This window comes from Microtus oregoni, unplaced genomic scaffold (assembly GCF_018167655.1).
Source record: "Microtus oregoni isolate MIOR12 unplaced genomic scaffold, Mior012 000007F_ref0000211, whole genome shotgun sequence".
In the NCBI taxonomy this organism is placed as follows: domain Eukaryota; kingdom Metazoa; phylum Chordata; class Mammalia; order Rodentia; family Cricetidae; genus Microtus; species Microtus oregoni.
In genome coordinates this window covers 13,670,185-13,742,273 of record NW_024543066.1, presented here as the reverse complement: position 1 = coordinate 13,742,273, position 72,089 = coordinate 13,670,185, and positions in this window count along the sequence as shown.

Genomic DNA, 72,089 nt, shown 5'->3' with positions numbered 1-72,089 from the left:
AAGGAATTACATATGAGGGAAAACCATGATATTTGCTTTTTTGGAGGTTGGCTTAATTCACTTTTCCTGTGTGAAATTAGATTCCTTTGCACGATGACTCCACATCTCTCTGATGGCTCCCCTGTGGTCTCTCATGGGCGGGTCTTCACCTGATCCTCACAGAAAGGATGCTGTTGTTGGCCACCACACTCCTCCAGTTTTGTGGCTCTGGTGGATTGGTGACTTCTTTGAGTTTTGGGTAGACCTCATCCTCTAAATCTGGAATCTTATGCCCAACAGTGTGCAAGCCTATGTGTTCCTTAGGAACCACACAGATGCTAGGAGTGTACACACATTAAATGTGTCTCACCCAAGTTCACCATCCTCTCCTGAATCCCTGGTTCCTAACTCGGCCGAGACTACTGTAGACTCCTAACAAGAGAACATCAAGGATGCACTGAGCGCCTCTCCTTCCACTGTTTCTCCCCTGCAGACTAACTCTTCACCTCATCTCTACAGTGGTCTACTGTGAACACCTCACCTTTCATTCCTGGCCTTAGGGAATGAATGAACACGGGAGGCGGGACAGAGTCTGCCAATGTTGTTGGAGTGTAGCCCTCGCATCTCCATGAGAAGCTCAAGTCTGTCTTAAGAAATGGGAAATTGCCCCATTATTAACCACGGACAGCTAATTGGACCGGATGGTCCAAACAAACACAAAAAGGCCCTGGACTAGATCAGGAAGGCACTTGGTATTCTTGCGTAGAAAGCTGAGCCCAAGCCCTCTAAGACCATTTCCTCACCAGCACCTCTGCCACAGCCACCTTCAACCTTCAGACGCCGAGAGCAACCAAAGGTCTCAAGCTTGTCTGCTTTCCTGAAATAAATTTTATAATTTATCTTGTGCACTTAGTATTAAAATGATTATAGAATTTATCATTTGCATTGCAAGAAATGTAGTTGTCTAAAAAGATTTGATGCTCTGGAGACGGCTCTGCAATGAGTAGTGCTTGCTGCTCTTCCAGAGGCCCTGGGTTCAATTCTCCTGTGCACATCAGCTCCCAATTGCCCCTAGATTGGGGACCTGATGCCCTCTTTGGGCAGATGCAGACACCCCTACACGGACACACACATAAATAAAAATAAATTGAAAAAAGAAGAAACAAAAACAAAAAAGTAGAAATGAAAGGAAGGAAGAAAAAGAAAAGACTTGGTTATGGTTACATTGCATTTTCAACTTACCTTTATGGTACCTGGCTTAATTTCTCCAAACCTTGGGATCTTACTCAGGGGAATGAGGAAAATAATAGCATCCACATTCATAGTATTGCTGTGACCGTTAAATAAAATAGGCAGTGTCTGTGGGAGGCAGATTCCAGATGGTATAGTGCTTGAGACCTGTGCAATCCTCTCAAATGCTTTAAATCATCTCTAGATTACAGATAATACCCAACAAAATAGAAATGCTATGCAAATATTAATAATATAGTATCAATGTTTAGGGGTTAACAACCAAAAAAAGGGTTGCATATGTTCGGCACACATACAGATTTTTGTCTGAATAGTTCTGTAACTGGCTGAGTGTCTGGATTTGGAGTCGGTGGATGTGGAGGATTTTGTTTATCCCATCAGATTAGCCCTGGAGGAAACTGCAGTGACCTCTAGATTCAGTAGCTACATAGGAACTCAGAACTGAAGGAACTAATCTATCTTAGGAGGACTGCTGAGAAGTTTCTCACAACAGTGCAGCAAGGTAACCCTGAGCTTGGTGAGAGATTTAAGATTTTAGTGATGCCCGGTCATGACACATAGAGATTCCTGGTGGGCTGGCGACAAAATGCATTGGCTGTGTTAGACACTTGTCAGCTCTGGCGTTTCACACAGATTTTTGAAGTCACTGTAATTAAGGGTTTTAGACTTTCTAGAAGGCAAAAAATGAAGAAATTTTTAAATATATACAGATTTTCCTATCATATTCTTTCAAAAACATGATGGCGAAAAGAAAATCTAGACACACCTCTTGGTAGGCATGAAAGTTGAAATGATCGTGAATACAAAATCACATTGAATACACCTAACCTATGTAACATCCGACATATACCTAACACGCTGACCAAGCTTGGGAAAAATCACCTGATACAAAACATTGTTTACAGTCATTTGCTGCGTGTCTCCCGCAGTTGGTTGACTGCTGTACAGAGACTCAAGAGTACTCCCTATTAATGTATGGTTGATGTACATTAAAGTATGCCCCTGCTTCTTTGATCAAAGCTTGTGACAGACCCAACTTCTGGGAGCAGCAGAGCAGATTGAGGTTCAATAGAATATCCATGAGGCAAGAATGGGGATCCGGAGAGTCTTCTGGGAAAAATGCCGACCTAGCAGGATAGACTGGAACCAGGGCAGAGAGTGGCATTTGAGATGGGAAGCTGAGTAGGCAAATAATATATTTGGATTTAGAAGGCTCAGGAGCCAAAGGAAAAATGCAAATTAAAAAAAAAACCCATGAAATGATTATAGTTACTAAGCTGGGACCAGGATTGACAAGGAAATCCTCTGTCAATGTAGGGTTGCTAAGTGAAGAGAAAAGATGTTCTAACACATCTGATGCCTTTTTTATGAAGAGAGCAGGCTGGATACAGCCCTCAGCTGTCGATGGAATCATAGCTAGTCCCCCCTGCTTCTCCTTGTTTGTGGAGCTTGTATTTTATTTCTCATTTTGTGTAACTCAGGTTGGGAGCAATTAAGGACATTTTCATATACATCAAGTATCATTTGCTTTTATTATTTAACTTTACACAATGAAAATGAGGACATTACAGAAATACTGCTGCACAATTTAAGACTTATTCATGTTTTATAAATTGAGAAAGACAAAAATAGTAACAGAAAAAAAAATCCCGTGATAGCATGAGGCGGGTCAAAGTTTGGAAACCAGAGCTGATCTATTGGAGAATGCGCATGGGAGTCAGTCACTGAGGCAGAGAATATAATAGTATTTAATACAAAGTCAAAGTGTTTAGGTTACCAAGTACTCTCCATAAGCCAGGCATTCGGTGTTTTGCAGGGGCTAACTCTTACAATCCTCATGACCGCCTGATAGGATAGTCATTTCAACCCATTTTACAGGTGGAAAAACTGACACCTAGAGATGCTGAACAATATGTTTCATTCAAATCACCATAGCCGGGACTCAACTCCCTGACATCTGGCTGCCAGGTCAGAGGGATGACGCTGTCACCTGGGAGAGTAAGGAGCAAATTCCTTACTTCTGATTGCCGTAGCCTTTGTTTGCTCCAATACCCGACCCCGCTATTTCGCCGCTACAGAAGTGACTCACTCATGTGAGTTAACGCCGCACAGGAAGTGACGGGCTCTGAATATAATAAAAGCATCTGAAGCAAGCAGTACAGTCACCCAGTATGGGACTGAGCCTCAGGGCATGGTCTTTGGCACCACTGAGCAATCTCTGAAAGAACGAGGCCTGTACGCAGAAAGCGGTGACCACAGAGCTGGAGAGGGCTTGCCTGTGACACACTTAGGGTCACCGGAGGGGTAAGCTATTCTCACTGCAAGGACAGGCAAGTTTAGGCCTGATCCCCCAGCCGGATGCTACTCTGAACCTTGGCTGTCCGGTGTGGCAGCTGTGTATGAGGAAGGGGTGGTTGAAAGAGCAGGGCTGGAGGAGGAGGGGCAGGGGGACCCCCTACTGTAACAGGCACTCTGACTTCTCCCTGTGCTCACTGTTGGGGATCCTTCTGTATGTGAGAGGTTCTCCTCTATTTTTAGGTTAATAATTTTTTTTTTTAAATTGTTTGGTTTCAGAATAAGTAGCAAGGCTTCCTTGTAGCTCTAGCTCTGCAGGTGTGGACTGTTGAGCTATAGTCTTCTCTGGGCCCCTCTGCTCCGTATGCCTCACCATTCTACCCACAAAACTTACATTTTATAGCACCCCTGTTCTGAAGGCCTTCCGGAAGCCAGGTAAGTGAGTGCCCACTCTTCTGTCTTCTTTACTAGCTTTAGAGGAAGCTACGTCGATAGCTCTAAGATATTATTAATGTTGAGGGGCCAACAACCAGAAAAGGGCCGTACAAGCTCAGCACACGCAGAGATTTGTGTCCGAATATTTCTGGCCTGTAGTTGGCTGAACTCTGGACTTGGGATCTGTGGGTATGGAGGGCGAGGCACAAGGCTTCATGGACACTTGGCGTAAGTGCTAGGCAGTGTGAGCTTCCACTCATTCTACAAGATTAGAGACTAAGGTGACGTAGAGATGCAGCAGCCACTCGATACCTCTAAGGGTACTGTGAGCTACAGGGATGTGACCCACAGTAGGCTCTCAATATGGTCCCAACAGATAAGTGCATGAATCACATCATCTTTAATGCTGAGGAGATTTTGATCAAAGGCTTCAAATGAGAACCTGCGTGTCTCCCGGGGATGGGGCTTCAAGCAACTGTCTTCTGTACAGGGCAAGAGAGCTGCAGAGACTATTAGCAGAAACTCCTGGTGGGGGATTTCAGCATCACAAAAAGAGACATTAGCAGAGCCCTTTGCCTGAATTGGAACACCTACCCCCAAACTGCTCTGCAGAGCTGTTGATGTCACATCTAGTTGGCAGGGACAGAACAGGTTGTCAATCGAGAGGAGGGGAGGTGGGCTTTCCTTACCAAGTTCCTTTTGAAGGGATGCTGAGATTGGAACTTTTTTCTAAAGGAATGGAAAATCATTTTGGTGGAAAAGCTGTAGGACTGGCAGCTGTATGTCTGCCATATTCCGTGAGCTGAGAGAATGACTTGATTCTGTTTCATGTACATCTAGAGGGTCATATTCTCCATTTCCATTTTCATTGCCCCCTGGCCAACTGGCTCTCATATAATCTCTGAGAGTGGTTCTGTGTTTTCAGGCACCTGGCCTCTACTCAAGACCTCTTCCCTCTGATATAATTTAGGAAGAATTTACTGGGTGTTTAGGACCTGTAACGTACTGTGACAACCTCCAGGAATAAAAGAGAAGGTTATATATGCTTTGTCCCGGAGGAACTTAGTTCTGTGTTCATGCCACCGACGCACAGAGAAATACAGAGACCTGTTATTGACAGCACACCAAGAGTGGTGTTAAAGGGTCTGTGTTTTAGGGAGGTTGGTCCCTAACAGTGTGAACTGGATTAGGGAGAGGAAAGTCTAGAAGAAGAAGATTGATTGGCAGGTCACTGCCATGGCTGTCCTCCTATCCAACTTGCCTGAGCTTGTCGCCTTTGCCACCTACTGAAGTCTTCCTGGCACAGTTTGCAGTCCTGTCCTCCGGATATGAACTTCACGCTTATCGTGTCTTAGTGTGGATGGCTTCCCGGCTCCAGTTACACATGGGGACAGCCACCTCTTATGCCAGTTCCTTGGCTTCCCTCATGGAATCCAGCTCCAGCCTCAGGCTCCGGACACTAGCCCCTTGTTTACTCCTCTGTGGGTGCCATGCCTCTCTCGCTCTCAGTCACCGCCGTAATTTCCCAGGTGATGACTAAACACGCTCAGCTCAGCAGCTGACTTCAGTCAGCCAAACTGCGACTCCTCCATCCTGCCTGTGTGGCTGGCTGAGCAAAGCAGAGGGAGTGTGGAGGTCACGTGAGGGACGGTCACAGGAACGGTTCCTGCTTATGGGTGTCTAATCTTGGCTGTCAGTCTGACTGCATCTGGGATCAACTAAAACCAAAGCAGCAGGCACACCTGTGAGAGAGTTTCTTAATTGGATTATTTGAGGTGGAAGAACCCATCCAAAGTCCAGGCCACACATTCTGGTAGCTGCCCATGTAAGAAGTTGTAGAAGAAGCCTTTGCTTTTGCCTGCTTATCCTTACTCTCATTGGAAAGTACATCTACCCTGGTACTAGGGCTTCCTATTTTTGGAGTCCAGCATAGACTGAGGACCCTAGGAATCCTCCAGGGCTAGAGGATTCCAGCACCATATTAGGACTGCTGAGACATCCAGTCTCTCGGTCCAGACAGCTGCGGTTTCTTGGCCATTCTTTTGTGAGTTAGCCATAGCTGGACTATCTGTACTACAGCCTGTAAGACACAATAGTAAATCTCACAATCTCTCTTTCTCGCTCTGCCTCTGTCTCTCCGTCTTTGTCTCTCTCTGGATCAGGTAAGATACAGGTCTGCTGCCTTGAAACACAGGTCCACGAGGAATATGGTCCTGTAGTTTCCAGGACTGTACAACACACACACCCAGCTTTTAGCATTTATAGAGAGTGAGGCTGGGAGGACTCCCAGAGCAGCATTCGGCCTGGGCTATTTACTGCTGTCTCTAGTTGGGGAAAGGCTCCCTGCTGCCCAGCAGGCCCAGGGGCAGCTTCTTTTGGGAAAGTTTCAAAATACATGGCAGGCAGGATGACTTTGGCTGCCTCCCATTATGGCAAAGCTTCTGTGTGAAGGGGACCTGGGCAGGGAAACTTGGTTTCATCAGTGCAGACCCTGCTTGCATTAATAATAGAATCTTACTGGGATGGCTAGAAATGGTCATCTCTTTGATGTTGATTCAGGAAGGTACTAGTTTGCTCATCTATTGGAAATGGAAGCAAAACCAAATGAATGCTTTCTCACACAGACACGCAATCGGCAGTCAGAGGAAAGAAAGCTCAACCTGTCTCCAGTTTGTTAGGAGGGCAGGGGGAGCCCAGACACCACAGAAGGAGCCACCCATGACAGGATGACGTCTTCTTAGTTGAGGTCAAGTTTGCAGCAGAATTTTGCAGAAATACACTTTGTCAGCAGCACATATAAAATGGGTAATTCTATTTACAGCACAGTTTTCCACGCTGAGGATTTCAAGGGCTGTCTCGGGACACTTGGGGTACTGATGATTGGGCGTCACAAGAACAGCAGGGAACTTGTGTCTCCAGCAACTAAGGAGTAAAGAAATTCGTTGACGTCCACAGATGTCCCTTTTAGCAGATTAATACTGCAAACTGAAAGCTAATCTTTCTCGTCATTCTCAGTGGCTTTTGCCCATTCACATTTTAGGCTTGCTGCCGAAGTCATGGGTTCAAAACCAAGTTATAGTTATTTTGTTTCTATCCCAGGTCTGACCTTAGTGGACGGCAGAACAAGTTTGTTAGAATGCAGGTATCTTAAAGGCAAAACTTAATATGAACTGCTTTGGACAGGTAGCCTCCAGCACTAGGGAAAATTGATGTTTTATAAGCTGTTTTAATATGTTTACTTTTTAATAAAATCTTTCCATATATTTTTCACTACCCAAACTTCTCCCAGATCTCCCCAAATCATCTACTCATCCAACTTTATCTTCTTTCTCCGTCCTTCGACAAAAACCCGAAAATGAAAATCAATACAAACAAACGAACAAAAAATAAGACAAAAAATATGCCAAAATAAAATAAAAAGTTCACAAAAAATTCATGGATTTCATTTTGTGTTGGCCAATCACTACTGGCCATGGGGCCTGCCTTGGAGTGTGGTTGATATACCCAGTGAACTCCACTGGGGCAAGCTCACTCCCACTTTCCCAATGGGTATTAACTGCACATAGCTTCTTCCTTAGGGGCAGGACCCTGTTTCCACCCCCACCCCAGGGCTGGTATTCCAGCTGGTTGGAAACTGTGCAGGTCTTGTGCATGCTGCCTTAGTATATGAGAGTTCATGTGTATCAATCCTGCTGTATCTGGAAGACTCTGTTTCCATGGAGCCGTCTGTCACCTCTGGCTCTTACAGTCTTTCTACCTTCTCTTCCACGTGGACCCCCGTGCCTGGTGGGTAGGGGTTTGATGAAGATATCACGTTTAGGATTGAGGGCTCTACAGCCTCTCACTTTCTGCACATTGTCCACTTGTGGATCTCTGAGTTTGTTCCGATCTGCTGCAAGAAAAAGCTTCTCTGATGAGGGACGAGCAAGGCACAGATCTGAGTGTAGCGGTCTGTCATTAGAATCCACTTTATTGCTATCTTCCTCTAGTAGAATGATAGTATTAGATTTTCCTCTAGGTCCATGACAGAGACCCAGTCTCAGCTTCTTTGCTATTTTAGAAATGTCAGGTATGGCTTCCATCTCCTAGAGTGGCCTTAAATCCAAAGAAGTGGTTGGTTACTGACATAGTATTTGTGCCTCTATTGCACCAGTATATTTAGTAGGCTGCCGTGTGTCACAGGGTTTTTAGCTGGGTGTTATTGATGTTTTCTCCTTCAGTAGCATGACAAGTATTTTCCAGTACTATACATGCTAGTCTGTGGTCAGTAGTGAAGTTTCTAGCTAGGCACAAGCTCAACTTCTCCATGTTCAATATTATAAGCGTTGCTTTCAGAAATAGAGCCTTACCGACAGGTTATGGAGAGTAACCAATAACCTTAGTAATAGCCTGTGATGTTTGAGGGGTATCCATGGGACCCCTTTGTCCAATGACTCAACAAGATGTAATCCATTTCTGGTACAGCGGGTTTCATTTGGTGGCATAAGATGTCAAGTCGGGGCTTAGTCTCCTCCATTATATTATAACTACACACACACACACACACACACACACACACACACACACGTATGAATGTATTTTAGGAGGCTTCTACAGTCGTAGGTTTCCATGTGATTGTTCAGAAGATCTTTAGTGTTAGTTATCTCCTTATATTTCCTCCTTTATCCTTCTCTCCCAATACTTTCCTTATTTAATCCTCCTATTCTATTTTCTCCATTATCTTTCCATAACACTACATTCTATTTTCCATTTATGGAGAGAGCCTCTTCCTCACCTTGTACCTAACTAGGTACCTAATTTCTATGGTTATTCAAATGGAAACACACATATCAAAAGCTTAAAAGCTAATATCCGTGTTAACAGAAGATGCTCGTTTGTTTCCTGGCTGACCAGATTTCCGAAATAATCACACAAAAACTGTATTGTTAAATCACTGTTTGACCAGTAGCTTAAGTGTATTGTTTGCTAGCTCTTACATCTTAAATTAACCCATTTCTATTATTTGATATTTTACCAAGAGGCTCATGGCCTGCTGGCAAGGTTCCTACTGGCAGCTCACATCTTTCTCCTCTGGTAGACCCCTGACTCTGCCTACTCTCTCTATCTATATCTCTTTCAGCCTGGTTTTACTCTGTTAAGCTATTGGCTGAAAGCAGCTTTTTTATTAACCAATAAAAGCAACACATAGACAGAAGGACTTCCCATATCACATCCACATCTAGGAGAATACAGTTTGCAAGTGTTTTATTGAGAACTTTACTTTCCCAGGTATTTATTAGAAGGATTGTCCCACAATTCTCTTTTTGTTTGCTGGATCTTTGATGGTATTCTTTCTTTTATAATTTATCACATAATTTGAGGAGTAGTAATATTACCTTTTCTTTGAAAACTTGTTAATATTCTGTGTTGAATTCGTGCCATCCTGAGCTTTTATAAATTGGAAGATTCTTAAAATTACTATTTCTATTTCATTGGTTGCTATGTGTCTGTTTAAATTATTTACTTCATCTTGGCTTAACAGGGGTAGGTCATATGTATCTAGACACTTACCCATTTCTTTTAGATTTTTTTTCCAATTTAATAGAATTTAAATTGTAAAAGTATGTACTTATGATTCTATGCATTTCCTCATTGTCTGTTTTGGTAGCTTCCATTTCATGGCAATTTTATTAATTTAGGTGGCCTCTCTTTTCTTTCTTTCTTTTTTTAATATTTATTCATTATGTATACAATGTTTTGTCTGTGTGTATACCTGCAGGCCAGAAGAGGGCACCAGATCTCACTACAGATGGTTATGAGCCACCATGTGGTTGCTGGGAATTGAACTCAGGACCTTTGGAAGAGCAGGCAGTGCTCTTACCGCTGAGCCATCTCTCCGGCTAAAGGTTTGTCAATCTTGTTAATCTATTCAAAGGACCAAATCTCATCAATTCATTGAATCATCATTTTTTCACTACCATTTCATCTGTGATTTTGATTATGTCTTCCTATTTCCTGTTTCTGGTGTATTCATTCTTTCTTGTTTTTTCAAGGCCTTCAAGTGCATCATTAAGTTAATTTGAGAATTCTCAATTTCTTATGTATGCACTTAGTACTATGAACTTTCCCGTTAGAACTGTCTTCATTGTGCCTCACAGATTTTTGGGTTTTTTTTTTCATTTTTATTCAAGTCTAAGAGTTTTAAAGCTTATCTCTTGATTTCTTCTTTGACACAACGATCACATCAAACTCCTTGAGTTTATGTGCTTCCTGTAGATTCTCTTATTTTGATGTCTAGCTTTATTCCATAGAGGTCTTATAGAATGAATGATGTATTTTGATTTTCCATTTGTGTTGAGACCTGCTTTATGTCCTGATATGCGATTGAGAAAGTTCCATGGGATCCGGAGAACAATGTATATTCTTTGGTGTTTGGGTGGAAAGTTCTGTAGATGTCCATTTGATTTGTGATGTCATTCAATTTCAATGTTCCTCTATTTAGTTTTTATCTGAAGGGTCTGCTCATTGTGAGATATTTAAGTCACCCACAATCACAGTGTTGGGATTTATTTGTGTATCTGAGTGTGAAATATACCATATCTTGTAGTTGATTGGTTTTTACTCTTTGCTCTTCAGGGGGCCACCACCCATCTCCCAAATAAATCATATGGAGTCATTTATGAGTTATTATTACTTATAAATGCCTGGTCTTAGCTTGACTTGTTTCTTGCCAGCTTTTCTTAAATTATCCCCGTCTACCTTTGCCTCTGGGTGTTTCCCTTTCTCATACTTCTGCATATCTTACCTTTCACTCTTACTCCATAGCTGGCTGGATGGCTGGGTGGCTGCCCATAACGTTGTATTCTCCTTATTCTTGTTTCTCCATCTCTCTTGCTTCCATATCCCTCTTTTCTCCTTATACTCATTCTCCCTGTCTGCCCTTCCAATCCTTTCTCTTGCTTTGTCAGTCAGGTCTTTATTAGATCAGTCAGGTGTTTGAGACAGGCAAAGTAACACAACTTCACAGAGTTAAACAAATGCAACATAAAAGAATGCAACACATCTTTGCATCAATAAAACAAGTGTTCCACCGCATAAACAAATGTAACACATCTTAAAATAATATTCCACAACACTATCTCTTCTGATTTGTTTTGGCCTGAAGTCTGCTTTGTTACCAATTAGAACAGGTATGCCTTTGTTTGTTCTATTTTCTTGGATTACCTTTCCCATCCTTTTACTATAGAATAATATTTATCACTGATGGTAAGACATGTTTTTTTTGAGGCATCAAAAAGGGAAATTTTCTAATCTAATCTGCTAATCTGTATCTTTATTTTGAGACAAGATCTCATGTATCCTGGCTGGTCTGGAACTCACAACGTAGATCCGTCTGGCTTCAGATTCACAGAGATCCACCTGACTCTACCTCTGAGTACTGGAATTAAAGTTGTTTTCCACCACACCTGGCTCAGTCTGTTTCTTTTTATTGGGGAATTAAATCGATGAATATTAAGAATTATTATTGAAAGATGATTTAATTCCAGTAATTTTGTTATTTTGTGTTTTTTAGAATTCCTTTGATCAACTGTCCTGCATTGATATTTTTTTTTTGTGACATCTCAGGTGTTAATTCCTCTCCTCAGACTGAAGTATTTCTACCAATATATTTTGCTGATTTGGCTTAGTGGTCATAAATGTCTTTAATTTGTTTTTGTCATGGAAAACTTTGATTTCTCCTCAGATTTTAATGGCAATGTGCCAGGTCAACAACCATGGCCTTTTGTGAGGTAGAAAACAGGTTTTTCAGGCCACTCTGGTTTTTAAAGTTTCTGTCAAACTTTAAAATGACATCAGGTGTCATTTGATGGACCTCGCTTTAGAAATGACTTGACCTTCCTCTCTAACAACTTTCAACACCCTTTCTTTAGTCTGTGTTTTAATGTTTTAAGTATAACATGTCATGGGGAGTTTCTTTTCTGGTCCTATCTATTTGGTCTGGAGGCCTCTTGAGCCCAGATGGACATCTCTTTCTCTAGGTTTGAGAAAGTTTATTCTTTGATTTTTGTTGAAAATATTCTCTATACTTTCATTATGGTATTCTTTTCTTCTATGCCCATAATTTGAAGGCTAGGCCTTCATGGTGTCCCAAAGATCTCCCATGATCTCTTCATATATTAAAAAAAAATTTCTCACTGAGCTCTATTGAGTGATCTAATTCCCATGTCTTCCAGCCCCGACTCTGTTTTCCAAATGGTCCACGCTTTGGTGAGGTTTCCACGAGGTCCCTATTTAGCTTATTGGGTTTTTATTTTCCAGCTTTGTTTCAGTTTGGCTTTTCTTCAGCAACTCTATCTCTTACCGGAATTCAATTTTTATGTCTTGGATCGAGGTCCTCATCTCATTCAGCTCTTTGCTCTTTTCTTCTTTGGGTTGTTTGAACGTAGTTATCATTGCTCTTTTGAATTCTCTGTTTGGGAGATGGTCCAGATAATTCTCTTTGAGGTTCATTACTGGTTAGGATTAGTCAATACTTTTGTGGGAAACATATCGTCTTGTTTTCTCTTTTGTATAATCTAAAATCTATTTCTATTTCTACCAAAATGTCCCCATCCAATGTATTTTTGTCGCATTATTTCCCCTTCTCCTACTTCCCCCAGATCCTACCCACTTGCATACCTGCCAATATCTTCTGTAGAGCGCTCCCTTCCTCTCTCTCAAAAAAGAAAAAAAGAAAGGAAGGAAGAAAATTACCCAGGAAAAACAAACTTAAAAAAAATCAATAATACTAAAAAATAATGAAAGTGCATGTGTACATACAACACACACACAACATGAAGTTCATTTTGCTTTGGCCAACTACTCCTGGATGTGGGGCCCTCCTTGGAATATAGTTGATATACTCAGAGACTTTCCACTGAAGAAAACTGATTTTCCATTTTCTAGCAGGTACCGGTTACAAATAGCTTCTTAGTTAGGGGTGGGACTTTGTGTCCACTTCACTTTCTCAGTGCTGTGGTTGTCTGCATCTTGGGAACTGTTCTTGGTCTGCTCTGTACTGTCACTGTCTGAGTCTCAGGGATTTTGGAACAGCCTACCTGTAGGAAACTCACCTGCTGGCTGGCTATAGAAGCCAAGGCAGGTGGGAGAGGGGCTCGGGATTTTGCCCAGTATGGAGGGCCTAGAAGGTGGGGTGTCCTGTCAGGTGACTGGTCACTCACCTCTTGGTCCTCTCTGTGTAGTAGCAGGCTATGTTTCAGAGTTCCACTGAGGTTATGGGGTCAAGAGGAGTAGGCAAGTTTGGGGGCAGGGTGGGATTTGTAGCTTACAGGGTCTGATGGATGGGATGGGGGTACTGGAGCAGCCTACCTGCAGGAAACTCTCCTTTCTTAATGTTTTGCCAGTGATACGCTGGACAGGAGGAGTGTGTTCCTTTTTTGGTTTTATCTGGTTGGTGTTCTTTGTGGTTCTTATATCTGTACAGGTATGTCTTTTCTTAGTAGGAGGAAGATTTATTCTATGACCTTGTTAACATTTGATCTGTGCCATTGACCTCAGATTCTTCCCCCATTTCCATTCCAATAATTTGAAGGTTTTCTCTTTTGGTCATGTCTCACATTTCCTGTATGTATCAATTCTGTGCTTAAAATTTTGTTTTCTCTTTTCTTTTCCTTTTTTTTTCCTTGCTTATTTTGACTAGATCTTCAACTTTAATTTTTAGTCCTGATCTATCTTCTGCTTGATTTATTCTACTTGTTAATCAGGATATTGAGTTTTTCAAATCCATCTATATTTTGACTTGTGTTCTCTTCAATGTTTCTGCCTCTTTATTAAATTCAGTTTTCTTTTTCTTTTTTTTTAAATATCCATTTATTTATTACATATACAATATTCTGTATGCCGGCAGGCCAGAAGAGAGCACCAGACCCCAACACAGATGGTTGTGAGCCACCACGTGGCTGCCGGGAACTGAACTCAGGACCCTTGGAAGAGCAGGCAATGCTCTTAACCTCTGAGCCATCTCTCCAGCCCTTAAAATCAGTTTACAAATCCAGAATTATTTTTGTTATTTATCATGTGTGTATTAGTATTTTTTTAGACATCACTCAAGTGTTTATTATCTTGTTGGAGTTCAAGGAATCATTCATCTATCTTCTTTAAATTGCTTGATTTCTTGGATAAAGTTTATAATCATTCTTTTAAATTCTGTGTCTAGGATTCATCTAGGTAGTTCTCAGTAGAGAACACTTCTTTAGGACTAGTGGGTTTTATGGGAGACATGCTGTTTTGGCTATTTGTATTGTTTTTGTTTCTGTGATTTGACCTGGGCATATGGATTTCTTTCTTTGGTCCTATGTCTGATATGTTAATCTGGCCTTTCTTAGATTGGGCCAGTGTGGGAAATATACAACCCATGCTTTGCCAGGTAAAGTTCCTAGATGAGCTGTTTAATTGAACTTGGGCAGCACCCAAGCTGCTGGTCTAGAGGTAGTTCAGACAGAGGGAGCTTATGTAGGAAGAGGGTTCACCATTACAAGTTTGGAAATAGGCTTGTAGGTTTTTAGATGGCGGAGGGTTGTGGGGAGGGGAGCAAAGGAAGAGGCAACTCACCCTTTTAAAGTGGCTCATGGAACCCCAATATTTCTTTATTAATTTTTTTGTCCAGTTGACTTGTCTGATGGTAAGAAAATGGCATTGAAATATCCACTATTAATTATGTTAGGATTTATCTATGAGTTTAAATTTAGTAGTTTGTAATCCCACCAGCAATGATGAGGATTTCCTTTTCCTACATCCTCAGCAGCACTAGGAATTGGGTGTTCTTAGTCATTCTGACGGGGACAAGACAAAATCTCAGAGTCGTTTTAATTTTTAATTTGTATTTTCCTAATTGCTAAAGATGATGAACACTTTTCGAGAATTTCTTAACCATTTTTATTTTTTCTTTTGAGAACTCTTTGTTCTGATCCATAACCATTTTTAATTGGGTTGTTTGCTTTCATGATGATTTTTTGAGTTATTTATATATTCTAGATATTAATCCTCTGTTAGATATCTTGTCAGCTAGCAAAACTTTTCTCTCAGGTCTCTTCTTTTTTTCTCAGTAGAGGTGTTTGCAGTGCTCAAGAGAAATATTGCAGTAATGATTTCCTCCGTGAGGCTGGTATTCTGAGCACTGGGTTCTCTCTCCAGTCTGCCTGGAGAGAGAGAGAGAGAGAGAGAGAGAGAGAGAGAGAGAGAGAGAGAGAGAGAGAGAAAGAGAGAGAGAGATTGATCAAGAACACAAAAGTATTAGTAACAAAGACAGAGCTAGTTTGCATTGCTTTTTGTTTGCTTGTTTTGAGGCAGGGTTTCTCTGTGTAGCCCTGATTGTCCTGGAACTCACTCTGTAGACCAGGCTGGCTTCAAACTCAGAAATTCACCTGCCTCTGACTCCCGAGTGCTGGGATTGCAGGCATGCACCACCACTGCCTGATTTATAACTTACTTTGTTGACTTAGGGTGTTACATAGATACAGAATAGCTATAGGCAGGAATGAGAGCTGGGTGGAGAGATCAGATAATGCTGTTTCTGGCCTAGATGATGTTTTTCGAGGCCCTTGCAGGTTAGCAGTTTTGTCTTCCTAGTTCTCTGAGTTATATTCCATGTTGATTTTTCTATCAGTTATGTTCTCTTATGGACTCAAAGTTTACTCCTGTGTGGCGCCCTCTCCTGGAGACACTTGGCTGTGCTCTGAGATGGGCATAGCTGAGATAAGCTGCCCAGCTGTGGTGGTTATGGTGCCTCAGGGCCCGCAGCAGAGGTGGCTGCAAGGTGCCCAAAGCGCTATTTACATTTTATGCTTAGTTTTCAGTTACACTGTTTCCTGTTGGGCAGTGATGGTGGTTACACCAGCAGTGGCGAGGCCCCTAGAAGTGAAAGTCTCTATCGGTGCAGCTTCGGTAGATTTCCTGGGAGAGTTGTGTTGGTCTGGTTTGTTGTCACCTGCTGGAGTCTTCCCGATCTTGCAGCAGCAAGAGTCGTTGTGTTGGTTGTGGGCACCTTAACAAGCCCTCATGGGATGGTAGGGGAAGTTCCTGGGTTTGATGGTAGCAGATTTGTATAGCACCAATCAAGTGACTCCTAGGGGCTGGCGAGGCAGCCTGATTGATGTTCTTCCTATTCCCTTTTATCCCTAACTGTAATCAGCCCCTCATTTTGACACGGCTTCTAGGCCACTATCTTACCTTGAAACTTCTTGAACTGGAGCTGTGTAGAGGCTCTGAGTTCTAGGAAGACAACACAATTGGTGTATTTGTTTATGGGTTATCAGCCACTGAAAGGTCCCTATATGATAAGGAGGACTTTACCTATAGGATGGGTCCTAGAACTGAACAGATCTTTGCAAGAAGCAAGGCAAAGTGGGAAAGAAGTCTTGGGTAGAAGGGCAGATTGTGTTATCTAGGATAGCAGAGGTTGGGAGACTAAACTTTACAGAACTTCTATGTCCCTATTGTGGAGGACGACTGGTCATGTGATCCAAGCCTTTGGGCATCAGCAAGGTCCATTAAACAGGACTGGGCAGGAGCAGACAAGCAGTGTTTGGAAATCCAAACAAAGTCGCTTTAATGGCTCTTTCCTTCCTACAAAAGGTGACTCTGTACGACGTGATTTTAACCCCCGCCAGGGATGGAGAGGCGCTCTGAGTGTTGAAACGGGCCCCGGAGCCAACGGGGGGATGCAGCATTCCGCAGCCATCCTGGTGTGTGGTTCTTACACAAGTCCCTTTGGCCTGTTCAGGGAGTTTGCACAATTCGAACGGTTTCTGGAAAATGTGCTCCAGAGTGCAGCCAAGCTAGTTGAGCCTGGCAGTCAACGGGACTCCATAACTCTCCGCCTCAGGGTACCCACGTCCACAGGGTGCGATGTGTACCATCGCCTCTCTGCCTGGCTGCTCAGTTCTGCTTGGCTCAGCAGCGGTAGAGGGAGTCTGAGGCAGAGGGCAGGAACCTTGCCCCACAGCGCGGGGAAGGCTGGCAGGTGGGGTTTGTGTCGCCCGGCTGTCCAAGGCAGCAGCTGCTTTCTTGCCCAATGTTCTGCGCATGCATACACAGGTGTCTCCCCTCCCTGGTATGAGCTGGTAGCAACTGTCTGCCAGCCTTTTCCCAGGATGCAGTGGAGCTGTCCTCAGACATCAGGAAACTCACGGGTTCAGTGATGCCAGGCTGTTGGAGTTACTGGGGTGTACAGTGCTTTAAAGAAAGACGAATTTTCCAGATCATGAAAGGTTATCTTTTTCACTATAAAAACCCTGAAATACTCCAGCTGTGTGTATGTGTGCGTGCATGAGCGTGCGCGTGTGTCTATGTGTATGTGTTTTAATTTTGATTATTTGAAGTTGTGCTGGGGTTAGAACCCAGGGACCTGTTAATTATAAGCAAGTGCAACGCAGACAACTGTTTTTGATGAAAACTTTTAATGTATGAGTGGAGCGCGCCTACCCTTCCCTGAGCAGATGTCATACGGCTGCTGACGGCTCAAAGGCCTTCCTTGTGACCCCAATAACTGGGCTGTTTTGAACAAGGCACTGTGAGAGCTTATGGAACCGATGTCCTCCTAGGGCATGATTCCCAGTGACCGTGCCAGAAATACACACGAACAAATAGAGCCCTAGATAACAGAAGTAGATGGTTTTGAAAGCATGTTCTTGTTCCCACCACAATGCATGCTAATTGTGGAAGGCTGGTGTGCACGGATGCAAAGGGAGAAAACGAGACCGCTGAATTGAGGTGCCAAGTGGTTTGCTGTGAGCTGTCACTCTGGGTCTCTGGCGGCTGTCAATGGGCACAACGGTTAATAATATCTCTTCATTTCTGCTTTCTGCTTCCCATCTGGTCTTCATGGGATTGTGTCTGTATTTTGTGACTCTAGTTTTTACTTCTAAAACAGTGTTGTTGATTTCAAGAAGATAAGACAGAATTTACTGTTATTGTGAATTGAGAATTTATGTTCTTATAGGAGAGAAAGCACCTGCAAGACTGTTCTTACATGCTTCAGCTTGGCATCCCTGGGCCCGGGGGGGGGGGGCTGTGGGCAGAGGGATGGTCAAACCTGCCTGTCTAGAAACGGTCTTGCCTCAGGACCATATTCCAGTAGCTAGCCATTTGGAGCTGCCAAAAGTTTCAGAACATTGTCCAATATTATGGGATGCCAAACTTTTAGAACTGCACCCCTACCTGCCACTAATATTAAACCACACACACACACGTCTGCTTCCACATCCATGTTTATGTACACGTCCCACACTGGAAATGGTTTCGCCCTTGAAAACCACTTTGGAGCCGGGCAGTGGTGGCCCACGCCTTTAATCCCAGCACTCGGGAGGCAGAGGCAGGCGGATCTCTGTGAGTTCGAGGCCAGCCTGGTCTACAAGAGCTAGTTCTAGGACTAGCTCCATACCTACTAAGAAACTGTCTCAAATTACTAAGAAAAGAAGAAAGAAAGAAAGAAAGAAAGAAAGAAAACCACTTTGGAGTGATTTCTCGTGTATCTACAATTTAAGCTTAAATGGCTTAAGTTAAGTTATGCTTAAATGCATAATGTTCCATCACTACAGAGTGATTGTCACTGTGAGATGTTGGGTATCAAACTGTCTTAGACATGTCACCTGCCCACAGGTGAAGTTTCCTCACACTGGAAGCCTGGTAGGAACTCCTGAGCCACATCAGAGCCCCAGACACGCTATCCTCCTGCAGGGTCCTCAAGGTAGGAATGGTTGAAGCCACAAGGAAGGAAAGGAAGACAAAAGTAATTTTCGTCCTCTGATGGAACCATATAGTAAAGAAGCTTATGAAATCTCAAATCAAGAAATAGGGCTGCCTCGCCTGCCACGTCCCCTCGTTATTAGACCCAGGGCTTCTGTTCCTCTACTGTTGGTGGTGATACACCTCCTAGGGCACTGGGCATTGATGTGGGTGAGTGGGGGAGGAGAGAGCAGGACACTGTTAGTATTGGTGTTGCCGTGTGCACTAAGAAGTAAGCCCTGTGCTAAGGGCTAAGCCTCCAAGGAAGGCAACAGAAGTGGCTGCCCCCAGCACTGCACACTCATGTCTGCTGGAAAGTGCTTACATTCTCCCAGGCTCCATATCTCCTGTCTTTCATTTATAGGTTCATGCTCAATGGAATCAATGGATTCTGCCCCCATCAAATATCTATCCTCCAAGACAAAGATGAACTCAAGGCTCTCCCAACAATGTTTGAAAGTGTCTTGGTGGTTAGCGGAGAACAAATGTTTGAATCTGGTCACCTTGGTTTTAGTTGGAATGATGTATTTGTTTAGGATTTGCCTCCTTCCAGGGTAGAGACTTAAGGCAGGTAGTTGTATTTCTGTTCAGAGTAGCCATAGGCCCTTGTGTTCTTATTCTGTCTCACTCTCTCTCCACCCCCGAACTGCAGGTGCTGGGACCCTTATAGGACCCACCAGCAGCCTTTGTGCCCCTCAAAGTGTCTTCTAGCAGCTTGATAAAGGAGTTTCATGTAGAGCAGAGAGATGCCCGTATCTGCCCAACACTGAAGCCTCTTCATACGTGCCGCTGCATCCCCAAAGGGTTACTCGTGTGGCCCTGAGTACCCTGCAAATCAAGAAGTTTAGGACACAAGTTTGTTCAGACCTGGCCTCTACCTGGCAGTATCAGGCTCCAGAAGTAATGACTGGACAGCCAGCAAGGGAGCTTCACACCCACTGCCTGGCCTGGGATGTCTTTCTTCTGCACTGTGTCTCCTTTCCTACCTGGGGCAGCTATGACGCACCCTTACTAAGTCACATTTCCTACCAGCTCAGTCCTCTCATTGCTATTCTCATTTCCAAGGTTTAATCATCACACAGTAGAGTGCCATTTTGGTTCCAGTGGGTACCAGGCTCCCTCTAGCTGAGTAGGCTCACATATCGTAAGGAACTGCCAACCATCCCTTGTCTTGGCAAGGATGCATGCAGCTCCCACTCTGTTGAGTGATTGGCTTATCCTCTCTTCCATTCAGTAAACATTTGACTCACACCTCTTCCTATGCATCCAGATGTCCTAGATTTATTACCTCCTTGACGTGGTTCTTCAGAAAGTCCTGCTCCACGTCTGGCAAGGGAGGGTCCTTTCTTTTTGCAGCGGCTCCTTGGGTGCTTTCTCACGGCAGGAGACAAGCACACTATGGCTTTCCCTCCATGGGAAACTGGATCTTTTTTGCCCTCCTGACCTGAGCATTGGCTGAAGACCCTGCAGTCACCGTCTTAGGGAGTGAGTTTCAGCTAACGAATCCGGTTGAGACCCTAACAGCCTAGGAATCCTTCCTCACTCACACGGAGTCCCCAGGAGGGTTCCCTGGCAGTTCTGGCAGCGTGGCACTCGGAACTGGTGGAAGGGATCCACAGCCTCCATGCTACGGCGCAACCTGGCTTTGCGTGTTTTCTGTGGTGGACTCACCTCCCCCTCAGCATAGTGGCATCAGGTGGTGGCGATAAGCTTGGGCACAGCAATGCAGGACTCGTGCCTGGGCTGCAGACCTTGGGAGCCCCAGATAGGCAGTAGTATAAGCTTCCTGGGATGCATGGTAGGAGAAGGCGGGACTACCTTGCCAACCCTCTGCCCCCAGCCCCCCACCCACTCATCTCTCTTCAGCAATAGGGCTTTGAGGTTTGTTAAATTTCTTTTAACATGAAAGCTTTGCCCACTCAGGTTCTCTCCTTGTCGCCCCGCATCCGTTCGCTCTCTTTGACCTTCTGCCAAACCCTCTTCACGTTCAGCCTCCCTCCCTCCCTCTTCCTTCCTTGCCTGGTTCAGGCTGTGTGCGTTCTCTGTGTTCAGCCCCTAAGGTTACATAAACAGTACTTTGAATTTCACGTCTTTCTTTTGCTCCAGAGCTTTGTTTTCAGGTTCATTAGGGACTTCCTCCCGGTGTAATTACCACCGATTCCCTTTGACTGCTTCCCACCTCCCCCCCATCCCCCAGTTTGTTAAAAATAATAATAAAAAAAAAACAGCCATAGATCTTCTGATATTCCTTTCTCTTGAAAAGCTGTTACCTGCCTGTCTGCCCATCAATCTTGTTGATTCTGTTTCAAGGCGGTTTCCGGAGGCAGCTTCTACCTACAAGAGAGCTCTGTTTCTGCCCCACCTTCCCTTCCGTTAGCAGGGAGGTGGAACGGGACAGAAGAGGACTGAAGGGAGGATTGATCTCTTGAACTTGCCCTTGGTCCTTTCCTGAGCCCTGTCTGTGCACTGGCTGCTTCGGTGGCTCCATGTCCTATAAAGCTTTGCTGTGATGAAATCAGTGGAAGGTGTGTGAGGCTTGCCGACTTTTATATATCTTTTGCTTCTCTGTCCCACTCTATTAACAAAGCTCCCCTCTGCTGCGTGGTGCTCCTCCCACGAAGACCAGAGGTCTTGGCAAACAGAATCTGCCTTTTGGCTCCCACACTTGGGTCACCTCTCACCTCTGCCTCAGGCAGGTGGCGTCGATGAAAGTCTGACTGTAATCCACCTAGCATTTGATTAATGCTAACATTGATTAGAGCTCACGGGTCAAAATGGAAAATTAATTTCTCTAAAGTTGCAAGTGCAATCGCTAATGAGCAATCACCTGACTCCCTGACAGGGCTTGCTAAGTCTTTGGGCTTAAAGGAGACTCTACACACGTTAGAGGAGTAATTGCACCGCGGGAGATCGGGAGCTAATTTCACCTGGATGCACAAGGAGTTTTCCTATTTTAACTATGCAGTGGAAAGGTGCAATGTGACACCTCCCACCCCCCGCCACCCCGATCTCCTGGAAGCATAGCTTTGTGACATCAGCCCCAGGAAATCCATTTCCTTCGGTTGTGAAGTCTCAGAGTTTCTGCAGTAGACGTGACCTCACATGTTTAGTAAATCACCAAAGAGATGCTTTTGTGGAAGGGCAACAACGTCCATAAAATAGAACATCATCCCCTAGCCTGCATGGGACCACTTCATTTTCACTTTGAATTTAGCTGGGATTTCAGTTATTCTGATTTCTGAGACTCTTTTTTGCCATGTAGCAGTGCTGCGATCAGACACCAAGAAGCTGCCTCCTGATGGAGTAGACTGTGAGACAGATTTAGAGGGCTGTATCCCACTACATTTAGCTGGGAACCAGGGACCCCACAGCTGCCACACTTGGCTAGGACCTCCCGAATGGATAAGAATAAAAGAACAAAGGACCCATCTAACAAACATGGAATCAGTGTCTACACCAAGAGGCACCTCACACATCATGATTTCAAGTGGCTGGACCCAGCACAAATATGCAAATATGAACAACCAAGACATTATGCCTCCTTCAGAAGCCAGAGCCCTATTGCAATATCATTGAGAGCAGAGGCAGGGGGCCCAGACTACAATATCCAGCAAAACTATCAATTATGATTGACAAACAAAGAAAAACATTTCATGACAAAGGCAAATGTATGTGATTCCTGTTCATGGATCCATTTCTACAGGATGCACTAGAAGGAAAACGTTAGCCACACCCAAGAAGATACAAGGAATACATAATACCCAGTTAAAGGTGGGGGGAACCCACACTATAACAACAAAATAGTGGAAGTAATAAACACTGCTCATTGATAGATCTCAATACTAATGATCTCAATTCCCCCATAGAAAGACATACTACCAAGCCGAATTAGAAAACAGGCTTCATATTTATTCTGGAACCAAGAAACATAGCTCACCACTAAGGACAGACGTGAAGGATCTGCTGAACCCATGTGAATTTCATGAACATTCTGAAAACCAGCAACCACAGGATCATCTCATTAGTTGTAGAAAAGGCCTTTTCCAACACCTCTTCATGATAAAAGTACTGAGAGACTAGGGATACAATGGACGAACTTCATTATAATATTGTTTATAGCAAACCTACAACCTATATTAACATAAATAGAGAGAAACTCAAAGCATTCCCACTGAAATCAGGAACAAGACAAGAATACCCACTTTCTATATACCTATCTTTATAGTACTTGAAGTCTTAGCTCGAGCAATAAGACAACTGAAGGAGATCAAGGGATACAAACAGAAAACAGAGAAGTCAAAGTATCTTTATGTGTAGATGATGCAATTTTATACATAAATAATCCATAAAATATTCCACCAGGAAACATATTCATCTGATAAACACTTTCAACAAAGTAGCAGGATACAAAATCAATACACAAACAGCAGTAGCTTTTCTATATACAAATGACAAAAAGATTCAGGCAGAAATCAGGAAAACAGGATAGCCTCAGAAAATTGTGCAATAAAAATTTGAAGACACCGAAGAAAGAAATTAAAGAAGACATCAGAAAATGAAAAGTCCTTCCATAATCATGGATAAATAGGATTAATATTGCAAAACTGCCCTTCCTATCAAGAATAATCTATATATTCTATACAATACCCATCAGAATTTCAACACAACTCTTCACAGAAATTGAGTAAAACAACCTTCAGCTTCATATGGAAATATAAAAAACCTGGACGGTTAAAACAGTCCCGAATAATAAAGAACTGCTGGAGGCATCACCACCCCCAGTTTCAAGTTGTACTATAGAGCTGTAATGTTTAAAAGTACCATGTTATTAGCATGAGACCAGACACGGATGTCAATAGAATCAAACTGAAGATACAGACATAATTCTACATACCTATAAATATGTGATTTTTTTTTATAAAGAAGCCACAAATATAGACTAGAGAAAGGACAGCATGCACAATGGTGCTTGTCAAACTGGGTGACTACATATAGAGAAATGAAATCAGATCCATAACTATCACTCTATTAAAAATCATCTCCAAGTGAACTCGACATAAGGTCTGATACCCAGAATCGTATAAAAGAAAGTGGGGAATAGGTTTGAACTCATTGGCACAGGAAAAGACTTTCTGGGCAGACCACTGTTAAAAAAGGCACTAAGATCACCAATTAACATATGGGACCTCACAAAGTGGAAAAGCTTCTGTGCAGGCAAAGCAGCAGCCTGCAGAGTGGGAAAAGATCTTTACCAACTCCACATTGAAGAAAAGGTTAGTACCTATAATATATAAAGAACCAAAAAAACCCTGACCATCAAGAAAAGTTAAAATAGATATAGAACTAAACAGACAGTTCTCGAGGGATAAAACAGAAATGACTGAGAAACACTTGAGAAAATGTGCAACATCCTTAGCCATCAAGGAAATGCAAATTAGAACTACTTTGAGATTTCGTTTTACACCACAGCCAGAATGCCAAAGATCAATAACTCAAGTGACAGCTCACGCTGGCAAGGATGCGAGGAACAGGGAAGACTTATTCATTGCTGGTCTGAGTCCAAACTAGTGCAGCTACTATGGAAATCAGTGTGAGGTCCCTCAAATAGCCAAAAATAGATCTCCCCCAAGATCTAGCTATACAACTCTTGGGCATATATCAAAAGGACTCTATATCTTACTACAGAGATGCTTGCTCGTCCGTGTTCGCTGCTGCTTTATTCAGAAGAGTCAGACATTTGAAACAGCCTAGATGCCCATCAGCTGATGACAGACAGTGAGACTGTGGCACATTTACACGATGGGCTATTATTCAGCTGTTACGAAAAATGAAATTATAATATTTGTAGGTGAATGGATGGAGCTGGAAACAGTCATCCCGAGTGAGGTAACCCAGACCCCAAAGACACGTATTGTATACTTTGTCTTGTGTGTGGATGTTACCTTTTAGGGTTTAGATTTGTGTATCTCAGTTAGAATATTACAGAAGTTAAGTGGCTACTGAGGGACTCCTCCCAGGAGGGAGGGGAGGATCTCCAAGGAAGGGGAAATAGAATACAGTGGCAAGAAATGATAAAGGCAAAGCTAGAGCGTTAGTCTTGGATGGTGACAGGGATGGGAGGGCAGCGTAAAGGAGGGGGCTATGGGGAAGGACAATGGCAGAATTGTCCCAAGTCTTTGGTTCACAAATAAATATTGCTGAGAAAAGGAACTAAAAAACCCTCCCCCCACCTCCACTTACCCAGTGTCTGGTAGAAGTCTGTCAATGCTCAGCCTGATGGCCTGACTTTGACCTTCAGGATCTCACTTATGTGGTCACGAGAGCCACTGCAGAGGCAAATCAGGAGACAGCTCGCCAGCACGGCTCTGCAGGAGGCCTGCAAAGGGACTGTCTAACCAGAAGGAGGGTTGGTCTCTGAATTTATGCATAACCCAGGTTTGCTTGCAATTCATAAGCCATTTGCATGTAAAATTTGATTTCCGATTTACTTTATGAAGTTTATTTACCTAAGAGATTGGACATTTCTTGATATTCTGATTACTTTTTTCATTTGCTTGGTCAATGTCAATAAAAAAAAAAAACCCAGATAATCCAAGTGTAAACTTTGCTGCAGATCCCCTCTGAGCTACAGTAAACGTCCTGTGTTTGCCTACAAGCTACTTCGTAGAGCTGATCTTCCAGCATGGAAGTGTTTTTAAGCTTAGTAAAGAAAATATGACCTGTGGTTAGAGGACCTTCACATAATTTTAAAAAGCAGAATTCTTTTATCTCAAATAAATAAGAGAAGGAAATCTGTGATGTCCCCCCCCCCATTATCGTTTAGTTAGGATTGAAATCTTGAAAAATAAAGATAAATCTTAGTGCTGGTAAAATTGCCACCCCCTGATTATCGCAAGCATAAAGTGCTGGGATCTAAATCAATGAAGGTTTGTTGTGAGGTACTGTTCAAGTCCCAGGCTTGTGTTTGGGGACAGCTGATCTTTCCTGTTCAGGGTTCTGAATTTCGGAGGAAAAAAAAATGCATCTGTACTGAACAGAACACACATTTTCCTGTAACTGTTTCCTGAACTATAGAGTGTAACAATTACAGACTGAGCTCTTCAATAGTGCTCAGTAGTAGAAGTAACCTAGAGATGAATTAAGGTATTCTGAAGGATGCGCGTAGGCGCTGTGCAAATGCTGTTCCAGTTTTATACAGCCTCCGGGAAGCCCTGGAACCATCCTCTAGAATGGCCGAGGGGCAACTGTGTACTGTTGATAAAGCATAAGTTACCAAGCAGTTTGCTTTCGTAGTCAACATGACTGTTTTCTTACAAGTATTAAATAATAAATTTTACAAATATTGAGAGCAAATATTAGATAAATAAGCACACATTTCTCAGTGTTTCTCTTTACTCTTTGCCATTGGGGCTAAGTCAGGAGAAGAACCACCCTACGGGGTAAAAATGAAGGGGTGGGTCAGGAGTGAGGTCACTGCTGTGGGCTCCCTCCTGACCTTAGTGGGAGGCTGGAGTGAGGTGCCAGGAACTCAGGAAGGCTGCTGCTGGTTTTCTGGGCTTATCTCTCACTCAGGTGCTACACTACCACATCAAAGAGACCCAGTTATCAGCATAGGGATCCTGTCTTAGGGTTTCTATTGTTGAGAGGATGTAACACCATGACCAAAAAAAAAAAAAAAAAAAAAAAAAAAAAAGTTGGGGAGGAAAGGATTTGTGTGGTTTACACTTCAGCATTGCTGTTCATCACTGAAGGAAGTCAGGACAGGAACTCAAATAGGGCAGGAACCTGGACAGGCACTGATGCAGAGGCCATGGATGAGTGCTGCTTACTGGCTTGCTCCCCATGGCTTGCTTAGCCTGCTCGCTCTTTTCTCTCTTCCTTCCTTCCTTCCTTCCTTCCTTTCCTTCCTTCTTTCCTTCCTTCCTTCCTTTTGTTCTTCCTATCTTCCTTCCTTCCTTTCCTTTTCCTTCCTTCCTTTTGTTCTTCCTATCTTCCTTCCTTTCCTTTTCCTTCCTCCCTCCCTCCCTCCTTCCTTCCTTCCTTTCTTTCTTCCTTCCCTTTTTTACTTCTTTTTTTCTTTCCTTCTCTCTCTCTCTTTGTATTAATTTTTTCATTTATTTTGCATACCAACCATAGTTTCCTCTTCCCCCTCTCCTCCCATTCCCACCCTGAACGCCCCTTCTACATGACCCCGTATCCACTCCTCTTCCATCTCTATTCAGAAAGGGGCAGGCCTCTCATGGGAGTCAACAAAACCTGGCACATCAAGTTGAGGCAGGACCAAGTTCCTGCCCCTGCATCAAGGTTGGGCGAGGCTCAAGTGCCAGGGACAGGTCCTGATCACAGCCTGGGATCAACCTAGGCCCTGTGCGTGACTGTAACAGTTGTGCAGCTGTCTCAGACTGCTTTCTTAGAGAACCAAGGACCACTAGCCCAGGGGTGACACCATCCACCACCTGCTCTGCCCTCCCCATCAATTGCTAATTAAAAAAATGCCCTAGAGCTGGCCCCTATGGAGGCATTTCCACAATTAAGGTTCCTTCCTTTCAGGTAACTCTAGTTCGTGTGTCAAGTTGACACAGGAATAGCCAGCATAGACCCTTTACCCAAATCATGCACCGTCTCTTCTTCAGTGGGCACTCTTATGTGTGCTGAAATCTGAGCTGGCTTTTGTTCTGTGTGCTGAGCTCACGGACGGGTTCTTTGCTCTTTTTCTTTAGGTAGTATTTAATCAGGTGAAAATAGTTTTGAAGAGCGGTATGGCTGTCTAGTCTTTTAAACAGAGCCAGCTGTGCCGTATGCCGCTAATAGAAACAGGGGCTCCAGCTTGCGGTCAGCGAGCCGCGCGACCCTGGGAGTGAGCTGCCCTCCCAGCGGAGCCTCCTTCCTGCATACTCTACTCTGAGTTCAGGGCCTTTGCCGCTGCACTGGGATCCGTGGTTACGAGGCCTGATTGATGTGCAGGACCAACTCATAGCAGATTTTTCCTTATGCCCCAGCTTGAGGCCTTTGGGGGACCCTGGAATCTGCAGATGCAGGGGAATCCAAAAGGCTGTCCGCGAGCAGTGGAAGTCTATCGAACAGCCATCGCTTGGTTGCAAACAAACAGCTCCAAGGCCTGGAAGAACCAAACAAAGCCAGTGCGGTGAGCTGGTCCTCCTGCCAGTCTTGGAGGTTGTCTAGCTAGCAAATTTGGAGCTGGCCAACGATGTACACCTCTCCTGCCAGTATGGCTAAGAACACATCATCATCTCAGTCAGCAAGCAGTTAATATTCACCGAGGGGCAGCAGAGTTGGAAAATTTGCATAGAGAAAAAGCAATTTGATGAAGAAACGTGGAAATTCTGCGTAATCCAATTTTTCTAAATGCAATAGCTACAGCTGAATATATCTGCTTCCCCCCACCCCCAGGCAAAATTTATTTATTTACTTTCCAGGGTTTAATCATATCTCTAGCATTAAATATTAGACTGGTTCTCTTCCCAAAGACATAACTTAGAATGCCAAGGGGACATTAAATCTAATCAACCTTGGCCATTATTTGGCACTGTCCTGGAGAATCATTCGCAGCAGCTGAAAAGCACATGGAGCTTAAAGTCTTTATTTACATTGCCCCCTGACAAAGTGGGTGCCCCAGGCCTGCTGCAGCCAACTGGCCCTCCCCAGGGCACAGTCCTAATGCATCCTGGCCTCAGACTCCATCGTGATTGAATTGCAAGGAATTCACAGGAAGCCTCCCAATGTATTCTCCAGTATCTGATTTTTGAGACCATACATATCCCCATTTCCATTTCGTTTTAATTTTTGTCAAAGCACAATCAATCGTTTTTTGGAATGTGAGTCTCTGGGGGTTGCTGCTCTGCATGCTGTGGACACCCCTGCACCTCCCGGCCACCTGTTACAACCAGTCTACACCCCTTCCTTCTGACTGGGCTGGGGACTGAATAAAGAAATTGACATTTTCAGAACAGGATTAAGTGGGCCATCTCATAATTATATATTTCTGTATCTAGACCACGGGAATACAAGATGAGTTAATGAACCTGAAAAGTGGGCTTTCTGCTTCTTCACTCATAATTCCCATCAGCAGATCGATATGACTTCCTTCCTTCCTTCCTTCCTTCCTTTCTTTCTTTTGAATCATTTACCATTTTCCTATAAAAGAATCATGTTTACAGTATGAAATATACTTCGGTGAATAAGTCGGAGAAGGAAAGTGTCATTAATTGGACATGGTTCACATTGTACTCTCAGTATTTGGGAGGTAGAAGCAGGAGGATCAAGAGTTCAAGGCTAGGGGCTGGAGAGATGGCTCAGTGGTTAAGAGCATTGCCTGCTCTTCCAAAGGTCCTGAGTTCAATTCCCGGCAACCACGTGGTGGCTCACAACCATCTGTAAAGAGGTCTGATGTGCTCTTCTGGCCTGCAGACATACACACAGATGGAATATTGTATACATAATAAATAAATAAATATTTTTTTAAAAAAAGAGTTCAAGGCTAGTCTCAGTTACATAGTGGGTTCAAGGACAACCTGGGCTGTGTAAAACTGTATCTCAAAAAAAATCAAAGTGGGGGTGAGGAGAAAGGGATGGTGAGAACTTGTTTCAGGCTCTCTACCAGGAGTGTATTTTTTCCAGATAAAAAGAAAAAAAAATAGAAACCAACTAGATAAGACAGAAATATCTTTTTGCTTTCCTTATATTTGTTTAACACATTTGTGATTTCTTCTTTCTTTCTTTCTTTCTTTCTTCCTGTCTGTCTTCTGTCTGTCTGTCTTTCTTCCTCTTCTTCTTCCTCTTCCTCTTCCTCCTCCTCTTCTTCTTCTGTGACTGAAGTTTACTGATGAGGTCTGTTTATAAGGTTTATATTTATGAACGGCTAGAGAAGACATCAACAAAGTGCGGGGAACAACGCTTTGCTTTAGGAGTTGCTTCTACTAAACCACCCCATCCAGTGGTCAGGGTGGAAACGGCTGGGCCTCTTTCTTCTTGGGTCCTTCAGTGTTCAGCCTGTTTGTGGCTAGGCCTAGGATCCTGGTGTTACCTGACAGATGAGACTCACCTCTGTCCTGAATCACTTTCTAATGGACTGTGAGCCCCTGGATCTTTTAAAAAAGATCTGAGGTGCTTATCAAATAACCAGAGCTTAATACACAGTGGAATATATGCACATAACTGATTAAAATGGAGGTGTGCTCAATTCTTGGTTGTTTCGCATATTGTATAGGGATGCGGGGCACCGGTGTCCTGGTCCCAAGAAATCTCCAGTCACTCTTCATTTGGATAAAAGCTAACACGTATGACAGGTACACTGTATGGAAGGGGAACATCACGGTGTCTTTTCTGTCTTGTCATTGACTCTATGACTGCCTCAACCCGGGGAAAGTCTGTGATGGGGTGCAGCTCTCGGCACCCCTCTGCCTGGTTCCTTCTGACCTGTCAGATCTAGGCTCTGGCCAGCCTTCCTGCAGAGCAGGTGTCGTGGTTTTTCTTGCCCTGCCCCTTCTAGGACACAGCTGACAAGTAGACAGAACAGGACACGGCACAGCCCAGATCCTCCCATGACTACCTGCAAAGACAGGAAGAGCGTATTGTTAGGGACCCTCAGCTCTGGTCAGTTCTTGTCTCAGAATCATCCCGTGGCATCCGCCATACCCAGCCTGACTGCCAGTCAAGGGGCACTAAGGATCCCCCTCCTCCCCCTGGCTCCTCTCTCCTCCCCATCCACAAGCAGCACTTCTAATCAGGCTTTGTTCTTTCCCAAAGTGGAGCAGGACGACACCCTTGGACTCTGTCGTGCTTCACGCTGCTTGGTTGCCCATCTTCTTGGGCCACTCCCTGGCTCTGTTAGGGGTCTGCTCAGAGGAGACACTTCCTCAGACTCTCTTTTACAAGCATATCCTCCTCCAAGCCCTGAATCCCAACTTCTCTCCTCACTGGTCTCATTGAATTTGAGGCCCCCCCTCAATAAGGGATAGTCTGGGCATTTGTTTAGTTGCTATCTTACAAGGTCCACACACAAAGATTTTTGTCTTATGATTCTGATGACAGTAAAGGAGTGTGTTTTTGTTAATTATACTTGGGGCTGGAGAGATGGCTCAGCTTTTAGAAATCACTGGCTGCCCTTCCAGAGTACCTACATTTGGTTCCCAATACTCACATGAAGCTTCTGGGGGGGGCTGGTGCCCTCTTCTGGCCTCTGTGTGCATTGCACACATGTGACACACAAACACACATGTAGGCAAAACTTCTATGTGCATTTTTAAAAAGGGTTAAAAAAATCTGAGTTCCATCATGCATTCAAAGTCCACCTCACATGGACATCATAAGTCCTCCTCCTTGCTCTATCTCCTCTTCACGTAAGTCTCTTTTGTATGTGCTAAAAACTCCTCCAAATGCATTAAAACCTCTAGAACCAAGGAAGAGAAACCTCGAGGACACAAGGAGGAAACTCATTATGGTGCTACCATGGAGAGTTGTGGAAGACGGTTATCCAAGTGGGTTTAGACTAACCCAGTTCTTTCCTCTTCTTTCTTATCATTCTCAAGCCTAAATAGAACGTGCCAGAAAAAGCAACATCCAGAGCAAGGGAGGGACAGCCCAAGCTCTGTTACAAGGCCTCAGAAATAAGATTTTTTTTTCAACACACATTGTGTTGTAGGGCTGTCAGCTCCAGAGTAGACTACCGGTCACTATCCTTAGCTATGGTAGCAAGAGTGGGGGTATCTTCAGAAGATGCTCCACTCCCACAAGGCAGCTTTGTGAACCACGTGGCCGGGCTTTTGTTTGTCCCAGGCTCCTGTTTCCCTCACTAACTCTGTGCCAGCATTAATCTGCTTTGTGTAGCTTGTCACTGGAAAGTGTGTCCTGTCTTGGTAGCTCAGACTGGTAACCAGGTGCTGTTTTAGAAAGTATGTAAGGACATCCCAGAAAACTCTTTTGACCAGCCGACAGCCTGAGGAGCGTGTCCTCCTCATACATCCCCCGCTCTGGTCACTTTCTAGAACGTCACCCATCTGCATTGTGCCCAGACACAGGTCCCAGTCGTCTGGTCAGTGTAGTCCAGAGGCAACCCAAGCTCCAGGCTTAGTTCCAGAAGAAAGGTAGGCAGTTTGCAACTGCTAGAAGACCTAAGCACAGCACCTGATAGCCGGGCTAAAGTCGCGGCCACTCCCCACTCAGCACTTTAAGATATGTTTGTGGGAAAGCGTCCCAGCATCTCCAGCCTGTGTGGCCTCATTTTAGCCTTGTTCCCAATGACCAAACCTGTGTGCTAGCCCCAAACCAGCTTCTCCCCTCAGAGTCTGGGGTGTTTAGGACTTCAAAGGAGACCCTCTCTATTTCTAGCTTCTGTGACTAACTAAGACAGTTTGTCCAAGTTAGGTTTCAAAAGCGGGGCAATTCCAGGTCTCTCCTTCCCTTGGAGAGGCAGCCTGGGACTGTGCACATTTTCTATGTCACACAATAAAGCACACAGATCCCAAGAATCAGGAGAGCCAAGTTAAGACAGATCATATACCCGCGTGACCTCCTCTGTTCTCCTCCACCATGCTGGCACACAGCTGGAGTCTGTAGATACCCACTGGATGAAACGGGTGACCATGTCCTTGGTGGTGTCCTCCTGAGTGCAGAGGAAGACATTGGCTGTAACGTGGCTAACAATTCCGTATGGCACCTGAAGTTGTGGGAGGAAGACTCAGAGGGAGAAAGACGATTGCATTGCTCCTGTTTTTCTGTCTGCTGGGTTCAATCGACTCCTTATGTTTTCGTTAACAATCAAACGTTTCCTTCAGTGCCTTTGATTTTACGCAGTTACATTTTTGAATTGTTTTTTTTTTTCATTATTTAGTTTTTCTGAGGTTTGAGGCGAGGCGTCTGCAGATGTCCATTCATTCCTACGGGTCTCACTTGAGAGAACATCATTAAGATAATGATACCCAATTAATCCTCTCCAGCACCTCCCATAAATCCACGGCTTCATGCTATAAGCTACCACCATTTGTTTTTCACGAAAGGAATCAGCATGTTGATTAACTTGATCTCTGTGCCACGTGAATAATGTAAAGAGACCTGAGGTTTCCATGTTCTCCACCATGTGAATGACAGCGTGACACCACGAATTCTTCCTAGTGGGTCTCGGTGATGGATGGCGGTGCTCTCCTTGACTCTGACTTTTACAGTAGGATAACTGCCGCCTCATAAATATTATGGACTCACGAGCAGTGAGCGGATCGTAGAGTTGAAGGGCAAAGCCACCTTCGGATTCCTGTGGGGCGCTGGTTCTATGAGGAGTGGGGACTAGACCCTTCTGTGACAATATAACCAACCAGTCAGGTGTGGAAGGAATTGAGCTGACATCAAACCTTGTGCTTTGGATGGTCTCCTGTGAGCTGTATTCCCTCGAAGTGAGACATGTCAGATGTAAGGAAGAGATAGCAGCTGAGGAGCCCGAGTCTGTGTGATGAGGGAACCACTCTGATTCTCCATTAACTTAGTTCAAACTACAGAACAGACATTTACCTATGTGCTAGCCTTGGGTGGTTACATCACCCTCCACATGTATTTTCTTCCCTGTCTGAAACAGTCAGGCTACTCCTTGAGATAGCTCAGTCCCATGCCATTCCCACCCCCTCTCTCAGTGTCAGACAGGTAGCCCAGGCTGGCCTTGAGTTGCCAAGGCTGGCTTTGAACACTGGGATAAACAAACAAGGGAACTGCTTGTTGACAGGTCTTCTACCACGTGCTGCAGTTTTGCATCTTAGTAAATGAAAGGAGAGAATTGGGACCCATGGAGTTGCCTTTCTTTTCCACTTCCCATCCTTGCTGTGTCTTTGCGGCTTTTCGAGACCACGTGAAGAGACCACATGAAATTTTCTCCACGATAAAGAATTAGTAAGTTTAGCCTAGGTGCTGGAGATGGCAGTCTCGATCTCATGTCTCAGGTGTAAGCTGCTCTCTCAGTGGCCAATCCACTGAATGATTGCACAGTGTGAGGTGGGTGTGGCCTAGAATGACCTATACCAGCCACCCTGGGCTTCAGTTACAAGCCCCTCTAGTAATTTTTTTCCCTTGGACCCCTTGATGACCTCAGATTTTTGGCAATAGCTCTAAGATTAAAACTGCAATTGTAAGCCGGGTGGTGGTGGCGCACGCCTTTAATCCCAGCACTCGGGAGGTAGAGGTAGGCGGATCTCTGTGAGTTCGAGACCAGCCAGGTCTACAGAGCTAGTTCCAGGACAGGCTCCAAAGCCGCAGAGAAACCCTGTCTAGAAAAAAAAAACCTGCAATTGTAAATGTTATCGATAGGAACAGAAATTACTCAATGTGTATCACCCAAAAGCCCACCCAAAAGCCCGTCCTGGTATGAGGAATGACATCTCATGAAGGATGGAAACTTGAGGCACACTGCATAGCCTGCAGGTAGCTCAAAAGGCCGGAGAGTCCTTTCCCAGGAGGCTCTCTGTCTGCATCTCCTCCGGGTTGCCCAGCTGGCCTCTGATTTTTCCAGGTAGATCAGCTTGTCTGTGTATCTCTTAGCAGGCCCCACTGCCGATATATGTTTGGAGGTGGGCTTAGACAGTGAATCCGATCAGTTCAGGGAACTTTCTGAAGCCACTGAGTTGTTTACTTCCTGTCTTAGGAGTTTCCCTGTGAGATAGACCTGTTTCACCTCCTCTTAGAACATCATGTTGTTTCATTTCTCATTTAGCATCCTGTCTTAAAATAGCCCGTCCTTTCATCTCCTTTTAATATCCTGAAGGTTTTCTCTGGAAGGAAGGAAATCTCCACACAGAAAACACACACACACACACACACACACACACACACACACACACACACACACACACACCCCTTCCTGCTTTCAGGGCATCCATTCTCTTCTGCTTTGGCATCGACAGTGATTGATTACACAATCAAACCCTCACAGACATCTGGAAGCCTGCTTACTCCACCAGCCTCCGGGGGCTCTGTTGTTTCTTGCTGTCTTTGAGGATCCCCCAAGCTTAGCAGCCCTCGTCAGCTGTAGCCTTGGAACCTAAACTAAGGGGATGGAGAATGACACAGAATATTCCTGGTTGCTCTCACATGCTCTGTGGTTTTCTTGCTTTTGTGGCTGACAGTTTCCTTGGAGCTCCAGGGATCTGCTGAAGTCCTTCTACTTATTGTAAGGCAGTGACACCAGAGAATGTCACTGGTGATCTTAGAGTCGGCCAAGCCGTAGCTTCATGGCCAAGGTGAGGCCATCTCTAGGTCTAGGGAGGTGGTAGCATGGGGTAGGTATACAGCCCAGCTTGGAACTATGCAATGCAAGTTGATTTTTTTGTGAGTGTGTGTATTTACACATACATTCACACACACACACACACGCACACACACACACACACACACACAAAATATAGGCTGCATTCTCTCTGAAGCAACATTTCCAGGAAACTTTTGATCCCTTTGTGGATATATGTACAAGAAAAGTCAAGTGGTTTGCCAAACAGGCCAGCTTCTTTATTGCTCTATTTACACCACTGCTTGATTTTACTCCCCAAGGGCCTTGCTCTTATCTATTGGGTTTGCTTGTTTGGTGATCTTCTGGCCAATCCAATTGCCCAGCAAGCTCTCAGTCCTGCTGGGCACAAGCACGTTCAGGCTGAGGACACGCGTGTTTTCTGTAGGCTTTGGCCAGAAACTCCTGCTTGCACTCATACAAAGTGTGGAGCTAGCTCTTCAGGGCTCAATGCTAGGCAGTAACTTACAAACATTTTTCAATTTATGGGATTAGATTGCTATGACTGTTCTCCCAAGGTGCTTCCCCAGCTCTGATGGTAAAGGCTCTAGGGCAGGGGTATGTGTGTGTGTGTGTGGGGGGGGGTTAATAATTAAGAGTAGTTCAGGTTTGTGGGACATACAGGCTTACTTCCCTATGGTTGATTCTGACAGAGGTTTTGCCCACTTTGGGCAGGATCAGACTGCAGCTGGGTACACATGCCTAGCGTCGGGAACTGGCTGGCTGCTGGCTGTTAGGTCGGTGTTCACCGTCTCTGAGCCTGCTTCTCATTCCTCCAGCACCCGGAATGTTCAACCCTGTTGTCACTCCTCGGAGCCAGGGTCATCAGGAAGCTGGAATGATCAAGTACAGGTGGAGACAGACCCTTGTCTGTATGTCCGTATGTCTGTACCCCTCTGTGTAAGCCATGCAGAGCCTGATTGTCTGATAAGGAATGTGTCCTCAGCGCCCATGCTGCCTGCATCCCCCGCATCCCCCGCCACTCCTGGCTCTTTTTTTTTTCAACGAGACTTTGGGGTTTATAGGAGACAGGGAAAGAATTACTTCCATTATCTCTATTGGAGTCGGGGTCAGAACCTTGGTCCAACCTCCAGCGCTGATAACAGAAGGAACAGGATGCAATTGGTGTATTTAATAAGTAACCAGCCCTGGGTTCTTCAGCTAGTCCCCGCCACATGGGCCTGTCCCAGTCATTTCTCTGATTGGCCTTGCGCACACCCGATAAAGTACCCGATGTCATAAAACAGTTTGCTCATGCACGTACCCTGGGTCTTACCACTCAGATGAAAACCAAAGATTTCCCGGTCCTAGAGGGTCCCTGCTACCTCCTCTACTGCACCCACATTCCCCAGAAAACCGGAAGTACTTTCCCATTTACAGTGGAGGTGGCCAAAGCTTGGAGAAACAGTCGGGATCCTCTCTAACCTCCCACTATCCCAGAGCAAAACCTTCCTTACCCTTCCTTACATCGCCCCCTCTCATGCAACGGAGTAAAAACTCCTCTCCTCCCAGAAGCCCTTGGATCCCGAGGGGTGCGGAGGTGGAGGGTATTGGCAGCCTCTTGCCTTCGTGTGCCTCAGGGCGACCACCTGTGCAGGCATCGCCGCTGCCAACCGCAGACAGCCCACCCACCCACACCGCCTGGGTGCCAGGGCACACACCAGGCAGAGGGAGACTGCGGAGTGGCCTGGAGAGGTGGGACCTGCCCACTTGTCCTCACTCCGTTTTGCCGTCTCTCCTTTCTTTGCCCACCTGCTGGAACCTGCTGCTCCCAGTTTATGCCAACCCTTTCTCTGGGGGGGCTGGGCTCCGGCGACTCTCCCCTCTGACTTGTGCCTGCAGGTCCGCAGGCTCTGAGGGAGACCTGGAGGTCTTCCAACTGGGCTTGTATGTCCCCAGGGGCTGGGAAGGCTGGTGTGAGCTACCCATCCCAGAGCTTTTGATCTGGCTTCAGATTACAGGTCAAACTTTGACTATTTCCTGGCTTTAGCCCTCAGCCCATGTCCTGCGCCTGGGTTTCCCTTTCCCTGCTCAGGGCCTCTTAACAAGATGGATCACCCCAGCAGTACCTGTCTTTGCTGTGGCCGCTCCGCCAACCAGCATGAAGTCTCCTTTAGCGGAAGAAACTAGCATAAGGATGGTGTGGTGGCAGAGGCCCCCACATCACAGCCAGGCAGTCAGAAACACCTGCTCTACTCTGTCTTATGTGCAAGGAAGAAAAGTCCTGAGTGATCTTGCCCAATAGCTAGTTACAAAATTGGCTTAAGAACAAAGAGCTTAAACTTTCCTGTGGGTCTTAGCACGCTGTTTGACACATACATACACACTCACACACACACAGATGCACGCATGCTCATGTACACAGACACACATATACGCAGACACAGACAAACATAGACATAGACACACACACAGACATACACATACATAGACAGACAGACACACAGTCATATACACAGACACACACACAGACATACACACACACAGACACATAAACAAACTTACACACAGACGTACAAACACAAATATACAGACAGACACACAGACAAACACACACACAAATACACAGATAAACACAGGCAAACACACACAGACCAACAGACATAGACCTGCACATACAAATAGACACACACACACATGCACACACATGCATATAGACATATACACAAACATATACACATACACTCACACATAGACATACATACATCGAGTCAAATACACGTGCACACACACACAAATAGACATATACACAGAAGACATACACACACACACACACACACACTCACCCATACAGTGTACCATAAATTTCTGGATTTCTTCTTTCAATGGAGGTTTAGCTTTTGACTAACCATATCTATTGGGTGGCTTGAGTTGTATCTGTAAGGCTGAAAAAGGCAGCTGCAAATAACCCCAGAAAAACCATCTCAGTGGCTCCAGTTCTCCCCATACAGATTGCCCCCATACAGAACTAAACTGTGGCTTTAGAACATAGACTCAGTGACGATCTGTAGTTAAAATTCTTTTGTTCTTTAAGGCTACAAAATGGCTGCCCCAGATCCAGCCACTGGATCCATGTGGCCAGGCTGGGGTTCAGGTATGCCACACTGAGCTTAGCAGAGAAGAGGTGTGCTTACTGACATTGCTCTCTTCAATGCCCCGAGAAGCTCTCTATAGTAGGTACTAGTGTTATTCCCATTTTAGACACAAAGAAAGCACAGCTTTCGCGTGGTGCATCTCCCTCCAGTCAGAATGACTAAGCTCATCATAGCGGCTGCTGCCGAGGCTGTGGGGAAAGAGCAACCCTCAGTCACTGTTGGTGGGAATGCAAACTGGTGCAGTCACCCCGGAAATAAGCACGGGGAATCTTTAAAACATGAAAATAAATCTAGCATATGACCTAGCTATACACTCCTGGCACATGCCCAAAGGATATGTCATCCTGCTCCACAGATGCTGCTCAGCCATGTTCACAGCCACCCTATTTGTACTAGCCAGGAAACGAAAATGACCTAAACACCCTTCAGTAGGTTAATGGATAGTTAAACATACAGTAGAATAATACTCACCTATAAAGAAAAACGAAATCATGAAATTTGCAAGGAAATGGATGGAACTAGAAAAAAATTATATTAAGTGAGGGAACTCAGATCTGAGAAGAGAAGCAACTCCTATTCTTTCTCATCTGCAGTTCCTAACTCCAGATCTTCAGATGTGAGTTATACAACATGGAGTACCAGTAAGAACCAGGAAAGTATAAAGGGTCCATAGGTGGGGGAAAGGGGAGCTTGAGACGGGAATATGCAGGATACAGGTGATATGATGTAGGGAATAGAAGAGTTGGGAGATGACTTGCTATGGTAAAATATGATGAACCAAAGTCTCTTGAGGAGAGGGTTTATTTCATATTACAGCTTATGGTCCATTGGGAAGGGAAGCCAGAACAGAAACTCAAGGCAGGAACCTGGAGGCAGGAACTGAAGCAGAGGCCATGGAAGGGTGCTACTTACTAGCTTAGTCCTCATGGCTTCCCCACCCAGGTTTCTTATACAACAGTGGGCTGGACTCCTCCACATCAATCATTAATAAAAGAAACGCCCCACACTGGGCTATAGGCCCATTTTATGAAGGCATTTTTTTTTAATCAATTCAGGTTCCCTCCTATCAAATGATCCTACTTGTGTCAAGATGACAAGAAGTTAACCAGCACAGGACTCGGCTGGGGTTGGAGGGAAGTCAATTCAGAAGAAGGAGGAAAGGAAAAAGGGCAGATTATACCAAGGTTGTTTCATAAAGCCTCAAGGAATCTTATTTTATAGTTACCAAAAACTCTATACAATAAATAAGCATATGTGTATACACACACATATATCTCTGTCTGTCGATAGATAGATAGATAGATAGATAGATAGATAGATCTTAAAGAAAGTTGTGCCACTTGGGCTGACAATGCTCTCCATGAGAACTAAAGACTAACAAACAACTCCACTATCAAGTATAAGAAATCTTCTTTAGAGTGGGTGACCATGGTGGCCCATGACTCCTGCAAAAGGTAACCCTTGGTTGATTTTCAGAGGTTAGCGAAGACACCACACACTTAGGACACAGGACTCACATCAATGGAGCACGATCTAACCTAAAACTCTCCTTAGTGCAATCCAGCTTCCATGATACCAGAAAATACTATGCAAACTGCCAAAGGAGGGAAGTAATTAATAGCCTTACTGAGCTATGACACCTATGAACCACAACAATGACCGGTAAGGCAAGATATTTCTAAAGGTGCATTAGTGGCACTCACGTATTGTTGGTAACCAACTGCTGTCTAATAGGACTTACAGTCTGTGTTCAATAGAACAAAAGCCATGCCTGCTACTAGGAACCTAGTCAAAATTCATGGGGCTAGTGAGGTCATAGATCTGAGAATAGATTCTGGACTTTGCTAGACCAGCATAATTTCTTACTACATTCTACATCTTATCCTTATACCCACCCATAAGTATAGCTATCCCTCCCACATCAAAGAAACTTCTCTTCACGGCAAAAGGAGACCATCAAAGAAAACCACAACTGGATATAATTTAGAGATCTACAGATCATGGGGAGCTGTGGTGGTTCAAATAAAATGGTTCCTTTATCATAGCCCATAGGGAGTGGCCCAATAGGAGGCGTAGCACCACGTCTGCTTGTGCACCTCCATGTTTCCCACCATGATGATAATGGACTAAATCTCTGAAGCCATAAGGCAGCTCAATTAAATGTTTTCCTTTATCAGAATTGCCTAAGGTGTAGATCTCCACAATTGATGGCTTCTGGTGGGGGTGAGGTGGGAAAGAACTCAGTTATATACAAGGGGCAAGTCACTGAGAGTTTGACCATGTCCCTGTGGAGTACATAGACAAAACAAATTGAACCTTTTTAAAATTCTTTTATTTTTACTTTTTGTGTGTGTGTGTGAGGAGGTTACAAGGGTGGTGGATGGATATGGAAATGAATGCGATTGGGGTGCATGATGGGAAAGTCCCAGAGAATTAATAAAAATGTTACGTTAAAAAAAAGTTGCCGTGGTTGTGGTGCCTCTTCACAGCAATTGAACCCTAACTAAGACAGGAGCCATGCCTTAATCAATACATCTACATCACAGCTCCTGTATCTGTGGCTCAGGAAACATAGTGGGGGAAAAGAACCAGAACACCGGGAAGACTATTGTGAAATGATTTCTCCTGGAAATGGTTGCATAAATAATAACAGAGCCTTGGAAATATAAATAGACATACTAATATAGAAGGGGGAACATTTTATGGTGTTCCACCCCTAGACAAAGAACAACAGGCAACTAATGGGGAAGAAACTGAGAAGGGGAAAATCACCTTCTCCAGGGGATGCACCCCCTTATCAGTTATCCAATACAAAGTGGTCAGTCCTGAAACCATACACATACAAACAACAAAATGGACCAAGAAGGTTGTATCTGTGTGCATGTGAGGAGACACGTGTGTGCGCACACATACAACAATAATAAAAAAGAAGAAGGGTCAGTTTGAGATGGGGAGTATTGAAGGAGCTGGAAGTTGAGTACCTTGGAGGGGCTGAAGGGAGGAAATAAAAGAAGGAAAATGATGTAATCCTATTTTAATTAAAAATGTATTAAAAAGAATTGGTAAATGGCAGGACTGAGGTTTGAATTCAGTTCTCTTTTCTTAAAATTTATTTTTTTATTTTAAAATATTTTCCATACAACATATTGATCATAGTCTTTCCTCTTTCCCAGCTCATCTCAAATACCCGCTAATTATCACCCAATTTTATGTTTGTTTCTCTAAAAGAACACACACACACACACACACACACACACACACACTCACACCAACAAAACAAAAAAAGCACACAAAATCATAGAGTGCTTTTAATGTTGGCCAGCTACTCCTGAGCATGAGGCCTACCCTCGTGTGTGGCTATTATTGTTCCTCTATTGGAGAGAACTCATTGCTCCTCTCCCAGCAGGTATCAGTCAGAAATCGCTGCTTGGGTACACGGGGGACTTTGTGCTCACTTCCCCTTTTCCGTGCTGGGATTTTGCCTTGAATGTGCGTCTGTCTTGTGTATGTAGTACGTGCAGCAACTTTGTTATGTCTGGAAAACACTGTTTTTGGAGTTTTCCACCATCTCTGGCTCGTGCTATCTTTTGAACTCCTCTTCCCCATAGATTCCCCGAGGATGTGATGAAGATACCCTACTTCGGTTGAATGCTCCGAGGTCTCTCACTCCCTGCACATTGTATACTTATGGGTCTTTGTGTTAATTACCATCTACTGCGAGAAGCTTCTCTGATGTGGGTTGAGCAAGGCACCGATCTGTAGGCGGAGTAATGTGCCATTAGGGGTCATTTTATTGCCGCGTTCCTTTAGTAGAATAATAGTAGCAGGTTTTCCCCAAGGGTTCATGACCTTCTCAGTCTCGGGGTCTGAGCCTCATTAACAGTGTCTGGTATGGGTTTCATCTCATGGAGTGGGCCTTAAATCCAATCAAAACAAAGTAGTTGATTTCTCCCATAAACACTGGGGCACCCTTGTTTATATCATGCCGACAGGCTGCTATTGTAGTCCCGGGGTTTATCACTGGTTCTGATTAATGATCGCTTTTCCCTTCTGCTATCAAGCACAGCACTCTGAGCTCTAGTCAGTAGGGGTGAAACTTAAATTTTGGCACTAGGTCAATTTCTTCACGTTGTGGATGGTAAACAATGGCATTGACAGTAGCCTGTAATGTTGGGGGGAAGGATCTGTGAGAACCCCTTTGGCCACTGACTCAGTAAAATGTAACCTGGTACTGGAGATTATACTTGGTGGCATATGATGTCTAGATGAGGCGTTCTGTCTCCCATTATGTGGTATATCCATTTATCATCCTTTTATATGTGTGTATAAGGATATATGTGTTTTAAGGAAGCGTCTGTGGGAGTAGATTTCCATATGGCTCTTGCAAAAGGCCTTTAGTGTTAGCCGTCTTTCCCCACAATCCCTTTACTCCACCCTCCCATCCCTTCCCCATTTAACACTACTACTCTAGTTTCCCCTTTATTGTTCATGCCACTGTATTCTATTTCCCATTCCGTAGTTAGAAAATCCTCTCCTCTCTTCGGATCCCTTGCTAGTTACTTAACCTTTGTGGATATTCTAAATGGGACACACACACACCTAAAGTTTAGAAACTAATGTTCACATAGAGGAGAAAACATGTCGTATGGATCCTTTTGGGTCTGGGTTACTTCACTCTGTGGATGATTGTTTCTAGCTCCATCCATTTACCTATAAATATTTCATTTTTCGTAACAGCTGAATAATAGCCCATCGTGAAAATGTGCCACAGTCTCACTGTCTGTCATCAGCTGATGGACATCTAGGCTGTTTCTGACTCTTCTGAATAAGGCAGCAGCGAACAGACATGAGCAGGTATCTCCAGTAAGATGGAGAGTCCTTTGGGCATATGCCCAAGAATGGTGTAGCTAGAGCTTGGGGTGGATCTATTTTCAGTTTTTGAAGAACTGCACGGTGATATCCACAGTGACTACCAGTTTGTCTCCTCATCAGCAATGACAAGGTTTCCCTTCGTCTCTGCGTCCTCACCAGCGGGTGCTGTCATTTGTTTCATTGATCTTGGCCACTCTGATGTGGGGTAAGATGAAACCTCAGAGTAGTTTTAATTTGCATTTCTCTAATGTCTAGGGATGTTGAACACTTTGAAAGTGTTCCTCAACCATTTGTATTTTATTTTTTCAGAACTCTCTGATTAGTTCTATATCTGATTCTAATCAGGTTATTTGTTTTCTTCATGTTCAGTATCTTCTTCCTCTTCCTCTTCCTCTTCCTCTTCCTCTTCCTCTTCTTCTTCTTCCTCCTCCTCCTCCTCCTATTCTTCCTCTTCCTCTTCTTCTTCTTCCTCCTCCTCCTCCCCCTCCTCCTCCTCCTCCTCCCCCTCCTCCTCCTCCTCCACCTCCTCCTCCTCCTCTTCTCTAGACACTAACCCTCTGTGAGATGTGTAATTGATAAAGGTTTACCCCCATTCTGGCTGCTACTTTATTTGAATGATGGTGTCCCTTGCTCTAGAAAAACTTGTTAGCTCTATGAGGTCCTATTTATTAATCACCCGTGATGCCTGCACTATTGGGGTCCTTAAACTCACTTCTCTTACTGCAAAGTCTTTACCTTAAAATATGAACTGAGACTTCCACAAAGTTCAGGAGTTAAATGTGGCTTAATGCCATCAGACAAAACACTGTGGAAATTCTCTAAAGAATTAAAAGTTTGTTCTATTTCAAAAGTATATTTTAAAACAGATTATTTGAGCCAAACTAAACTAATTTTCTTTTTTCAGCTCTACCTTCTGGGGTGTTAGACTTCCATATGGTTGGATTGTTAGAGGAACGTATCTAAGAACCAAGGTGATGGGAACGGAGACAGAAGTGGTGGGCCAGAAGCACTGTGTTGAACCACTCCTGGGGATATAAAATCATCAATACTTTATGGAAGAAATCAGACAAGATTCCTTAGACCATAGAAATCCCAAGTCTAGGAGGAATAGCCTATGAGTTGGATAATATTCCACAAGATGTTGACATACAGGAGTCTTAAGGCTTACACAATAAAATGGATTCATGTAATACTAACATTTAGAGCTTGTGGTATATGGGTTTGGAGAGGCCCAGCTTATCATTAAACTCTATGCAAAGTATATAATAGAATCAGCAAATGCTGTTGGGCCAGCTTCTTACCCAGTCCAGGCTAGGAGGCATTCTGTTCTTTTGGACTCTGTCACGAGCTCTCTGAGGCTTCTTCCTTAAAGCCTGTGTTCAGCCAATGGCTCGAGCGCTTACTTAGGCTACCAGCCTCTTGATTCAACATTTGCTTTCTCCCTGTAAACCTCTGGCTAGTTCCAGAACAGGGGAAGTTGACCGGATTTTTAGGTGTTGCTGGCAGGAGGGGCTCTTGCATCTCTGACCACAGTTTCTGCTGTGCTAGCAACATCTCTGTGGCATGTGGGAGCTGTTTTGCCTTCAGGTCACCCATGCTGTTAAGCTATGCCACACGCAGCCCCAGGTGCTGGGGATTCAGGGAGAGTGTGCAAGCTGATGAACTCCAGTTAGAAACCAGAGGTTCTTGGCCTGTAAAGGAGACACCGTTCAGAAAACAAGACAAAAGCAAACACACAAAATCAAAAGCTAGTATGGAAGTCCAAGAGATGTTACTTTTGGCTTAGGATCAGCAAACCTTGTGCTAAAGGCACAAGCCTGCCGGAATAGCTCAGACCTAGTGCCCTGAATTCATTTTGAGCCGCTGCCCAGGATAGGACCACCATTCCTGTCCACTCTTATCTATGTCTGTTGCCTGCTCTTGTTGATTCTCATTTATAAAGGTCTGTCCAGTGTCAGCCCTCCTCCAGCCGCGCTCCACTGCTGACCACTCCCCTCACAGCCCTCTCTCCCTCATGCTTGCAAATGCACCTGGTTCCTGCTACCCATTGCATCAATCCTAATTCCATTTTCATGGCTCTAACTGTCTTGCCTGACACATATCCCAGGACTACCTGCCACGTGACCACTAAGTTTAATGAGAGCAATAATCATAGTGCCATGTGGCAGACACCTTAACTGATGGCAGGAGCAATGGATTTGGAAGTCTATGCCCAGCATTTTCTGAGCCACACACAGTGTCATTGGGAGCCTAACTTGGAATGGGCAGGATGTGTAGTGGAGGGAGAAAGGGTAGCCCTGTAGTTTCAGGGCACTGAGCCGCCTTAGACTACCAGGCTTCTCTGAGGCCAAGAGATGACCACTGAGTTCTGACAATAGTATCGCTCCCTTTTGACATCCTCTCTGGAGTGTCTGAGTTGAGGAATAGAAAGTCTGTGGCTTGTCCTGAGATACAGTCTTTGAGCAACCCCTTGGGAGAATACAATGTGCTGCACAGAAGCAAAATAAAGAAGACTGCCAGACAAAAATTGAAGTAAAACCGGAGGGTGTGAAGAGCAAACACAAACATCTGGAGAGGAGAACCAGGAGCTTGCTCAGATGAGGGCACACAACTGGAGGCCTCAGTAGGTCTGTGCTCTGCTTTTCTGGGGGGAAGGAGGCCATTTTTGCCATGTTGCTTATAACAACTTCTCAGTCTATTTAGCATAAAGAATCAAACCAGTTATGCAACCTCAAAATTTCATGGGTCACAGCACCTCCAAAATCTGCTAAGTGTCATGTTGGCTCTTCCTAAGCCCCTATGACTATAGGGGAGGCTTGGCAGACATTCAACAAAGCCAGCCCTACTCTGTGCCTTAGGGTCTTCCTCTGAGGTAGCAAAGCGATTGGGGTCTTCTTTTTGGGAGTTGGGAAGGTCATAGACTGTGTCTATCAGCTGGTTGCCAAAACATCAGACCACGTGAGTCTCCTCAAATCTACTTCTCCCCTCCTTTTTGCATCCTTCCTTCAGCAGGTCAGGCTATTTTTTAGAATATCCTCCCTTCCTCTGCGTCACATCCATATGTAATCTCAGAAGTCATTGTCCTTCCGTTTCCCATTGCCATCACGCCTTGCCACCATCTTTCCTGCCACTGCATCCTGGCTGCTCTGCAGACAGGCCGGTTTGCTGTGACCTTGAGAACCTTGCTTGTGGTCCTTCTTCCAGAAGCATTTCCCCAGACCTCTGTCTGTTCATATTCTCCTCCTGCAAGCCGCCACCATTTCTTCTGCTGTGGCCTGAGCTGGTATACCCCTCCCCCTCTATGGTGGTACGGGCTTGGGAATAGCCAAGGTCCCATGTGGCTTTGGAGGTTCTGTTGTCCATGGCACCCACCCACCTGGGGCCACCCACTTCTCCAATCCACCCTACATCATTCAGTACACCTGGACAGTCCCCCTTCCTTGTCCATGCCCATCGATTCTGCTCTTCCCTCTGCAAACAACTGATTTCATCATGGAGCTTATAATTGCATGAGGCCAGATCTGGGTAGGCCATGATGAGCTGGCACTCTGGGCCCCCAGTGGTAAGAAAGGAGTACTTAGAAGTGTACCTTGTGACCACCCATGGTAGAGCAAACCTGAGTGGACCTTCCTGAGGTAGTAAGCTCCACAAACAAGGGCTGTCTCTCCTGTTGTGGTCTCTGATGTGTCTCCAGTACACACCAGACTTGGTGTCCAAGGATGGCCCATGAGCAGAGCCTGGCACACGCTTGGCCCCTCGTATACATCTCTTCTTCTTATTTCTTATGGTTGCATGCTTTTCATGACTCAGGCTTTCAGCCCACTCGTTGCCATTGTCTTAGTCAGTATTCTGTTGCTGCAAAGAGACACCATGACCATGGCAACTCTTGTGAAGGAACACATTGAATTGGGGCTGGCTTCCAGGTTCAGAGGTTAGTCCATTATCATGGTGGGAGGCATGCTGGCACACAGGCAGACAGGATACAGGAGGAGGAGCCTAGAGTCCGACATCTGGATTGGCAAGCAGCAGGAAGAGAACAACATTGGGCCTGCCTTGAGCGTATGAAACCTCAAAGCCCACCCCCACAGTGACACACCTCCTCCACCAAGGCCACACCTCCTAATAGTGCCACTCCCTTTGAGAGTATGAGGGCCATTTTTATTCAGACCACCACAACCACGCTCTGGGCAGTGTGGCAAAGTGGGAAGAGCACTGGGAGTAGAGTCTGAGACCCTCTCAGAGCCCCACGCCGGCTATTATGAGTTTTATGTCTCTGGGCAAGTTATGTAACTCTCTGAGATTTTGCTTCCTCATTTGTCAAGTTGTAATGAAGTCTGCTTCTGTTCCTATGTTGCAAGCTGGTGGGATGGATAGATATGATCCTATGTCAAAATGTATTATAGATGGCCCTGTAAGATTGAGTCAATTGATTTTTACCATGGCTGACACTCTTACGCTGGCTACAAGGAGCCTATTATTCAGTGGCCATGGGGCCTTCCTGTTCTTCCCGTACAGCCTTTGTTTCTTACACAGACATCTCAAGAAGAGAAAATGAGACGGCAACAAACAACGTGTTTCACTGAACAGGCTTTGTGCTTAAAATTCTGACACTGTGCTCAGCCCAGGAGTCATAACTTTTTCTGCCGTGAGTGGTGCTTCTCAGACATGCACTAAGGAAAAATAATTAAAGAAAAACTCAATAAAAAAGAGATCATAAAGGAGAAGACGGATCATAAATCACCAGTGTGACCCACTGCCGTCCTCGGGCTGAATTCGATAGCAAGGACCCTGGATTTTAGACTCTGACAGTGGGATTCTTGCAATATAACCTTGTTCCTATGAATGGAATATTAAAAGGCACAGGGCTGTGTATGTAATCATCTGGGCAAACAGGAGAGTAGGGAGAACCAGAGGATGGCCTCCTTCTTCATTCACAGAGCAGCCAGGAGCGGAGCCCGGGGGTACCCTCCACCCTGTTGCCTTTGAGTCATGGCTCCTGACAGTTGGCAAGGAACCTTCGGCTATAAATCTGCAACATCAAAGACGCCTGGCCCGGGCATCCAGCTGAGATAATGAACTCTGTTCCAGAGTGGGGCTCAGAGTTCTTTGGAGATGCGGAGATACCACTAGCAAATGAATAGAAATACTATTCACCTAGCAATACATTTATCACAATCTTTTTGTTTCCTTTTTGACTCTTTCAGAAGTCACCTGTCTATCCTGAGTCAACAGTTCCTCTGCTTACTCACTCAGCAATTATTCCCTGAATCCTTCCTTGCTCTGGGCGGTATTTTAGGTCTGAAGAATATCGTTAAGAATGGCCAGGTGCTTTGCCCGCGTACCGTTCACGGTATTGAGATGCCCATCTGACAGATAAGGGAATCGATAATGTAATTTCAAAATGTGATAAGGCTCCTCCAGGAAAAGGCTATGGTGGCACGAGACTTATTCTCATCCCAAAGGAGGGCAGTAGGAAGGGCGATCAAGAAAGGTGATGGATCTGCATAGGGGAGCCAGCTTGCAGTCGCCTGGCAAAGGTCTGCTCTGGGAGTGAGGAGGGGCTTGAAATGGAAGGGGTTAGGAGAAGGTGGGGCAGAGAGGGGGTGGGGAGGCAGTCTTAAGAGTGGCAGGTCAGGTCGTGCAGAGCACTGAAGGCCTCTAAGGAGTGTTCCTGGCTGCCGGTTAGGAGGAACGGGTAGTTTCTAAGATGTTAAAAGCAGAAGAAATATAATGTTCCCATTTTCCTTATGAAAAACCCCTCTGGCTGTGGGAAGAATGGGCCACTGGAGGGGAGAAGGAAGCAGGCACACATGCCATTGTCACACTATAAAAATGAGGATTTGGTATTTGAAGCCTGCACCGGAGGCATGGCTAGTGAGCTAAGAGCCTGGGTTTGTGATGTATTTGGAGGTAGAAAATGCGTATTGCTGATGGAAGTCACTCACAAACTGGAAAGGAAAAATCAAGTCTGTCTTCTGGAGTTCTGGCTGCCGCAGCTGGGTACTGAGTCATGGAGAGCTGGAGGGAGTCTGGCTGGGAGCTCACATATGCAGTGAGCAGTTCTGTCTTGGGTGCACAAGGTTCGAGCGTCTAGCAGACCTCTGAGTGGAGGTATTGGGTTGGCAGTCGGACAAGAGGTATGAGTTTGGAGAAGAATTTGGAATAAGAAGTGAAAAGTTGGTGTTTGATCGAGAGCAGTAAACCAGATCCAGACAGACAAATGTGTCTCATTCTCTCTTACATGTGGAGCCTTGCTTTGCATCTTTTTTTAAAAATATTTATTTATTTATTATGTATACAATATTCTGCCTGTGTGTATGCCTGCAGGCCAAAAGAGGGCACCAGACCCCATTATAGATGGTTGTGAGCCACCATGTGGTTGCTGGGAATTAAACTCAGGACCTTTGGAAGAAGAGGCAATGCTCTTAACCTCTGAGCCATCTCTCCAGCCCCTTGTTTTGTATCTTTAAGTCTGTGTTTTTAGCTTGGAAGCCAGGAAACTCAAAAGGGGCCATGGCAGATGGGGCAGAACTTTAGGATACAGGTTAGACATGAAGCGGGGCGGGGGGGGGGGAGGGAAAGTGAAGGTATTTATAGGTGGGGGAGGGATATTGTTCAGGTAGAGATAGGTTAAAGGATAGCGGATACTAAGGATGTCTGAAAAAGACATGTTAAAATCTATTATTTTATAAGCATATGTAGACATATTAAAAAAGAGTTTAGTTGAAGTTACTCTATGCAAGGGGCTAATGCGTCTCCACGATGCATTAAGATAACAAACAGAAAGTCCAGTCCTACGTGTGGGATACCCTCCTTTTGATTTGTTGGTCAGAGAGGTCTCAGAGGTCCCCAAAACAATCCAGACCATTGCCATTGGTCTTGGCTGCCCACCAGAACTCGATGGTAAGGCCATATTGCTGTGAACACCACATATGCTGGGCACTGCACATGGGGCAATCACGCCAATACTGAGTGGAATCTTCCTTCCCGCTTGACAGCTTTCATGGTGTCAGAAAGTGCTACATTGGTGGAGAAAAAAAAAAAGCCAGACTTACCTGGTTGTGAACTCTGCAAGCTATAATAATTACTCACCTGGTAAGTTATTATTATTAATATAATAGTGATATGAATGTTAAGGGGGTGCCCAATAGCCTTCTAATTAGATTTAAGGGCTGCCCCACAGGGAGATAATTCATGCCTACTACTATAAACCTGACCACGGAACTGTGGCCAGGAAGGTCACAGGCCCTAAGAGAGAACCGACTACTGTTATCTGACTCAACGATGGCGCAGCAAGCTGCCTTCTGCTCGCCCCTGGACTCACAGATCAGTGCAGCTCTCCCACCTCATCATAGACGCTTCCTATCGCAGCGGATGATGGTGAACAGAGACGCACAGCAGGTCAAATAGCAGAGACTAAGTGACCCTGGAGTAGTCAACCCTAAATGGGACATCTATAGCACACACTCTTTCTCCAAAAGTTCAGTGAGCATCATGGGAGAGGAAGCGGAAGGATTGAAACTGAGGAAGACCACTGCAAAATGGCCTCTTGGACATAGCAGAGGCCACTGTACTCATGAACTTAAGCTGTGGTTGGCCAAACAAGACCTGCACGTGATCAAGCCAGTCAACTCTCTGGCGTGGATAGTGGAGGGGAGCCCAAGGGCCTAGCCCTAACTGAGAGGCTATTGGCAGTTGATGGCTTCTAAAGGAGGAAGAGTGATTCTCTTCAGGCATGCAGTCCCTGGTAGGTTAGCCATGTTTCAGTAAAGAAGAGGGTGGCCAATAAGGGGCGGGTGACATATATGGTCCTCGGACATGCTTCAGGAGGCGGGCAGAGTTAGCGGTTCAAGTCTTGGGTCTCTACTTGGAGAAGGGATGCTGGAGGACAATGGCAGGGCATGTGGTACAGAGAATAGCTATTTTAAGTTTTCAATTAATGTTGACTTAAATTAATTACTTTATCTTTACAAGATAAAGGCCAAGTTTCTCCTTTCCCATGTGGATATCCAATTTTTTATTCCGACACCATTTCTATATCACGTATTCTTGCTGTTCTTGTCAAAAGTAGTCAGTTCTGTGTTTGTGGGCATCTTGCTAATCCTTCAGTTATGTTGGTCTATGTGTCTCCTTTGGTGCGAGCCCCATGCTATTTCCATCCTAGAACTCTGGAGTATAATTAGAAGCCAGGAAATGTAGTGCCTCCAACTTCGCTTTTTTTCCTCAAAATTGCCTTAGCTATGCAGATCTTTTTGTAGTTACATGTGAATTTTCGGATTCATTTTTCTGCTTCTGTGAAAAAAAATAGTTGAAATTTGGATAGGGTTATATTGAATCTCTATTTTATTAATTCTTCCAACCTATAAACAAGTATTTTTATGTTTGCTCTGTGGTTTTTGATGTTTTGTGGGGTTTTTTTGATATGTAAATATTTTAGGTACAGGATTTTGATATGTAGTCCTGGTTGTCCCTGGAACTCCTAAGCAATCTACCTGCCTCCAGGCCATGCTGAGTTAGGGAGCCTTCCTCTGTCACACACTCGCCACAGTGATGGGTTACCTCAGCACAGACCCAAAAGCAATGGGTCTAGCTGAATACTGACTGGAACCTGTGAAACTTTGGGCCCAAAATAATCCTTCCTCTTCCTAAATTGTTTATCTCCAGTATTTTGTCCTAGTGACTGAAAACTCATCCTTACAATTTCTAGATGCCTAAGACCACACTGATGCTGATGGTGATACTGCTGTCTGCAGTGTGACAAAAATCTTCCCGGGGAGATGCAACATACATGTCTACTCACCCCAGAAAGGGAAGCCACCACAGACCAAAGGAAAGGCAACACCAAAGTCCAACTTGTTCAACCAATGAGTTTTATTGGGGTTACTTAAAGGAATATGGGTAAGGTTACTTACAGGAGCAGAAATGATTCAAAGGCCAATGCGTCACTTACTGGCTGGCTTCATGTGTCAACTTGACGTAAGCTAGAGTCATCAGAGCAGAACGAGCCTCAGCTGAGGAAATGCCTCCATGAGATCCATTTGTAAGGCATTTTCTCAATTAATGATCAATGAGGGAGGGCCCAGTCCAGGGTGGGTGGTGCCTCCCCTGGGCTGGTGGTGTGGGTTCCATAAGAAAGCAGGCTGAGCAAGTCATGATGAGCAAGCCAGTAAGCAGCACCCCTCCATGGCCTCTGCATCAGCTCCTGCCTCCAGGTTCCAGCCCTACCTCAGTTCCTATTCTGATTTCCTCAATGATAGACTATGATCTGGAAGCGTAAGCCAAATAAACGCTTTCTTCTCCAACTTGGTTTTTGGTCATAGTGTTTTGTCACAGAAATAGAACCCCTAAGACAGTCACCAAGGCACATCCCTGCATGGGTGACAGCTCACAAAGCAGGAAAACTGGAGTACCCTGCACAGCCTGCAGGCAGCTCAGCAGACTGGAGAAGGTCCTTTCCACGTGACTCTGATCTAAACATTCTCCAGGCAGCTTAACTGGTTTCTGTTTCTTCCAGGCAGTTGGTCTGGTCTCAGAGTCTTCTTGCAGCTTGACTTGTGTGAGGGTTTTTGATTTTTGTTTTTTTTTTTTTTTTGAGAGGGATTCTCATCTTTTATTGCATATTCTGGTAATGAGAGGCCTAATGAATCTGTTCAGTTTCAGGGACTTCCTGAGGCTATTTTAGTTGATTATCTTCCTGTTTAAGGGGCTTCTTGTAGAATGGGATGTTTCCATCTCAGAGGACACTGTTACACAATACTGTCCTTTCTTTTTTTTTAATTTTATTTTTAATTTATTTATTTATTAAAGATTTCTGCCTCCTCCCCACCAATATTGTCCTTTCAATTCTTCAAAAGACTATGTTCTCTTGTCCTTGTCTCCCCAGTGGACCAGACAGAATGTGCCAGTAATAGTCAAAATGAGAATGAGAGGGCCTTGGATGTAGTTCAGTGGTACAGTACTTGCCTAGCATGGATGAGGAGGAAAGATAAAGAAAAAATCATTAGCAGGAATACTGACGCACACTTACAATCTTTGCACTTGGGAGGCTGAGTCAGGAGGATCATGAGTTTGAGGCCAGCATGGACACACAGAGAGACCCTGTCTCCAAAAAACAATCAACCAAACAAACAAACAAAAACAAAAATAAACAAAAAAAGATTAGAATACGGCTCTAGAGACTGTCTGGAACAACTCAAGAGAGTGTCCCTAGTCTTAATCACTGGGCAGCAGAAACACAATCCACTGCTTGTCGTCAAGACACTGGGAGCCAGACTGACTCTCTTCTGGCTTTGCTTTCTACTTCCAGAAGCAAGCACAACCCTGCAAGAGTGGAGGTGCAGGGAGGTTGGTGAGAGGAAGAGGAGTCATGAGGAAGAAGAAGGCTGAGGTCTTGGTGAGTTGCCCTCCAGCATTCTGAAAGCATGTGCAGCACGATGCCCATGTCAGTGAACTTCAGACAAGGGGGAGCAGGTCAGCTGGCCAAGGTCTTGCTAGATGATGCGTCCCCTCCCACCTTTGGCTAGCGAAGTAATACTTCTCGAGGAATAAGAGAATCCCATGAAGCTGAGGCAAGAAAATGACCTGGATTTTAATAAGGGAATAAAGGTGGACTCATAGAATTCCCAGATGTTTGTCACAAAAGAGCTTTGTCCCTGTCCCCAAAATGGTGGCAACAGTTTCCAAGGCTGAGTTGGTCATTAGGGAGTATCTTAGCTAGGGGTTTCAATTGTTGTGAAGGGACACCATGACCTTGGCAACTTTTATAAAGGAAAACCTTTAATTGAGTGTTGACAGAGGTCTCTGTCCTGTCCAGTCTCACAGCCATTAATCCCAAAGAAACACACAGAGGCTTACATTAATTATAAACGGATTGGCCTATTATCTCAGGCTTCATATTAATTAACTCTTAGATCTTACATTAATCTGTAATTCTTGTCTGTGTTAGTCACATGGCTTGGTACCTTTTGTCAGTGAGGCATTCTCATCTTGTGTCCTCTGCATCTGGGTGACGACTGCAGACTAAGCCTTTCCTCTGCCCAGAATTCTTCTATTCTGGTCACTCCACCTATACTTCCTACCTGGCTACTGGATAGTCAGCATTTTATTAAACCAATACAAGTGACAAATCTTTACAGGGTACAAGACCATTTTCCCACAGCAACTGAGGCTAGCTTTAGTTTCAGAGGTTTAGTCCATTATTATCATGACAGAGAATATGGAGACATACAGACAGACAATGGTGTTGGAGAAGGAGCTGAGAGTTCTACATCTTGATCTGCAGGCAATGGGAAGTGAACTATCTACCATACGGAACATAGCTTGAGCATACAGGAGACCTCAAAGCCTACCCCCACAGCGACACACTTCCTCCAACAAGGCCACACCTCCTAATAGTGCCACTTTTGGTCAAGCATTCAAACACATGAGTCCATGGGCTGCATACCTATTCAAACCACCACAGGGAGTAAATGAGATGGGACAGATATAAGTGAGATCATTGGAGAACTGGGAATTTAAAGCAGTGAGGTCCAGGTAATCTAGGTGACCATGTGTCTGGTTTAGAGGTATAGGAAGTGGATCTGTTCTATTTTAGAATCTGTGCTGCTGTTATATTTCACCATTCCATGGAGTAAGTCAAATACATGAACCAATAATCGGATTTGTAAATCATGGCAAAACACACATAACCTAAAATTCACCAGCCCAACACTTTTTGCATGTCCACCTCAGTGGGATTAAATGGGGCACTAGGGTCTTTCCATGGTTGCGCAATCATCACTAATACTGTGCCACTAATACTGTGGCACATTTTCATTTTCCAGAATTAACCCTATATATAGTAAACAAATAATGTCCTGTCCCTCTACCTGGCTCTTGGAAACCACCATTCTACATGTCTGTATGATTTTGACTATATAAGGAACATCACAGAGGGAAGACATCATACAGTATTTGTCTCTTATTTCTCTGGCACAGTGTCCTCAAGGCTTACCTGTGTTGTAGCATGTGTTGGAATTTCCTTCACTTTTTAAAGCTGAATAAATTGTCTACCCCACTGAAATGCCAATTTCTGTTCATTCACACATTCATTGATGGACACTTGTGTGTATGCTACCTGGGCTTCTGTGAGCTGCGCCACTGTGAACGTTGGTATGCAGAGACCTGCAGCTATCTGTTCATGTCTGTTTGATGTCATCTGATTTAATTAAAATAGGTAAATTACTAAAAAAAGTAAAAAATCAGTTTTGAGCCATTCAAATTGATAAATCAGAAGAATAGGTTCTCTAGAAGCTGAAGAATCATTAGAAATGTCCTCTCTTCTGTGATGTCCCCTCACATGTTGTAGATGTTGTAGATGTATCAATTTGGCTTAGGCACACTATGGTCATATTATCTACATTTTAACCAGTTGTGGGTTTCTATGGTCACAACCTTCTACTGTAAAACGAGCTTCTTTGATGAGAAGTGAGGGCTTCTCTCACCTGTGGCTAGAAAGGTAACTATTCAGATTGTACTTGGACATTAGTTTTGGACATTGGCTGCAGTAGGTTCTCCCTGAGGGTTCATGACCTCTCCAGCCATATGGACTTGGCTGGGTTTACAGTACTAGGCATGACTTGCCTCCAAATGAGGGAGCCTTAAGTCCATTTAGGTAGCTGTTAGTTACCCTGAAGATATAAGTGCTACCCTTGCTCCCTTGGGGTTATCTTGCCAGGATGGTCATTGTTGTGGCTCATAAGCTATATAGTTAGGTAATGCTTTTCTCCCTTGGCAGCTTACATAGCACCTTCTGTTAGAGAGTCCTCAGGGGAGAGGCTCTCAGGTCAGTTCCAACTCAAGTCCTCCAAGTCCCATGTCTAAAACGTGTGGCATCTTCATCAGTAGAGTCTTACCTTCAAGTTCTGGGAAGCCGCCAAGGACATTGGTGATAACATATTGCTTTAGAAGATTTTTAGGCTTTCCACACCAACAGTTGTAGAGGAGGTGCCCTATGCCTGGTGTTGGGTTTTTGTCAGATGGTCTATGGTTTTTTTGATGGGGTATTATTACCCAAAGTGTCATAACTTTTCTTTGAAATCACATGTCTTTGTGTGTGTGTATAATATTTTAAGTAAACATAGAATAACGTGTTTTTTTGTGATTTTTTCAACCATCCTTATGTCATTTATCCCTCCTGCCTCCTTCAATTCTTGTTGCATAGGAACATGTTATTGTCAAAGGAAAAATAAGTCCATTGTTCTTTTTCTGCTACTGACAGTTCCTAGAACAATGGGAAGCAGGGACCTGATATTTGCTAATCATCATGAGCCAAGTGCTGTGCAGAGCCCTTTTACAGTCTTTTTTATATATCTGATCTCACTTAATTCTCCAAATAGCCCTAGGAGGTAAGCTGTCTCATTCCGTTTTATAGATAAGGCTCAGATTGGAAACCTGCCAGAAGGCCTATGGAGGAAATGACAAATCCCGGGTGCCAGCTGAACTGGGCTGAGCAGAAGCCAGGCCTAGGCATCTCAGACTTAGGCGTGAGATGGCTGTGACTTGGTCATAGTGCCAGTTTTGCCTCTGCAGGTCTCGCTCGCCCGAGGCTTCTATGATGCTTCTACCGATCGCTATTGGTCAGGAGAGCATCTTGAGCTCCCATCACTCCGACCATTGGGCAGTTTCTGGGGTGTGATAATGTCATTGCCCAAAAAGTAGGTCTTAGTGTGGCTTCGAATGGTGTGACCTCATATCATCTTCCCCTACAACCATGAGGTCACCAGGCAAATCTTGTCTTTGTCCCATTAAACTCTTCATAAATGGGGTGTCTGGGCTCCTCCTGCCCAGAGCATGGTGATTTCCAACAGATAAAGGATGAATTAGCATTTGCTTGGTTGAAAGATTTTTATGAAGTCTTTTGAAAGCACCCGAATTTTTAGTGAGCAAGTTGGGGCAAACAACTCCCCACAGCCAAGGCAGTGAAGTGAAGCATGAATTGTCGCTGGGCCAGAAAAAAGCCCTCTGTTCTTTTAGGAGCCCTTGGAGACGCTTAGGGGACTCTGGTCAGGAGCACAGCATCGGAAAGTGTCATCTGGACATGACATCTGAACAGTGCTCAGGTGTCATCCTCAGGAGATACTGTGAAAGGGTCTGGCTGCTTTAGACATAGATATTTTGATGTACATACCCCATTTTCCTTTATATTCCTCTACAGGAAGTTGCCACACAGAAAGGTCTTTAAGGATAAGTTGGACCACCTCCTTGCCTCTCATAGGAAGCACTGAGAGGTGATCTAAAGACACAGAAAGTTGCTGGCAACACTGGCTAGATGTGGGCTGTGTATCCTGATTTCATCCCTAGGCACAATGATAGGAGCCAGGAGAATTTAGTCAGGTCATTCTGCACTCAGCATCTAGTACCAGCACTTACTGTATTACCTGAGACGAATTACTGAGCCTTCCCGGGCCTTACATACGTGCAGGTGACCTCAGTTAGAGGAGGGCGCTGGATCTACTGGAATTGGAGTTATAGCTAGTGACGAGCTACCCTCCCTGAATGGTGAGAACTGACCTTGGGTCTCTGGAAGAGCAGTAAGCATTCTTAACTGCGGTGTCATTTCTCCAGTCCCAGTTCTTTATCAAATGAAGATGGTAACATTTAGTTAGGGGACAGCGGGTGGGATCTCTGAGCTGCTGTTAGGAACTCGGAAAGGTGTGGTCAGGAAGTGTCATGGGAACAGACATACCAGTGAGGTAGGAGGAAGATAGTCACCCCAGGAACCGGCATAACAATTTAAGAATGGATTTGACAGGCTCACCTAGTACTACTTGGACCAGACGGGTAAAAGAGACCCACAGGCCAGCCTGGGTTCTCACAGTTCAGACTGACTGAAAGCATCCGCAGGCCTGCTAGGCACCACAAGGCAGGTGCCATTTTGATGAGCAAATATGTGGAGGAGAAATGGGAGAGAGAGAAGTGGACCAATTCGCGTGCTGTGGAACTGAAGAAGTGAAGGTGGTGAAGAACAGGCTGATCTGGATGGCCTGCATGCCACTTAGGGCCAGGGTGATGTCTGAGCCAGGCTGCTGCCAGGGACCATGTCTGGGACCTTGGTCCTCCCACAGCCAGGATCTGTGTTGACATTCGTGGCCCATGTTACCATGGGTCGGAGTGGGGCACAGGCACATAGGAACCATGCGTGGTGAAATCTGAGGGCCATGCTAAGCCGGCCCCACCCTTCTTTGGCCCTGGCATAGCTGTCCCTGCCCCTCACTGAACACTGAAGCCAGAGAGCTGCCCCTTCCCTCCAGAGATGGTCCCACCCATCACCACCTGCCCTTCGACTGAGGGGGACAGCTTTAGCGTTCTGGACGGACAAGCTCAGCTACCACCCAGGCCCACATCCTGGGCCTTGGGTTGGCCCACCGTAATATCTACTATCTATGACCTGCTGGAGCACGTGAAGAGACTGGTCCTGTGGAACAATAGCAGAAGGAGCTCTATGATTCGGGGCAACAGCAGGGTATCTGAAAGGAGTTTCGGTGAGGGTCCGGTGATGATGGCGATCCAGGAGCTTTGAACCCAACCATTGACTCACTGGATGTGGCTCATTGGACAAAAGGCTACACTGTGTGACAAACCACAGCACCTAAATGTACTATGATGGATGGAGAGGTGTTGGAGAGGAGGGAAAGATGGAGGAGCCAGGTGGTGGTGTTTTCATTATTTTTCAGGGGATTGTTTTTGGGAGGGGTACTGTATGGTAAGGGGTAGACATGAAGGGACTGGGAGCAGAGTGGGATTGGGGTACAGGATGTGAAATTCCCAAACAACCAATAAAGAATTATGATGTGTATAAGAATGGGTTTGAGACCAGGAAGACCAGAGTATAAATTCTGTCCCTCTACATTGTGTAGAATAGAGTGAGTTAGCTAGCTACTAAAATCTCTTTTCACTGTGGGTTGGGGGAAGAGATTACAATTGTTCTTGTCCTTGATGCTGTAACAGCAAGAGTTGTCGAGGATAGTAGAATAATGCACATAAAACAATTAATTACACATTGCAATTAGTACACAATAAACACTAGCTATTATTACCTTCATTATTATCAGCACATCATTAGTGTAATTGTGTTGCTATCAAAAGCATTGAAGAGGAGACTATTCGGAAGGGTAGGGGCTTACTCTTGTTTCTTACCTAGTTTTAAGGCATCCAACAAAGCCTTAAAGGAGAACAAAGGCATTGTTGGGGAGATAGTCAATTGTCCTCTGACCAAAAAGCAAACCTGGCCAATGCTTCAATTATTCATTTCTCTAAGGGGAGCAATGGGAGGGGTCTAGGGTCTAAGAGTTTGGAGGGAAAAGTCTTCCTCAGGGAACCCAGAGGCATGGGAAATACACACCCTCCCTCATACCAAACAGAGCAAGGCTCAAGACTTAAAATTCCTTTATGTAGTACACAAGAGTGCGGCTTGAGAACAATGTGAAAACCACCATAAAGAACTGAATTGAAGTAATAGGACGAGGGCAGAGACAAAGTGATTGAAAGGATGCATTAAAATTACATCCTGGGAGAGAAAGAATACACGTCAGACATAGGCAAACCAAGAAACCAAAACAGCATAAAAGGTAGAAGATAAAATACCCATGAATAAATAAATTGCTTAGTGTGGGATTCCAGAGATATAGCCTTCAGCAGAATAATAAATACAGTTTAAATGAAATTACCCTGCATGGGTGGGCAATGCTCCTACTGGAAACTGTGAAATATTAAACAAAAATTCCAGTTCAGATATGTTGTGGGATATTTGCATACTGGGTGAAGAGGTACCGATGTGTTTGGTGCAATAAAATACTGAACTGTCAGTAGCTAGACCAGGACTTCCGGTCAGAGAGAGGAAGTAGGAGGAGGAATTCAGAGTGCGAGAGAGCGCCCAAGGAAAGTCCAACTACACAGATGTGGACTATCTCCATGTGAGCTGTTGGTAAAGGAGGCCTTAGAGTCCTCCTCGCCCCAACAAAGAATACAGACTGCTGTCGTTGCTCTTGTTGTGCATGTGCCCCACCCCCATGAATGAGCTATGTGTCTTTTACAGCACTAGTTGGATTCAGTGTGCTAATAAAAAAAAAGGCAGGAAGGAAGAAGGTAGGAAGGAAGGAAGGCAGGAAGGAAGGAAGGAAAGAAGGAAGAAGGACATGAAAGATGAAAGGAAATAGTACATAAAGTTAGAAGGGTGATGTGTTGGTGGTTCTTGTGGGGAGTTGGAGGAGGGAATGGGTAGGTATGATCCATATATATTTTTATACATGTATGGATTTTTCAAAAAATAAAACAATAGAAAGGGTATATCTAAATTACAGGAGGTTGTTATCGTCAAGGACAGAAGGAAGTAAATTCAGAAGGAGTAGATAGTGGAAGCTGAATTAGTGGCATCCCCTGGAGGGAACAGGGTCTTTGCGTGAGCATGAAGAACTTCTGATCAGGGATGGGGAGTGAGCATGAAGGGTCAGGAAGGGCAGGTGAGGAGCAATTGGCTTAGCCTGTTTGAAGCCAAAGAAGGCAGTCAAGGTGTTCTTGCCTCAGGGTGAGAAGAGAATCTTAGAAGACTGGGAACAACGCTCCAGGTAAAAATGGCTGCATTTTCTCAGGAAACAGCAGAGGACAGGGCATACACAAACCCCTCTGTATAAAAATCCCTGGAGATACGTTCCTGGGTTCAACCTGGTATTTTCTCATAGCATAGCCAGCAAACAAACTTGCACCCAGGCAAGAACAATACTGGTTTTTTTTTTTTTTTTTTACTTTACTAATGATGCCTGATTACCTGTGGGTAGATTTAAAGAAGAATCCAGTCTAAGCATTGTTTTCCTAGATCTTTTCCAGATTAAATGAGTTGTTTCAATACTCTTTCATAATCAGAACAAATTCTTATAGATCACAATGACAAATTTCTGCATTAACATTGTGTCTAAAGGTAGCACGCACTTCTGGGGCTTTGGTGCATGCTTTGTGGTTTGAGATTTTTCTAACGGGTAGAAATGGTTGGACTGAGACAAACTCTGATGACCTGCAATGAGAACGACAAGGGCAATCTAATTACCTCTATGGCCAAGTGGCCCTCCACAGAGATGAAGCCAGAACGCCCTCAGCAAGCATGGTCAATGTGGAAGCATGTCTGGCTATATGCATGAGCTCCTCTCTGCAGATTCATTCGTTCATCCTCTGTCTGTGGGGCTCCATCAGCCAGCACAGATGTCCGAGAGAAGCTGCACCTGCCATTTCCCTACTGTGAGTCTCTCAACATGGGAGACAGAGAAGAGCAGATGAGAGAACTGTCAGCTGCCTGTGGGGACTCTGGGAGGTGACACAGATGGCCAAGAGAAGCCACGGAGAAGCGATGGGTGAGGGCTTTTTAGACATGTGCCCTTTCTTAAAGATGTCTATGGATAATGCCCTTCTAAAGTCCTGTGTCAATCAACAAAGGGCCTGGATGCTAAGAAACGGGTCACTAGGCAAGTTCATTGTCTAGCAGGCATCCAGGTGCACTTACACAAACCTGAAGGTTGAGGCTCTTCTCTCTGTACGGTTATGGCATCCCACCAGGACTGCCGGTGAAAACGTGATCTGTGCGGATGAGTTGGCAACACAGTGCAGTCTATTCTGCACGAAACTTTCCATTTATAAGTAAAAGTACACTCTAACACATCAATTAAAGAACGGCACAGTCAATCCATAAACCAGTCACGTCGTCACGTGCTGTCACTACGGAGTACGGCGAGCGGAACATAATTGTATGTGCTGCACTTTTGTACAGCTGGCAACGGGGTAGGTGTGTTTATGCCAGCATTGCAGCAGACCAAAGAGTAATGTGCTACAACGTTACCATGGCTACAAAGTCACCAGGCAACAGAAAAACTTCAGCTTCATTGGAATCTCTTATGACTACCATCATATCATAAACCATTGTTATATGGTCCACGACTCTATTTGTCTCGGTGGCTGTGAAGTGTGAAGGTTTAGGGTTGATGCCTAAAAGTATAACTGGGGGACTGAAGTTCTTACTGACATATATGTGTACCTATATATATACATATACACACACACACAAGCATATACATATAGACATATATACATACATGTGTATGCACTCAAACATCATCTAGTCATGGAGTTTTCTGAATATTAAGGGTGAAAAGCCACCAGCAAGGGGAAAAAAAGCAAAAGTCAGAATTAAAACCTATCAAGACAGCAGGAATTAAAAATTATTCCCCTACAATGGGTAGGAATTTTCACAGCTAACATTCAGCAGCAGATGAGGAAATAAGATGTCAGGACTTCTCAAGGGAAAGCGCTGTTTTACTCCTCACGGGGTCTGACTGGAGTGACATACTAGCACTCACATCCTAGTCCTGGCTCGGTCAGACCTTGTTTTCTAATTATTTTATTATTTTTGTGATGATTTGTTTTTTGGGCTTTATAATTTTATTTATGTGGCTTTTTGGTATGAGAGCTCTGTCTGCATTATGCCTGCATGCCAGAAGAGGGCATCAGATCCCACTAAAGATGGTTGTGAGCCACCAATGTGGTTGCTGATTATAGAACTCAGGTCCTCTGAAGAGCAGCCGGTGCTCTTAACTGCTGAGCCATCTCTCCAGCCCTGGGATTTATTTTTGCTTTTTTGGGTTTTTGAGACAGTTTTATTTACCAAATTGCCTCATGATCCATATACGTAGCTAAGACAAAGACAGACAACCTAGGCAGGAACTGTGTATAGCTTATGGCTGCTGGGATCCCTTCCCACGCTCTAGGTCCTGGGGGTGCTAGTCTGTGTTTGGAGGGGGCCTGATTTGTCTTGTGTCCTCTCACAGTTTCAGGATTTTTCTCTGTGCCACAAAGAGTCTCTCTCCACACGAACCTGTCCCCTAGGGACTATTCTTTTGTGGCAATGCAGACAGTGCGCTCTGACTTCATGGAGGTCATTTTCACAGGAACTGTGCCCCTTTGGCATGGGAATGGTTTTCTGCCACAATGGATGAGAATTTTTGGCTATTGTGACCTGGCTATAGTGAGATTTTTCACCGGGACTCCGAGTGCCACCAAGTGTGTTGCTCTGGCTTGAGAAATTAAAGCTCTTTTTTTTTTTTTTTTGGGGAGGGCCCGGGGAAGGGAAAAGACTGAGGTCTATTTAATGTCTTTCCCTTGGTGGCTGCAGCACAGGGACCCATTCCTCAGGGGTATTGCCACTACTGTGTAAATAATAGGGGGTTGGAAGAATCTTCAGGTAGACAAAATGCCCCTGGATCTGTGGCTGCTGGACAGCCAACGTTCATCTTCAGTGTCCCCTGGATCTGTGGCCGCTGGATAGCCAATGTTCGTCTTCCATGTCCCCTGGATCTGTGGACACTGGACAGCCCACGTTCATCTTCAGTGTCCCCTGGATCTGTGGACGCTGGACAGCCCACGTTCATCTTCAGTGTCCCCTGGATCTGTGGATGCTGGACAGCCCACGTTCATCTTCAGTGTGACACCCGTGTCTGCTCCAAGCAAACCAGAGCTTGACCTCTCTTGGTGAGACCTACTCTTCCTAAGACAGTGGCTTCTCTGGCTGTTCTGAACCTCAAATCTCTTCTGGGCTTAGAAAATATAATTCCATGGTCTTGTTTGGCTGTTGCTGAGGTGTGGTGGTTAAAATACAGGAAGCTCTGTTTAGTCTCCTATATTTCAAGCAGAACCAGAATTTCATGTGTTTACATGCATGTACGTGTGTTTCAGCAAATTCACTGCCAGCTGATATACAAACATAGGAGCTGTTGAAAAATTGACAAGGAGCCTACTAAGATGGGAAAGGGGTCTTGGGCAAAGCCAAATATGAGTGTGATGTGACCAGTGACATCTCCCTGTGAAAATTTGAAGCCAGAGTGTATCTATCTCGTGACTATTACAGATGGCTTGGAACATGCCATCAACAACACTTTGGCAGGCACACCTCAGGCTGACCGGCTTCCTGATGGTTCCTACTGATGTTGACAAGCGTGTCCTCTGGCTCACACACTGAGCAAGAGACAACAACTGGGCGTGTTGTTGGCGACAGCAGGCTCTCCACACCCGGTTGTTAGGGAGTGCAGTGAAGTGTGTACAGAGTAGTGAAACCAAGGAACAACAAAATGAAGACTGGGGAGCAGGAGGAACACTCGTTGAGATGAAGAGGAGGTTTATTAGGGGGAGGAGGAAGGGGAGATGAGAGGTAACGGGGGATCTGGTCAAAATACATTCGATGTGCACATTGTGAAGGAACGAGTAAAATTAGAAAAAAACGAAATGGAAATTAAAGCTCCTCAGAGTGAAATGAAATATCCTGCTGAAGTCTCCTCAATCACAAAATACTCAGATAACTTAATGAGGAGAAACAGAGGACTTGAGTTTTCTCCCCCCTCACTTGACACAGCTATCAGAGTTAGGGATAATAACGGTAATGATCCGGAGCTATTTCCTCAAAAGCCCGTCAGAGCCCGTGGGCGAGCCTGTCAGCTGAGAAAAACCATTCAAGAGCTTTTCATTTCAGAAGACGTGTTAAGAACTAACAATGACGCCGAGAACACCAAAGCCTTTCGGTAATTATGCAATGCATTGCTTTGTTCTAATAACAGGAGTTCGGGAGGCAGCCTGACTGGGAAGGCTGAGCAGATTGAAAGCTGGGAAGAATCTCATGAAACACTTAGCTCTTTTTAAGGGGACAGAGTCTAGGGCTGGGGCAGGGAACGGTCTGGCAAAGAGCACCACAGCAAGCTGCATGACCGTGGAGGGAACAGTTTATAAAGCACCCACTATGTATTCAGTGTGCTGGGCTTAGGCCCACAAAACCCAGCTGTCTGCTCCAGTGGCAGGGGGAACAGGTGCAGAGAGTTGGAATGCAGCTGCTTGTGAGGCAAAGGCAGGTTGCTCAGACCTAGCTTTGGTACCACCCTTAACATGGTAGCCATTATAACAGTGCCAGAAAACGTGGTTCCAGGTATCAAAATGCTTGCTGTTTGCTAGATACGCCTGCATGCATTCTTTATACATCTACTCAGCTCTGCAGGAAGCATACGAGGGAGGCACTGTACGTAGCCACTTCATAGACGAAGGGTCTAGGAACCACCGGTTAGAAACAAAAGCAAACTTGATTTAAGATATGCACTGTGCTTTTGGGCAAGATGGCCAGTGTGGGTCACACTGCGGCTAAGATGGTCTCTAAGGTGTCCGATAGAGCCATCCACCTAGGAGTGCGCAGGAAGACAGCCGAGCAGAGCAGCCGGGTGTTCTTATCTGTGTAGCCTCGGCTCCTCCAAAGGCCTCGGGAGTGATTGTGCCTGACGGGGAGAAACAAGGGAATGAAGAAATTGACCTGAAGGGCAAGGACACCTCCCTGAGGTTTGTTGTTTGGTCACAGAAAACGGGGATAATTGTTCAGAAACTTACTTCATAGCATAGGGATTAACCCCATGCTCCCACCCCGATGATACAAGGTGCAGGTGTGTCTAAAGGAGATAGGGACAAAGTGGGAACCGAGACTCTGAATCTCACTTCAAGTGTGACGTTAACTCAGGCTTTTAATGGCTTTTTGAAATGACTTTTATATTTAATTATAGATAACCTAGGTAAGCGCAGGCAAGCGATTGCTTAAAGGCATGTAGACACAGGAAGTCCAAGAATACTAGTGGATTTTTAATGGCCAGTTATTTATTGCATTGCAAGTCAAATTAAATTGTTCTCATCAAATGTAAATGCATTGCTGACTAATAAAATTATGCTTCCTCTTTACACCACGTGTATTCTTATCGTCCCACCATCCTTTACAGGCAAAGTAAGCCTTCATAAATGAGAATGAAAATTACATTTAACTTAAACCAATACATTAGGACTTGGCTGCGCTAATTCCGATGCAATTAGGTAAAGTTAAAAGGACACTAAAATTAATTCTCTTTCCAAGAGATAGTGGCCTTGGAAATAATTCTTCCATTTCCCTCTTATGCTCCCCTTGTTATAAAAACAACCTTTGATCTTAAAGTCTGCTATTCCAAATATGGGGAATTCGGTACAGATCCCCAAACCCTCTTTCCCCTGGGAGTTGTGCCAGGTCTTGTTTAGAACAGACTGAATATAGAAGTCATCTGCCTCTGAGCTGCCTCCCTGTCCCCCCACCCCTGTACACCTCTCCCCTCAGCTCAAGGAGGTGCCCTTCCTATCTCACTTCTGTTTCTGGGCCCCGCTTCACACCCTGCTAGACGTTACAGAGGAGATACCAGAGCCAAACACACACAGGCACGTCCACACGGCAGCCGATAGCCGCTCGTCAAAGCCATTCTAGCCGCCCAGTGCCTGGGCGTTCCTCCTCCTGCACTGCATGGCTTCCATTTGCCTTCCAAGGCTACAATGGTAGCTTTTTGAGCAGCTGAAGTTGCTCCAGAGGCTGCAGAGTTAGGCGCTGGGAACTACAAGTCTCTGAGCCGCGCCTGCAGACAGATGGACTCTCTTGTCACTTTCAACGCCACCATGTTCCTAACCATGTGGTGGCTTGCCCATCACACTTAGAGAAGAACACTCTGTCTGGCAGATCTCTCCCCAAATCTCAAGACACAGCCATATTGTCATCCATTAAAAATAATGCTTAGGGTGGTAGGAGATATCCTACCAGCTCCCCCGCCCCCCACCGTCTTGGGCATGCTTAGAATTTAAACATGATATTCCTAGACGTAGAGAACCTTAGCTTTGCAGGGTCTTTAAAGATCATGGATCTGACGTCCTACCCAATTTGAGTGGTCGGCAATCTGGTCCATTGGATTCAACGTTCATGCCGTTGCCTCTGAGGTGCGAAGCTGTATGTGGAAGCAGTAGCTGTCTGTATCTTCCTGTAGCCAGGTTGGAGCAGGTGGCTAGTGCCCACTAGCAGAAGAGAGTGGCAGCTGTGTGTGTCTCACAGCCTGCTCTGTGCATGTGTTCAGTTTTCCGGAGGGAAGCTGAGGCGACCCCGTCAGACGGCAGCAGGACAGAGCTGTGGGCCCTGCTGTGTCACCTACAAGACAGCCACCTGCTAGCCATGATCCTGTCATGATAGCAAGGATTCAGAATCAACCCGCATTCTGGTAAATTCCAGAAAGCTCGAGGCTGGCTTTTTACAGCAGCTCTGCACACAGGTGGCTACTTAGTTACTGCTTGAAGACTTCATGCTGCAAAGTCCACTTTTCTATGAGGTGGCTCATCTTCTGGGTCAGTTGACAGCCCCTGCAAAGATCAGCCAGTATCCTCTGCCAGACATGTGTGCCTATGATGTTGCCTCTAACCAGAGCAAAGGTCAGACAAGGTACGTGCATTGAGGCCTGCCCAAAGGACAGGTGTATGGGAGAAGAAATGGTGCCTGTTGTGGTCTATTACTTTAACTATGTAAGGATGTGTGACATTTGTTCATGCTGCATTTGTTTTATCATGTAAAGATGTGTTGCTGATTTACCGTGCCTGCCTAAGGCACCTGATTGGTCTAATAAAAAGCTGGGTGGCTTGTAGCTAGGCTGGAGAGGGAGAAGTGGGGCTGAGTGGTGGAGAGAATAAGTAGGAGAGAAGAGAGAATGAGAGAGAAAAGGAAGAGGGAGAAAGAGAAGAACGTGCTTGGAGCCAGAAGCCAGGCAGCTCCTAGCCGGCCAGACATGGAGGAAACATTAAAGTAATATATACAGAATGAAAGAAAGGTAAAAAAAAAAAAAAAACAAACCCGGAGGCAAAATATAAAGAGAAACAGATGAAAACAAGAGCCAAGATAAAGCCAAGCATTCATAACTACTAACAATCATGATTAATCCCATATAATCCCACATCATGATTTGGGAGCTAGTTGGTGACCAAAAAGAAAGCTAGCTGCAGGTGCCCCTGTTTTAACTTGGGAGGGGGGATATGGAAATAGTTAACTGAAACATTTGACCCTGGCATGTCAGGATACAGTCTTACAAATGTCACCACAGTGCTGTGTATATAAAAGTGGCCAAGTTAATGCCAGGGCCAGCAGAGGGTTTTCCTCAAAAACAAAAACAAAAAACAATCCCCCCAAAGTCACTGATTAAAACCCAGAGAACCATGTGGTCAAAGGACTAGATTTATTTCCAGTTTCTTGGAGAAAGGAGATTAGGTAATATTTCCAAAAGATGTACATGAGGCCCAGCATCTGGAAGGACATTTTGAGTTGTGACATTCTTTCAGGAAGCAGGCTGTCATTTACGAGGGTGAGAAAGACACCCGGCAATGGCCGAGCAAAGGTGTCTGGCTCCCTCGCTGCTGTGGGCCCTGTGCCTTGAAAGGCTAACGAGGGACAGTCTGACTCTGTGATGCTATGACCGCCTTGGCTGCCTTCGCAGATACCTTTCTTGTGAGGACCATCAAACACACAAATGACTCTGAGCTGGCTTTTGAGAACTATCTCCAGGCCGGTGGTGGTGCATGCCTTCAATCCCAGCACTTGGGAAGCAGAGGCAGGCGGATAGATTTCTGAGTTTGAGGGCAGCCTGTTCTACAGAGTGAGTTTCAGGACAGCCAGCGCTGTAACACAGAGAAACCCTGTCTTGAAAAACCAAAAAAATAAATGAAAGAGAAAAGGAAATATCTCTGAGAACTTTCTTAACTGCCCCTTTAAGAAGAATTAGTTCTTTGTGAATCTCAAGCAATGAGTTTTGATCCTGTTCACTCCTCCCCTCCCCCCCCCAACTCCTTCAAGATCGATGCCTCTTTCCTACCCTCTCAAGTTTGTATTCTTTTTTTCCCCCTTACCCATTAAGTCCATTTTGTGCTGCCCGTATATTCAGAAGTGTGGCCTTCCACTGGAGTGTGGTTGATCTACCAGTGGCGATACTCTTTAAGAAAACCGATGTTCCCTCTTCCAGCAGCTGCCAGCTGCTAACAGCTCATAGATTAGGGGTGGGATTTCATGTCTGCCTTTCTTCTCTGTGCTGAGATTTTTGTCTAGCTTGCATTGTGCTGTGCGTGCTCTCATACTGGCTGTGAGTTCACATGTGTAGCCCCGCCCCCCGGTTGTATCTGGAGGATACTGTTTTTTGCGCTGACTCACTGACTTTGACCCTCATAGCCTTTCTAACTCTCTTCTGCAATGATCCCTGAGCCTTGGAAGGAGGTGCTATGATATACGTACTCTCTTTAGGGCTGAGCACACCACAGTCTTTAACCTGCTGTGGGTCTCTGTGTTGACCGCCATCAACTGCAAATACAAGAGACTCTGATGGGCTGTGGAAGATGTGTTAATCTATGGCTATGACCATAGGCCATCAGGTGTCAGCTTAATACTGTATCCATTTAGCAAAATGATAATAGGAGGTTCTCCCCTAGGTTGATGTCCTATCTAGCCACAGCATCTTGGCTTGAAACATTTTCAATAATTCTTTGAGAATTTCATACAATGTATTTTGGTCATATTCACCTTCCTGCTCCAACTCATTCCATATCCACCCCCTTCCCCCTGGCCTTCTTATCTACCCAGCTTTGGGTTTTCTTCCTTTCTTGCTCCATCCAGTCTAGTTTGGGTCATCCAGCTTCCTCTGGGGATGGCATCTTCCCTGGAATACGGTTGACCTTCCAAGGGAGTATATCATTAAAGAAAATCAGCTCCCTGCCTCCCAGAAGCTATGGAACACCGACAGCTCCTCAGCAAATGGTGGGATTTGGTGTCCACCCTCTCCCAGATGCACACGGAGATGTTGTCTGGCTTGAGCTTGTTGCAACTGCTGTGCAAGTGGCCACAATTGCTGTGAGTTAATACACACATCTGCCCTGTTGTGTCCCAAAAACCGCGTTTTCTTGACGTTATCTACCATTGCCTCTAACAACCTTTCCTCCTCTCTGCTAAGAAGAAACCTGAGCCTCAAGAGGAAAGGGGTGCTGTGTGCCGTTTCAGTCAGGGCCTGAGCATTCGGCAGTTTCGTGTTTTCTGTGTGTTGATCAGTTGAGAGTGAGATCCTTCTTTTGATGACAGCTCTGAGGAGACTCTGAGGCAGTTTTCCTAGCCCCAGAGTCCCTCTAGGTTGTCCACTGAAGCGCTTGCAAAAATTGGGAATACCTTTTATGGTAAAAAAAAAAAAGATCTATGTATTTAACCACAGCTCAGAATAAAAACACTCTTGGCAAAAAAATCAGAATTCTAATCTTGCCTCAGGAAGAGGCAAATATCTCATCCATGAAAAGATTCAATTACTCTTTCTCATGAGATTGATTATTCTGCATTAACTTCCCGTATCTCTCATATAATATTTCACAATTTCTTTTCTAGATATCACAGCAGTATTGTTAATGATAGACAGTCTGCCTTGAGTGATTTGGAATGTACTTCTGTCAAGATACATATTCATATATTAAATATTATTTCATGTCAATTATGCCGCGATTGTTCAGGTAGCTTTTTTTATATTGTTTTCATTCATTCTGCTTACGACTATAATTTAGATCAAGGATTCTCTTCACTGTGTTGAACGTGTTATCAGCAGAGTGCTTCAGCTTAATAACTGTCCTGCACACACAAATTTAAGTGTTTTTAAGATCTTGAGCCAACTTAAACGAAAATGGTTATAGCTCCAGAATGAAGGAGAGAATTGATTATAAATCTTTTAGAGATTGCAAAAAAGAAAACGCAGGCAATTTCAGGATCATTTTTAGCACTCAGAAAGAATTTGAGATTTTTTTTCACAGTGCTATGGAAACTGTGGTTGGTAACAGGCATCAACCCTAGGAAATGTGTATTGTTTGCAGTGGGATAAATGGTAATCGTTTGTTAAGATATCCATGGTTTAAAAGCATAATGGAATGACCCGTTTCTCAGATTTATTACCATGCTAAAAGCTTTCTTAATTTCCCACATACCCACTAAGTCCTGCATAATCAGATGTCTCTTGGAAACCCCTTGGAATTTTCTAAAACTTTCCAATTGCAGAGGCTGGTCCCAAAGTCTGGCAGAGGGAGAAGTGGAGGGTGGGACTCTTCCCCCAGGGTCCTCGTGGTGTCCCCACAGTGTAGCAGTCACCTCGGTCACTGCTCATCTGTGGAAGATGGGGAAGAGGCCCAGGGCTACCTTCTCTAGGGCTACCTTCCATCCAGGGGCCTTACCAGGTGGCACTGACTGAGATCACCCTGGCATACTCAGCCATTGGTCTGAAGGGAGTGGGAGGGAAAGACTGGCCAGCATCAGCTACCTGCTTCACAGACCTCAGGACAACAGGGGACATTGTACCAATTTGCACTTTTATTTGGATGGGTGATGGCTGTGTGTTCTGAGTAGCCCTTTCTAGGACAGGTCAGTAAAACAAACAAAGGATCTTGGCCAAGGGCCAAGGAGGCTATGGCAAGGATTCTGCACCTTTCTCTTTGCTCACCAAGAGGTAATGGTGACAGGGACTTTTGTAAAGTCACAAAGAAAGGCCTTCTGGTCCTCCCCTGCCTCCTTTCCATCCTTCTGCCGTTTCTTCCTTACACAGAGAAATCCTGTTCATTCATTCCTTGCAGCCTGGCCTACACAGGGCAGCACCCCAACCAGGGCAGCACAGCTTAAGTGTTCAGTGAACTGGGACTATTATCTCAGTAATAGAGTGCTTGCCAGTAATGCATAGGACCCTATATTCAATTCGGAGTCTCTCTCTCTCTCTCTCTCTCTCTCTCTCTCTCTCTCTCTCTCACACACACACACACACACACACACACACACACACACACACACAGTGTTAAGTGTTGTCCCAGTGGGGATCCATTTATCTCAACACAGACTAACAAGACTGATCAACTTGCATAGTGAAATCTCCATCCCTTGTACTTAATATCTACATTGGAATCACATCTACTTTCCCAAACTTGAGAACTTTCCTCTGTCACCAGAATAATGTTTGTATAGCACTAAGTCACACCCGTAAATCATGTGTACTCCGAAGATGGAGTAGTCTAAGCAAGTATGATTGATGAGACCCCCTGCTGCCAGCCAGCCCTTCTCCTCCCGTCCTTACTTATCAAATCCAAAGACTCCTCTGCACCTTTCTGAGAAGTAACCTGACTTCTTTACTCCCTCAAGCTTCCACCTTTAGTGAAATAACTCCCAGATTTACAACCTCCTCCTGACCTTCCAGAGA